The sequence below is a fragment of the Alosa sapidissima genome, chromosome 7 (genome assembly GCF_018492685.1).
Source record: "Alosa sapidissima isolate fAloSap1 chromosome 7, fAloSap1.pri, whole genome shotgun sequence".
Taxonomy (NCBI): Eukaryota; Metazoa; Chordata; class Actinopteri; order Clupeiformes; family Clupeidae; genus Alosa; species Alosa sapidissima.
In genome coordinates, this window is record NC_055963.1 from 4,563,288 (window position 1) to 4,635,376 (window position 72,089).

The 72,089-nt window shown below is 42.1% G+C and overlaps 1 protein-coding gene and 2 long non-coding RNA genes across 5 annotated transcripts; 2 read left to right on the plus strand and 1 right to left on the minus strand.

Annotated features, from left to right (window-relative positions):
• Positions 1-26,001: 26,001 nt before the first annotated feature.
• On the plus strand, positions 26,002-46,045 carry LOC121713893. Its single transcript, XR_006032970.1, has 5 exons — positions 26,002-26,012; positions 30,313-30,322; positions 34,623-34,629; positions 37,876-37,881; positions 45,877-46,045. It is a non-coding gene; the product is annotated as an uncharacterized LOC121713893 (long non-coding RNA).
• Positions 39,722-48,565, minus strand: LOC121713891. The gene is made up of 4 exons (XR_006032968.1): positions 48,301-48,565; positions 47,269-47,273; positions 45,328-45,336; positions 39,722-39,732 (listed from the first exon to the last, which is right to left on the minus strand). It is a non-coding gene; the product is annotated as an uncharacterized LOC121713891 (long non-coding RNA).
• An 8,969-nt stretch (positions 48,566-57,534) lies between these two features.
• On the plus strand, positions 57,535-62,325 carry zfp64 (zinc finger protein 64 homolog (mouse)). Of its 3 annotated transcripts, XM_042098871.1 has the most exons (6): positions 57,535-57,860; positions 58,270-58,437; positions 59,599-59,745; positions 59,847-59,909; positions 60,131-60,382; positions 60,503-62,325. In XM_042098871.1, the coding sequence occupies exons 1-6, from the start codon at positions 57,833-57,835 to the stop codon at positions 61,888-61,890; spliced, it is 2,046 nt and encodes a 681-aa protein (XP_041954805.1). In that variant the 5' UTR covers positions 57,535-57,832; the 3' UTR covers positions 61,891-62,325. The 3 variants fall into 3 exon arrangements, with proteins under 3 accessions (XP_041954805.1, XP_041954808.1, XP_041954807.1); XM_042098874.1 differs by lacking the exon at positions 57,535-57,860 and having other exon boundaries at positions 58,323-58,437; positions 59,543-59,745; XM_042098873.1 differs by lacking the exon at positions 57,535-57,860 and having other exon boundaries at positions 58,376-58,437; positions 59,523-59,745.
• Positions 62,326-72,089: the final 9,764 nt, after the last annotated feature.

A 72,089-nucleotide genomic window follows, 5' to 3' on the forward strand; every position in this document is an offset into this window, starting at 1 on the left:
TTTTTAAAATGGGCAACATTTACAAGGGTTTTTTAATACATTTTTAGACTGTATTTGCAATTTCACCACCCAAAAAATGTCAGGTGGCTCAATGGCACAAGGTGGAAGCCGGGAATTGAACCAACAACTTTCAGGCTACTACACGCTAGCCCAGCTCCTTAACCACTACACTACCACCACCCATATGTGTGTATATATAATATATATATATTTGGATGGATGGATGGATGGAGCCTAGTTGTAGGCCTACTGTAGCTCTAATGTTTAATGTGAAATAAAATAAGTAGCCTAAAAGGTAACATTAGAAATGAGGAGAATTAATGTTAGTTAGTTAGTTTGTTTATTTGTCCTTAAATAGGAAATTTGTTTTCACATACCATACAAGCAGTGTTAGGAGTAATGAATTAAAAAAGTAATGTAATTACAGTAATGCATTGCTTTGTGCTGTAATACAGTAATGTAAGGCATTACCAATACAATTTCAGTAATATTTTACTCGGTACAATTCTCAGTAACTGAAGTTACTTTGCTTTTTAATCCAAAATTGAGAATTCTCAATTGACACCAGAGAAGATTATCCAAGAACTAAAAAAGTAATCTATGCTGGTCCTGGAATTTGATTGCCTTGTTTAGATGACTGTAGAAAGCGAACAAAGACAAAGATCGTAGCCATTATTCTCAAACTATTTGCATTACGTCTACACCACTGTAAGTGGAAGGAAAGGCAACCAGCAATGATGAGAACCATTTAAAGTCAACATACAATTTCACTCTGGCTATATTTTACTATATTAAGTTGAGTGACCTTTGGCCTTTGGGGCCTACATTGTCCCATGAGCCATAACTGCAACCATTATATTGTTCTTTTGTTAGCCTTAAGCCTAGCTCAGTCATTATGCCATACCACATCACCTCCTGCCGTGTAATGAGCTGCATTGAACACATGAAGATCTATTAAGAACACCAAATCCATATTTTCTGTTATTTTGGTGAAAGTAATGTAAACGTAGTGTAATGCCTTACAAGTCAAAGACATTAATATTGTAACAAATTACTTTGAGATTACAGTAACAAGTAATAAATAATGCATTACGCTTTTGAAGTAACTTGCCCAAAACTGCATACAAGCCTCACAGACATGAAATACATAGATACACACAGTTACGGTTCTTCACCCACCACCCTGTTACCACATACCCCACCCACATAGATGTTAACAGCACATATACAGCACATATATCACAACAGCACATATACAGCACATATACATCACATTACACCGATACAAACAGGAAAACCATCACCAGTTGGCATTACAGAGGAATGAGGGCGGCACAGTGATCCATCACCGCTGTGTGTTGTTCAGTGCTGCTATTGCAGAGGGCACAAAGCTTTTCCCAAAGTGTACTCACTTCCACGCCATAGCCCCTGTGTCTGCGTCTTGATGGAAGCAGAATGAAGAAGGGATTGAGGAGAAAGGTCATGAGCGATGGTCTGTGCTCTGTTCTTGGTTAGTTTACTGTTGAGGTCTGATAGATTAGGGCTGGGGAGGCCTATTGCTTTGGCTGCGGTATGAGTGATGCGTGTGAGACTGTTTCTGTTGGCAGCAGTTAGCATGTTGAAAAAGCAGGGAAGGCAGTAGAGGAGGATGGGCTGGACTATGCTTTTGTACAGAAGAAGCAGGTGACAGGGGGCAACAGAAAGTGATCTGAGCTTACGGATGGCATAGAGTCTCTGTTGACTGCGTTTTTGTATGTCAGTGGTGTGTTGCTCAAAGCTGAGTTTATTGTCCAGGGTGAGTCCAAGGTATTTGAAACAGTCCACTATTTCTACGGTGTCGTTGTTGATGCAGGTGGGGTTGTGGATTGTGTCAGATGGTGTTCTGGTGTTGGTGATTAAAAGTTCCTTGGTTTTACTGATGTTAAGCTGAAGGTAGTTGTCAGTGCACCATTGTGTGAGGTGGGAAATGGAGTCTTGGTATGCAGATATGGAGTTATTGTCATTGAGAAGTGAATTAAGGCAAGATAAGAGTAATTGGGGAGAAAAACTGAGTAGCCTTGGCTATTTTTAAGATCTTAACATGAACTTAAAATAAAATTTGAGCTGAGAAAAGGATGGATATTCCACAGCTGGTTCCTTGAACCCATTAATCAGCAAGTTTAATTTTATTTTTGTTTGTTTTTTTATGTTGTCCCGAAATCCTGGAAACCCAGCAACATCATGTTGTTGGGCAGTGAATGGATGTACTGTAGGCCTAACTAGATTGTGGTGAATCAATCATATTGCCCTCTTAAATCGTAAAATATTCTGTGGTCTCATTTCACTGTTGAATGGGCAGGCCTAGCCTACCCTATGCTTGCTCAAAATATATGCTTTGTCTAGTAGAGGTGCTTCAAATTGGCACTTTTAAAAATCGCCTGTCTCAGAATATGTAGAGTCGGTCCAGGGCAATTCCGCACAAAACTGTCACATCCATAACGCCAACGCAATGCCATGGTAGCCTATTTAGTTGGCGTTTATGGACGTGACAGTTTTGCGTGGTATTGCCGTATCGTTATATAAAGCTCTGTTCTCGCTGTCTAGCTTTCTCCTCTTTGAGCAATCCTACTTATTTAAAAATAACTTACTTATCGCTAACTTATCCATCTGATTGTTTCTTGTCCCGTCTCCTCTCCTCGCTCGTTTCAGGCTATCAGTGAGTCTCTTCACCATAGTAACTTTACTCACTGACTCGACTTTATCAGAATGCACAGATTTCACTGGCTGAGTATAGCATCAAGCGAAATGATGGTTCCTGAAGCTCCTGAAGTAAATGCTGTTATCCTAACCTAGGAAACATTTAGTGCAGCTTTGAAATCTTACGTAAAAATCTAAATTAGGCTATTATGGTCCGGGTCCGGATAGGGTCACATCAGGGTCCGGACTCGGACCGCGGTCTGCCGTTTGACGACCCCTGCTCTAAGGAATCTCATCTGGCACTGACGACCCCACAACAATCCAGACTTTTTTCATCTGTGGTCCCCCAATGGTGGAACGATCTGCCAAGTTCCATCAGAGCAGGGGCGTCCCTCTGTATCTCTGTATCAAAAAACTCTTGAAGACACAACTCTTCCAAGATTACCTCCTCTCCTAACGCTTCTACCTCACACACCAACCCGATTATCGGCCGTCAGACGTCGTCGGACAGTCGGACGAGGCCGGTGACTCAAGTTGGTTCGGTGTGTCCCGTGTCGTCGTCGGGCAGTGGCCGTCGGCCTCAATGACCAATCTGATTGGCGGAGTGCTAGCCCTTGACTAAACATTCTCGGACCATTAGCCCTACATTCAGCCCTACATTCAGCGATGTACGTTATGAACCCATTTTGATACACTATCCTAACATATTTTTGCTAGAACTAGTAGACTACCACACAGTTGCTGAACATATGTTATTTCAGGTTAGTTTGCAACACCATACATGTTGGCCACCCCTACAGTGTCTTAGCTTTCCAAAGAGGTCAAGCATTTGATTATATTATAGTCATGCCTTCCCCGATCCACTAGGAGTAGCCACTTGGAAATCATGGGAGTGTACGAAGGGTGTTTGCTTGAGAGTTTTTCAGGCTATAGCCTGGGCACTCCACCCTTAGCTGCCCAGCCTGGAAACCAGCATCCATGGCATTTACTTCCCAGACGTCACATCTTCCATCCTCCAGGGGGCCTCGTCCATAGAACATCTCAGTGAGGGTTTCAGGCACTGGACTCATAGTTGCTTTTTGTGGGACCCATTTGTAACAAAAACCCAAATGAGGTGGGGGGCATTTGCAGGGTGGCCATTACTCCCTGGCTTGACCACATTGCACATTGGGGGGGTGCAACTCGGGGTAGCATCCTGTCGACTACGCCACTTGTGACTGCTAGGGGGTGCTGTATGTCCAATTATTTTCTACCCCAAAGAGTAACCACAACCGCCAATAAAACCCAAGGAGAGGCCAGTGTTGAATAAAAAAATATACAATTTTATTTTGTTTTAAAAATGGAAATAGTGGGCACGGGAGTCCTCGCAGATGTTAAAGGCCCAGTCCCAGTCCCGTGAGTCTCCTGTCGCGCTCCCCGACTCAACACCCACACCGCCCCGGACTCTCTCTGGATAGAGTTATGGATAGAGATTATGTTATGTCCTGGCGGACGCTTCACCGGAGGGGGCCTGGATCGCATCTGGAAAAGGGGGTCACTCACTGCAACCGTGGGGGGTTCACTCTGTGAATTGTTCAGCGTTGACTTCCCGTGCGGCCAGCATTGGGCTCCGAGTGTGGTCTCTCTCGTTACGGTCCTATTCGTGCGGCCTGCCATTTACTTTCCTCCATGCTTGCCGGCATCTTGTCCTGGTGCCTGCCCTTCTGAGACTCTCAAAAATGACTAAAAGCATTCGGTCCCTGCCCCATTATCCAATCACACGGCTAATCAAACTTGCTAATAGCTGCAAACTATTATTTACTGCTTTGTTCGCGGCTACAAGGAACTATGGAAGACCGCCCCTTAAGTTGTCCAGATAGAACCCGGTGGCATACATGCTGTTGGTTCTGCTTGTTTGTCACCCGGAGACATTCCTACACCTACACCTAGCCTGCAGCTAAAAGGGTGCTATGGCTAATTCGTCTAATCAACTTCCATAGCATAATGCTAAGCTAGGCTAACAGTGTCAGACTGGCTTTATTGCACGCACAGAGAAGGATCTGGATGTATCCTCTTATCTAACGTGGGGTAGACAGAAAATAAGCTAATTCCAAAAAACCCTGCATTATCTTGCAGGTTAAAGATGAGTTACTTTGCTTTTGTACAGTGCACTCATAAACCCAATTGATCGGATAGCTTTCTGGTGTTGTACTTTAATCATCCAAGCACAATGCTGCTCCTTGACATGGCAATAATGTTACGATAGTCCAATATGTTCCCCAGCTGCTGGGTTGACTAATTAAGATATGAAAGAATTGAAATAGCCTATTTTCTTAATTTGTTTTGTGTGTCTTGTTTGAAATTTGGTCATTGTTATATGCTTCTGCCTCTTCTTCAAAATGGTCCATCGAGCACTGATGTTAAATGGGGAAAATATCAAGAAAAGGCAGGAACATCTGGTTCTCACTGGTAAACTCTACAGTAGGTGCTGGACAAAGGGAAAAGTAAACACAGGACTAAACACAGGTGGTATTGTTAAATGACAATACGAACAACTGAGAAATATCACAGAAATGTGTCCAAATCACAACATAGCGACCAGGTTACATGCAGTTATAAAATACACAGCACAACACAGCACAACACAGTTTACATTTGGTTATGTTGCTGATTGGATCTTGGTATGTTGCTGATGTATGGTGGACCAGAAGGGTCAAACTAAATTACCATTTCAGAAAAACAACTACAAAATTGTAGCCTGGGTGCCATTCCGAACTTAGTCCCGACCACAACATTTGAGGTCGGGAAGTTCGGTCTGGCATTGCTCCATTGTGGAGGAAGTATGCTTGCCCTAGATCGGGCGGACCAATCAAATCGGGCTTTACGATGATGGACGCTTAGATTAGGCTTATGTTTGAAACAAAAACGCTGTGGCTAGAAGGATACATGGCTTTTAAGACCCCATATGGAAAATGCATATTATTTAATGAGGTTTTATCACTGAAAACGATTATTTCTGAAAACTTTGGCCAAAGTTGAGATAGGTGGGAAAACTCGTGGTTTCACTTTCATCAAGGGAAAACAGCGCTGTTGCATTGCGACATGTTCCCTCGTTTTTAAAAACGGAGGAGATATAGGCTTTCAGTTTTTTCCTAATAGCCTACCCTACTAGGCCTACGTATCTCTTAGATTTCGCTAATGAGTGTTGTAGGCTAGTTATTGTTGTAATGAGTGTTGTAGGCTAGGAGTTATTGACAGCACTAACTTTTACAAAAGACCAGAACGCAATGTAAAGGCATTTGTGGAGAAGAAGAATGGTTTGTGTGTTTTCTTCCACACCTCACAGTGAGCTATTTCATTGCTCTGATTGGTTAGGTCTATCCAATTGAGTGCAGAGGCATTCCCCCCCTGTATCGGTTGAAACACGCCCCTAATTACGTCCCAATGGAGCAGTATCAGACTAATATTCTGACTAGAATTGAGTATGACTACGTCAGGCTAACAAAATTGAGGACAAATTTACAAGATGAGAAACACTTTCACCATAGGTGGAACAAATTAACACTAGGAAAACACATGTAAAAATAAACAAATTAAAGCAGAATTCTGGCGATTTTTTACATAGATGCTAGACATAGATAGCTGCCTGACAGCTTTAACTGTTGGCTGTAGCAACTTGTAGAGCAGATGTATTTCGGGGTACTCAAAAAATCTATGTGAAAACTCGCTAGATTTCTCTTTTAACAAGATATGAAACACTTTTACCAACTGGGAAAAAATTACAAGCGCCAACTCTGATGGAAAGGGAAGGTTAACAGACACAGGAAGTGTTTGCTGTTAAGCTGTCAATCAAACTGCATGCCATTCGGAAGGAATCAAAACAGATCATTTGGGACGGCTACAGGGAAACAATGGGCTCCCCATTTGGAGTTGTAGGGCTTGACATTGGGACATCAGAGGGAGATAGCTGTGTGGTGCAGTGCATGGCAGACCAGTTAGAGGGCAGAGAGCAACAAAATATCTCTGTTTCCCCTTGCAGCGGCCTTTGTCTGTATGCTGCATTTACCACATGGAAGGCTACACGAACAAAAAACCTGTTTCAGTACAGGGCAATTCCACGGAAAATTGACTTTTTGTCACATCCATAACGCCAGTGAAATGCCTTGGCATTTGTATGATGTGAATGATAACATTCATTTGTTGTGCATTTTTTCTCATTTACATTCTTCAGCCAAAAATAGCAAATCCTCAAATTTCATGTAATCATTCACATCATACCATACAATCACATTTTATTGGCATTTTATTTGCTAGGTGTACTCTCTTTTGTTTAACATGTTTGTTGGATGATGCTGGCAAGTTAGCTTGAGTTGTAACATAGGCTACCATCTTGCCTAATGATTTGGGTCAGAACTTCATAAATACTGTTTTTTTTCCTGATTAAAACCACTGGGTATATGCTATTAGCAAGACTAGGATGTAGGGGTGTGTCTGGACCTGGGAGGGTACACAGTTAATTTGTGATAGCGTGTGAGCGGGCTTAAAGTTTAGAAGTAAGGGAATATTAATGTATGATATTCATATCTAATGTACTCTGGAAGGTGTGATCGCTAGTGTATTTATGGGGCACATAAAAAATTAAACCAAATCTAAAGGTGAGGACTTGAATGAGAGACGGGGCAGACAGAGGATTTAATGAGAGAAAGGGGGAAGCAATGTTTCCACTCAAACTTGGGTGTTTTTGAAATTAGCAGCAATGTCTACCCAGGGCTTGTGCATGAAGTGGTTCCTCATGAACAGACTTCATAAGTGCAGTAACTCAGCCATTCATTCAACACAGGGCCAAGTAGAGGACCGGACATGATGATTCTTTCTTACAACTCCTTTTGTTTTCTCAGACTGACACTCGTATAGGACGTGGTGTAGCAGAACTAATTATCTGCTTCATTAGCTCAATTATGGCACTATGTTTGCCCTCTCCATAGAAAAGAACCCTGTTCACATGGGCACAAGTGTGTGTGTGTGTGTGTGTGTGTGTGTGTGTGTGTGTGTGTGTGTGTGTGTGTGTGTGTGTGTGTGTGATCCTTGCTCAGAATATAAATGATTCCTTCTTAGACAACATGAAAATGTAAACGCCAACTTCAGCCATTTGCTGCACCCTCATGAAAAAAGCTTATTAGAAAAACAAAACCTTGCGTTTTTTTTGTTTCTGATTTAACACTTCGAGTTCTGTAGGTAGCTAATCAGAACAACGAGTGCAACAGGAACGGCACAGCACGGGCGCAGTGCAGGGAGTGTTCCGTCTCGTCCACCCGGCTGGCAGCGGAAGTGGCCGTGCCATGCGAGGGCGGGCGTGAGCGTGTGGCCAGCTTCGCTGGCGTGGTGGCGGGTGCAGGGAGTGCAGGGCGAAACAGCACCCTTAAGCGTGCGCTGCCATCTTAATTTGCAGGGGCCGCCTCTCAGAGCTGCTCTCGGCGGGCAGGTCGTTCATCACTTAGGCGGCCGTTAGTTTTAATGAGTCCGTTATCATTCATTTTAGGGCATCCCACCTTTCTCTGACGGATAGTATTTCTTTTTATGTAGGACAGAGGATTTATGTCTCCTCTCCTCCGCTCCTCTTCTCTCCTCTTCTCCACTCCTCTCCTCCTCTTCTCTCCTCTTCTCTCCTCTCCTCCTCTTCTCTCCTCCCTAGTGCTTCTCTTTGTAGAGCCTGTCAGCTGGGCGTTTCCTGATGCCAATTTCAGCTAGAATGTAGGGTAGAGGAAAAGAGAGCAAGAGAAAAGGAGAGAGGCCAGGGGCATCGAGAGGGGTCTGTAGAAGGAGACTTTCTGCCATGATGTGATGAATATGAAGCCGTAGTGTGTGGAGTGAGGTATCATTTGTGTGTGTGTGTGTGTGTGTGTGTGTTTGTGTGTGTGTGTGTGTGTGTGTGTGTGTGTGTGACAGTACTTTGCATCTGAAGGACTAGAACATTTAGTACATTACAGGTAGACATTTCATTCTTCCATTCAGACACAGCTTAGTTTCGCTTGGTCCCTCAAAGGTCAGTAGCTCGCATAAAATATCGCATAACACAGAAAATAGAAGACATGAAGCTACTGCATATAGAATAGACAAAATGGGGCACTTCTACCAGAAATAACCTTACAAAATAATATTATATGAAATAACCAAATTGTGTGATTGTATAGATCCATCTGTTACAAATCACTGCTGTCAAAAATGTGCAATGGAACTCTGCAGTGATCACTCTTGAAAGAGATGTTGACAGACCACTGAACAATCGCCCAATGATAAAGTTCTCAGCATTATACAATTCCGTTGGACCAAATTTGTCTCTGAAAGTCACAGTGGGAGTTCTAGTTTGGTGCCTGGATACGATGGATGTTCTTGCTCTGATTTCTCCTCAAACCTTTTCTCTCACGGCTGTCCTTGGTTGCTTGTGGTCATATCACTGAAACTATAGGTGAATGTGGAGAGGGCTATTAGCTAAAGGCCTGAGGCACATGAAAATGCAGTTTTCATTGTAAAAAACAAACCTATCCTTCATCTTGCTAAGGTGTATAAAATGGCTGGTGCTTCTGCAACTTAGTATATACACTTACTTTCCAAAAAGGATGCAAATAGTTTAGCAGTGTGAGGAGTCATGGATTTATTCTTGTTCATATCCTGAAGACTGGAGACTGTCTCTCTGTAATTACAGTCTCAGATTTGGGTTCTTAAATAAGGTTGCTATGCATGTAGACATGTCTCTTTGGAAATGCATTTGTGTGTGTGTGTGTGTGTGTGTGTGTGTGTGTGTGTGCGTGTGTGTTTTCTGGGCTTCTCGTCATACTTTTTAACTCAAGGCCATAAGGGACACTCATTTTAATAAGCAGGGTGACAACGCTCAGAGAAAATATGGTAGGGCTAGTGCAGTGGTCCCCAAACTTTTTCTTCTCAGGGCCAGCTCACTAAGCCTGGCACTAAGAGAGGGCTAGAGACTCGGAGTATATCAGTAACCATAAATAGCTTAGTGCTGTGAACAACAACAATCTACCTTAATTGAATATTCCATTACATTTAATCATAGGCTACTGCAATTTAATACCATTGTTAGCTGTGTTTATATTGCCATCATGCCATGTAAAATGTAGCTCAAATGAAATGAAATGAAATGAATACTAATAAAAAGAATTTAGCATTCCCAAAAGTATTAGCAGGGAGTCCCAAAAGTATATCTTATTTAAAATGAACTCTGAACTCTGTGTCTTTGCATACACAGCTCAAGTTGTGAACAAGCAATATCATACAAATAATTTAAAGTTCTCAAACTATGAGAGTTTTATAAAGTGCTGGCAAAAACATCTGGAATGACCACCATTCTAACTTTCACTCACCTGATGAGAACTTTGTGAATTGTGAATTTGGATGAACATTTGAACGAGTGAATAAAAAATAGAAATAGTTATCCCAGGAAGTCCCAGAAATATGACTTGAATAGAGGTTAGTTAGTTATTAACAATGAACTGATAAACTTTTAGAATACTTTGAGCACTGATGCAGTCAGCATAGGCCTCTTACATTGTTTGCAGGTAGGCCTAGGCCTACATTTCATTCCGTTTTCGATGGTAAACGCGAAACAGCGCCAAAACAACCACCAGTGGACAAAAAGAGTATTACACGTGTACTGTTAAGACTCGCCATAGAGAATGAATGGGGGAAATTACGGATGTTATAGTTTGACGATGTCGTACTCCCCTGCGGGCCAGATGCTATATACCACGGACATGTTTTGGGGGGCCACCCAAAATGAGGTGGCGGGCCGTATCCGGCTCGCGGGCCGTAGTTTGGGGACCACTGGGCTAGTGTATGTACACAGACACATGTCTTCATCGAGGCTCATGCCAAGACATGCGTGCACACTCCCTCACACATATCCACGTGCACACACAGGGCTTTGGCAGTGCTAGCACAGAGGAGTGGGTGGATGGGATTGTGAGGCCTAGTTATTGCGCTTCACTGCCTCTTTGGGTGGAGAGAAGGGGGTCAGGATGCGCCACACACATGCACCAAGCTTGGCAGGATCTTGCACCAGATACACAGTTGGATATCTTGGACACAAACACACTCAGCCAAATACTGAAGCACCATGTGTTTATACAATCTACAACACCCAAACATAATTAAATGTCCAATATCCAGCTTATTTCATAACACCTCCTCAAGGGTTAGCATGCATGATATATTATGCAGCATTAAGTAAGCTAATATGTGCATTGGTTTGGTTTTTCATAGCTATAATAGAGATTAGGCAGTCATGGACTACACTCTCCACCTGCCAAAATAACCGAAAATAGTTTGTTGCCTTTGCAAACACAGATAGATATCAGTAAGCTAGTGTTTACGTCATGTTTCTGCAGCTATCAGATTGCCTGATTACTCTGGGCACAGAAGAACACAGTGTAGTTTTCAGGGAGGAAATAAAGCATCGGCTCTGCCCCGATAGACACTCCGCCCTTCAGTGAAAGTTATTGCCCGTCGGTCGCGGGTGATACATCATCAGTCCTATAAGGACAATGCTAAGATGCTGAATCCAAGCGCAAATGCATCATAGTTGCACAGTGAGCATTTTGTTGCAAATAATGTTGTCATCAATTTTCATCTTTTTTGTTTAAACATATTAGTCTTTCGGACAAGATAGGTCATATTTCAGCAGTTTGATAAATCCCCTCTCGTTCGCTTTTCACAGAACGTGCACTTAATTAATTACGCAACCTTTAATTGGACAGATTATTCCTAATGGTCGTGCAGTGCTAAATGTACAAACTCCAAGAAGGCTCTGGGAGTAATTATTTTAATGCCACTTTCTCGGTCCGACGCAATCAGTACATTTCAACCCATTAATCAGTTTCACAAAGTAGGAAACATATTCCCAAGAACAGACAAACTGCTAATGCGTTTGTGGGCAGGAAACTAGGTTTGCCCATCTTTTTGAGAAAGGCTACTGGTAATGGTTTCAGTGTCTAGTTTAACATAACTGTAACATACATGTAAATGGAAAATGTCCATGTAATATACAAAAACTGAATAAATCCAGTTAGTTGCCAGTTACATTAATTAAAGGCATAATATCATTAATAATATACTGTTATATACTTTTACATTAAATATATAACTTTTTTCAGAATTAAATATGCAATACATGTATGGCAGAGGAAGGGGAAACTGCAAGCATAGTGTCATGTATGTGACGGTTAAATAGAGAAAGATGAGCCACTGGAACCAGTTCAGTAATTGCATGTTGTTATATCTTCTGCTCTGACTCCTGTGGGGGGGGTCGTTTAAAATGGCTCACCTTATCATAGAGAGGAGAAGAAAGATTGATGATTGGTAATAGCTGAGGCTGGGACAAAGAGGGGAGAACGTGGTGACCCCTGCTCCCCCAAACACACACATACACACACTTCCATCAGAGCTCCTCTCATTTGCATGAGTGATAATGTGATCTATCAGTAGTTTAATTGGCAGAAGGATCTACAGTCTGGCAAATTAACCCACACGCATATTCATCACACAACTGAAGAGGTAAAAGCTGATGCATAGTCTTTCAACCAAATGCAGTGTGGTTAGTTAAAAAGAAGAAGAAGCCCAAGACTACAGCAAACTTTTTACAGCAAAATACTAACGGAAGTGATCTGCCAGATAACATGACGATACACTTTGTGTTTGCTATAAGAGTCATATTTCTATACATAGAAATCTATTTCAATGAATGTGTGCTAGCCTAGTTTTTTGAATGTGCCATTTGGTCAGGTAATTGTAAAACAAATATAAGACAAACATAAATGTCAGTGTAATTCAGGAGATCACAGATCCAGGACAGTTTAGGCAAATTTAGGCAAATAAGAAAATCTCAATTCAATGTAGCTGAGCTAATAGACTTTACAACTCCCAAGAGAATACACCAATATACATATTGGTTCAATTATATCATTTACAATCATTTCTTATTTGTATTTGTTTCTATGCTGTGCAACCTTCCACTGATGGATCTCTTTCTCTCTCTCTCTCTCTCTCTCTCTCTCTCTCTCTCTCTCTTTCATCCTTCCTCTTCTTTTTATTGCTTTGTACAGCAAAGCACCATTACTGATCCCTTCCCAAGCACAAACTAAAAATCTATCCCGTTGTCATGGGCCGCTCAGTGCCATCTATCATCAGGGCTCCTGGCAGCGCCTCCATCGCAGGGAGGAGGTGCGGGAGCAGGAGGCAGAGTCAAGGACTTTCACGCGCAACAAAAAAACTTGTCACAATTATTTATGGCTTGAGCTGGGACACATAATAGGACACATCAAACTGCTGTTTTTTCTCCCCTCTCTCTCTCTCTCTCTCCCCCTCTCTTTTTTTGCAGTGATGAGCGCCCTCACATCGCTGGCTCCGTCACTGAAGTGGGTCACAGGCATCTCTTGCCTTACACATACAATTTCCAAGACAATGGCGGAGCACTTGGGCTAGTGACAGTGACAAATACTGGAGCCCCCACGGAAAGGCGCACAGGCTGTTACATGAGTGATTGGGCCAATAATCATGCAGGGCTGTCACATGGGCGAGGGGTGGAGGAACGAGAGGGAGAGAGAAAGGAGGGAGCAGAGAGAGGGGTCTGGAGAGGGGGGGAGGAACGAGAGGGAGAGAGAAAGGAGGGAGCAGAGAGAGGGGTCTGGAGAGGGGGGGAGGAACGAGAGGGAGAGAGAAAGGAGGGAGCAGAGAGAGGGGTCTGGAGAGGGGGGGAGGGGGGATAAAGGGAAGAGAGAAGAGACAAAGAAAATTAGAAAGAGACAACAAGGGCATGGCAGAGCTGTTAAAGACGGAGACGGAGAGATGGAGAAACTGACCATGTTGCAGAGAGGAGAGGAGACTGGAGAGAACAGCACCCTGTGTTGTGTGAGGCAGTGCCATACGGAATGGGCGTGCATGTGTGTGGGTGTGTGTTTGTGTGTGTGTGTGAGAGAGAGAGAGAAAGAGAGAGAGAGAGAGAGCAACTAAGAACTAAGAGTGAAGAGGAAATGGAGTGCAAAGGCTGAGCTAAAGGGCTATTAGGTGGCCTCTATGTTGGGTTTGTACATTTATGTACAGTATGTGTGTGCATGTGTATGTTTGTACGTGTGTATACACACCTTTGTGTCGTGTATGTGTATGAGTGTGCATGTGTGTGTGTGTGTGTGTTGTGTGTGTGCGTGTGTGTGTGTGTGTAACTAACAGGTCCTGGAAAATCATTTTTTATCCTCTTATCATCCATCTCTCCTGCTGGCCCCCCTCAGATGAGCGTTGCTAAATGACTGTCACCACGGAGGCTGCTGCGATGTGTTCCGCTGGAGACCCCATAATTGGGCAGGGGTCAGCCGAGCCCGTTTCCATCGGTGACCTTTCTTAAACTCACCCGCCCGGGGGATTGGGCAAAGCCTCCGATTCAATTACTGGAGCCGCAGCCCGGCCTATTCACCCCTGCGCTGCCTCATGCCTGCAGTTCATCAGAGAGAGAAAGAGAGCGACAGGAGGACGTTCAGCTCTGCTGCCTCTCACCCCGCACGGCCGGCCAGGCCAACAGAGCCTCTGAAGGCCATGTGCTTTCCAAAGCACATCTGGGCCTGAACCCACCCAGCCTGCATGGGCAGAGTAGACCATATCGTACCAGAGATAGGCCAGGCTGAATCTTATCCCCTAAAAAACAAAGGTACTACACACTTCATGCTTTATTTATCAGTCTATAAGGCACCAATGTATGTTATGTTGTAATAAGCAGAGCTTGTTGTTGGGGTTAGGGTTAGTGACATACAGTACATACATGAATGAGTGTGTCAGCCACCCACAAATATTAAAACAAACACATAACTTTATTTACACTGTACTTCAGTGAGTGAAAGCTACCAAAAACAAAGTCTAATACACAGTGATTTTATAGTTCTATCACAATATCATTTTCAAAAAGGAATAATATAAATAAATTGAATATAAATAAATGTTTGCATGTTTAAATAGAACAGAGCTCCATTGGGACTTTGTGCCTGGACTGCTGTGGTGGTATAGTGGGTAATATGGAAATTGTGCAAAAAAATAATTTGTAAGGACACCAAATGTATTTCATTGATATGGCAGTGCAGCACATTCTTGGCATATAGAAAATGAATTTCATATCATTTAATACAACGAGTATTGCTACTGCAGTACTGAGGGAGGCTGACAGCTGTAGAACAGTAAATGCACTGAACACATCTAGTGTATGCAGAATCACTGAAGAAATCATTAGAATAGCAAAAAAGTATGACTATTTTATATGTATAATACTTCTACTTCGTTCCAGGACATGTGCATATACTATTCACTTGCCTCTGTAAAGCAATCATGTTTGTATGTTTGTGCTTGAAATGCACACCGCACTGTTACATGTTACAGTACATTACCTTTGTGACTCTAAAGCCTCACACAATGCAACAGATCTGTAGATACTAACATAAAGGGAGTACTGACTATAAAATCATACCTTACGGATAATGCTGCTCTGTGATTCTGGTTGTTAGAAGCATTTATGTATTTCCTTTTTCATTTAATACATAGTTTTCTAAATTTAGTTGTGATATTATTAATTTATTCTACTCCAACATTACAAGAAAGAAGGGAAATTATATCTTCTTGCAGGGCAAGGAAATCAACGATCCTTCCAGGTTACAAGAAAAAAAAGGAATGGGTGTTGTTTTATCCGTTAGTGATGTACAAAAACACTATATTCAGCACAGTCACATACACACACTCATCAGTGCAATACTCTGACCCAGCTTGTGGCCGTCAATTTGGAAGCAGCAGTCATTGAGAGCTGTGTTGATATAATGAGCAGTCAGTCCTCTCAGACTGACAGCACTGAAAACATGCAACCACTGTTTCCTTAAACAACCAGGAGACATCCAAATCAAAATGTCAAGGTTTGACTCAACAGCATGCAAATTAATGGCATCTTGGACCATAAAATAGACGTAACGTGAAATCAAATCACCTCAAAAGACATAAAAATGCTCTGATCAAGTGTTCGCTCCCCCCCTTTGAGAGCGAGAAGCAGCCACACTGCCTCTTCAATTACTTTGTGTGTCAGCAGACAGCTCTTGCATGGAGGGCAGACACGGGAGGCAGCTGCTTTCTTACTTAATGACAGCTGATGGCTCGAGTCAGCCAGGTTAGGAGTTTCAATTGGAGTTTGGCAATAATAACAATTACAGCCTCTGTGTATCCATCATGGTCGCAAAACAATGCAACTCTCACATAACTCTGTAAATGTGTTCAAAAGAGAGACAGGCAGAGAGAGAGAGAGAGGGTCAAAATATTGCCTTCATAGTTGCTGCTTAGCTTGGTTATTTTCAAAATTACTTTTCATAGTGTGTATACGTACAGTGCATGCTGAAAGCACACATGCATAAGTTGTTCTCTGTGAAAAATTGTACCACGTGTGATGACATATATTAGATGAGGAATTTCTTTTAAAAATTTATTTTTGTATGTTGTCTAAACATGTAAAATCTACAGCATTAAAGAGCTATTTTCTGCTGAGGTTCTGAGCAAACCCTTTTCACCGAGCCAATGCAAGAGACTGGGCCATCAGGATGTCAGTCAAAAACAAAGTCACACTGGTCTGAGTTGGACAGGACAGATATAGGAAGGAGCAAAGAGTAAGATGATGTTATCCACTCTGCAGATCTGCCATGTCAGAACTGGAACGTTTTGGAATTTGAAGCCAACTGGTGATCTTTAAGTTCAGAAGACTTTTGGTTTGCACAGATTTTAACTCATTTACTATGTTTGCTGTAGCCTGACAAGCCGGACCCACATTAAAATGTAGGGTCTGGGGACTCACCGCTGGCAGTGCTCAGTCCGAGGGGCGGGATAATCGGTTGTCTTCAAATTCCCTCTGCACGCAATAGGACAGCGCTACAACTCATGAGTCCCATGCGTTTTCCCACCAGTGAAGCTAGTTGGCTAGTTCAAACTTTTGTCAACTTGAAAAAACTCGTGCCACGCTGTTTGCTTACAGCAACATCCATCTTCTTTGTAGAAGGGAATTCAAGCCAAACCGTTGCAACTCTGCCATCAATCATTATTTTAAGCCTGCCTAACGTCTCTATACATGTGATTGGCCCTATCAAAGTTTAATTTTTCCAGCTCGCAAGCCAACGGAAAGTTGCTAGACTAGTCCGGGCTGCCGCTAGGGTGCATCTAGATTTCTAGACTAGTGTTGCTGCAGAATATCGTTGACTTTTGAGTTTAGGGTTTCTGATGTTATCTTTAGCGTATGTGTGGAAAACTTTACACAAAGGACTCGGCCATATCCCATCAGTCGCGCTGCTGGTACTGAGTCTCATCAGACATATGCCGTTAGCAACCCTAAAGCCTACAGCATCTCATGATGTTGCATCTCATAATGTTGCTAAGTGATTTGTGTATTCTGTCTGCCTAGAGAAACTTTTCTGTTATGCAAAAGCCAGTTGGGCACATGAACTCTGCTGACACAGTTTATAGAGATGGCAGATGATTATTTGAGAGTGTGTCATGCAGTTCTTGCAATGTGTATAATTGGTGAATTCGCACGATACTGAGATGTGACATATGATCTGCAAAAGTTGTACTTACAGTAGCCACCAGATAGAAAGATGATACAGTTTCAGATGATTTGAGCCAAGGTAGGACCGAGTGGACAGACATTGCTCAAGAGAAACATTTATGGAATGATTTCATCATCTTGGATTCCAACAGATTACAACTTCCAGCAAGTACACTTACACTGCCCTAGTAAAGTAGCCCTGCTTTCATTCTCCCTTTAATGGGTCATTTTGGAGAGAGCTTTCAAGCAAAATGACCAGTCTGTCATCTTATGGGCGCTTTCCAGCCGAGGTCATTTCCTTCATATGCACTAGGGCTTAATCACCGCTTTACACTTCATTTGTCTCCTAACGACACTTATCCATCTTTAGATCCACATGGCTTAAAGCTCAGAGGAACAGAGTAAATAAAGAGCCAGCGTATTTTGAAGTTGCGGTGCCAGCTTATAGGAGACAGCGTTCAGTGTCATGTCCCTCATGTGCCTGCTGATTAAGGACTCTAGGACGCCGTCTCTAAACACAGAGGTCAGTTCACTGACGGATTTAGCCCCACTCAATACAAACCCTGACTAATGCACACAGACGTTCTCCTAAACCAGGAATTGTGCTCAGTGACATCTGCTTCAGTCTGTCCATCCGTCTATCTGTCTTCCGCTCTGTCTCTCCTTTTCTCTCGTTCTCTTGCCCTCTCTACTCTATCATTACTCCTTATGTCTCCGCTTGTCAGCTAAGACTCCGCAAACGGAATGATGCCCCTTCAGACACACTGTGACAGAGAGGAAGAGGAGAGGAGAGTAGAGGACAGGACAGGAAAGGGGAGAGGAGAGGAGAGGAGAGAGGAGGGGAGGACAGGCCAGCAGAGGATGTGCCATGAATCAGAGACTGTGGGGCAGAAGCGTTAAATAGGACTTGGACACTGCAGCATGATAATTTTCTATCACAGCAGCCTATAAGTATCTGACAAGCTTGATGCTGACTCGGCAGTGTGTTGCGAAATGGCAGGCATGGCCTTTTATCTCGGCACATGTTTCACGGCAATTGGACAATCAGCCACTGCAGTGAAAATCCATACTATTGATCGGCCTGTATCTTCTCTATAATTCTCCTGAAGGAAATCCCTGATGACAAATTATATCTGCACCAGTTTTTGATTGGTGCTTTGATGTAAGTGATCTCCAAGGGCAGACAGACAGGCACTGGCACTAGCGTTTATGAAGTCTGGACACACAGATAGATACACACACACACACACACACACACACACACCCTTATGGCCATACCTGTGTAATAATTTCAGGATACATTGCCTCATTCTACCACTTTGTTGTTCTGCCACCTTCTTCACCTACACATATAAACACACACACACACACACACTTATGTGTTATTTACAATGTACTTATAATGACACTCAGTATGAGAAAATTCCTGCTGAAGGTGACTGTCTAGCTTATGTCTGGAGAATTGCATGCACTCACGCACACACACAACCACACACACACACACACACACACAAAATGAGCTACACCTCTTCCAAACATTAGCCTAACACTCACTAACATTCTTTGATTTGGAAGAAAATGCTGTTGCCATTTCAGATCAATGGAAAGTCATTGTTGTATTTCATTATGTTTTACTGCATATATGGCACTCTCTTACAAGGCTCTCTCTCAGCCTGTCAGGGTCCTTTTATTATGTCTTTGTAAATTGCACAGCAGTGTTAAGGTTCAATTTATCGTCAACATAAGCACTGCAGTGTAAAGTTTCAGTTTACTGTCACTATAAGTGGTCATTCCTCCCGTCAGAGTACACCAATCCTGATGTTTCCTGGGCTGGTGTCATTAATGTCTCTCAGAAAACATGGTCCAATTCTGAAAAATGAAATGAAATGCACCATAGAATTTCAAGCATCTCTCTCTCTCTCTCTCTCTCTCTCTCTCTCTCTCACACACACACACACACACACACACATTCATTGTCTCCTGGCATCTCATGTCTGTTTTATTAATCTCCTCTACCAATAATGTTCCCACAATGCATTGCCCTTTGCTATAAGAGAACCATTCCTAAGGAGGCCTGTAGAGCAGGCATCAGAAATGAATACAGGAAGCCAAGCACTAGTCAGTATCACAAATCCAGTGATGTTTTGAAAGAGGGAGCAAATAAGAAAAGGCTTTATTGAAGTGCGGGGGATGATTTCTTGCATAATCCGCTGGTTTGACAGGGATAGGAGGGGAGAGAGGAGGTGGCAGTGTCCCCCCACACCTCCCTCTCCCTCTCTCTCTCTCTCTAAGACATGAGTTACAGCAGTGCTGAACCTTCTACAGGCCCGCCAGAAGAGGATAAGCTTTCCCCAGCAGCACAATGCAGGGAGATTATGCTGGGAACATGTCAGACGCCGCTGGATTTGCGAGACACCAGATCTCTTGTCCCCATCGATTTGCAGGCTGCTCACTCATGTTTTCACACGGGGCTCACACACACACGCACACACACACATACACACGCACATACACACACACATACACACACACACACATGCACACGCACACGCACACACACACGCACACACACACACACACACACTCTCTCTCTCTCATGCATGCACACACACACAGACACACAGACACAGCTAAATGCATACGGGCGCAGTGCTATTTGTGCTATTCACTATAGTTTCTTCTCTCTCATATGCATATCATCACTATAGTTTCTTCTCTCTCATATGCATATCATCACTATAGTTTCTTCTCTCTCATATGCATATCATCACTATAGTTTCTTCTCTCTCATATGCATATCATCACTATAGTCTCTTCTCTCTCATATGCATATCATTGAACAGCTGCCATGTACTAATGTACTAATTGCCTTCCCCTAGACAAGATCCCCCCCTTCTTTTTTACTTTTGATGATGCCTCATTAACTGTTTTATAAGTTTTGTATTTTATATTGAGTTTTAATTTACCTTTTTGCAACTAATGTTGGTCTATTGCAAATGGTCTGCACCCCATAGATGAGTGTTACTTGCTTTGTAGAAATTTCCACTTGATAAACTTGTGTCCACTAACATTACTGATTTTTGTTGATAGGTTTCCTTTATTCCTCGTGATCTGTACCTTATGTAATACTCTGGTGTGCCATTAAAGGTAAGGACAGGAAAGATTTTAGTGGGGAAAAAAGGAAGAATGCTTATGTTTTTGACCAAGTGATTACTAATGTAAATAAATGCTCCATGCAGTACATCATCCACAGACTCCATTCTCATGTGCATGTAAGTGTTGGATTGTACAGCACACTTTACAGTGCTGCTGACCACCCATGGCGTTCCCTGTGGTCTGTTGGTGAATGGAAATGAGCGAGGGTGACCAGGTGAGGGTGTTTTGGCTGTGAGTGACACAGGCCACACAGACGCGGCCAGTGAAGCCCAGCGCAGCGCAGCGGAAAGTGACAGGTGCGCCGAGAGGAGGGGTCCGGTCCCTCTGCCTGGGCCGAGGTGCACAGGACACACTCCAGCGACTCCCCCACTGATCAATATGCTAACTCAAGGAATGCAAAATTCGAGAGCGGGACATTTGACAAAGACGGATAGATTTGCACCGTCCGTGAAATGTCACTGATTCAGTGGAGGATGTCACCTCCACACGCTTGGCAGTGTGATAAGTCTGACACATTAGATGCGACATACACACACACACACACACACAGGTACTCCTACCTCCTGTCACCACAGACAGATGACACTGGTCAGCATTGCTGGCCACCCCAAGGGATATACGTAATTAAAAAATGGATGAGTTGCAATCAGAGGGAGGAAAACTCAACTGAGATTGTAGGTGATTACCTGCAACACTGTCCTCCTCCTGTCACAACATGTGAACTATATTCAGTATGTGTGCTTTAAAGCAACACCGAAGACTTTTTTGTACCTTAAAATAATGTTTCCAAAATCGTTTCAGTGGTTCATCAACTCGTAACAGGGTGACCGGCACTTCTGCATTCGCTTTGCGGCCCTCTATCGGCTATAACCGCACTGTGTAAGTTTGCCAGATCGGGTAGCGGATCTGTAGTTCGATGGACATAAGAAACTACAAATTTGACTTGCATCTGATGTCGCAATACATCTTACTTTCATAAAATCATGCAACATATTCCAATTTTTTCTGTGGACATTGTTATTTGCAAAGCCGGTGCTGGATAAACAAATAGTGTGTGGCAGAGGAAAAGTTCTTTGGTGTTGCTTTAAGTGAAGAACGTTGTATATGTCTATTTTGACTTTATTTTTTGTATGGCTACAGTCTCAGAAAGTTTTGGTGATGCAGATTATGCGTAAAAGATGTTCAGGAATTCTACCTAAGCAGCACAACCTAAGCAGACTTTTACACTTCAACACCTTCTGCATGACTTTTCATGTGACAGATAAACATTCATTGTTTATATGCACTTGATGCCAGCACTATCACAAGCAGAATTCTATCCTGTCAATCATTCTGCCATACAGTCTTTTACAGCAGCGAACAGCCGTCTCCCTGGAGAGACAGGGGTTTGACCTCTCCCTCACTGGCTTATCAATGTGTTGAAAGCCAGATGAGAAGACTTCTGCCAATCAACTTCTTTAATTAGTTCATTAAGTACTGAAGTAAAAGCACAGGTGTTCTATGCATTCAGAGCTGTGTCAGTTTGGAATGGTGATGACAAAGGCCTGTTCACATCCTCTTGCAGGAGAATCACACTTCCCTGACACAAAGAAAAGCGCTTCCAAAAATCAACCTTGTGGCAATATAGGCTGACTGTTAGTTTAAAAAAATTGTCTCTATTATAATAGATTTGGATTAATACGTAAAAATAAAATAAGAAATGAAACAAACATTCTGAATTGGTGATAAAGTGAAAACTATCATCGATGGGTTAACCTCAATAGACAGACATTGATAAATGATGTTATGTCACTATTACCTATAATGAATTTACACTACTTTATCTACACTGCTCAAAAAAATTAAGGGAACACTTACAGTTTTCCACAATTGTTAAAACACATTTTTTTAAAACCTTCCACCCTTTTCTCCATTCTCACAGTTCTTGCAAAATAAAACATTCGCCTCAATTCGTGCTCAGAACCAAACAGTGTCAGAGTATCGATCCAGTGTATGATTGAAGTGTTCCCTTAATTTTTTTTGAGCAGTATAGTTTGTATGGGCAACCAACTACTTTCTACATCAATACTCTATTCAATACAATTTAGTTTTACTTACACAAAACCATAACATAATATGCTTTTAAAGTCCATCTCGAACCATTCCCCTCAGATTAGAATTGTGTCATTTCAGATATCTTACGAAAAGTGCTCATTCTTCTCACTGTAAAGGGCAGTGGATCTGAAAAGTGTTCTTAAGATGGGCCATCATAGCCCAGTTCAGATGCTGGCACTGAATGGAGAATGGGAATTTGCAGTGACAGCACAAACAATGTGTGTGTACCAACCAGCATACATCATGGTCGTCTTCAGCAGCCACAGTTCAAGCATTGCATGTTAAGGGAGTTGCATTCTCTTGGGAAAGAGTGCATTATAACTTTTGCTTTTTTCAGGACTGCTGTTTCCCCCATGTGACATGTAAGAGAGTTATCTAAAGAGGTTGGGCCATTTGTATCTCTGTGTACAAGCCAGGATACTTCTACACCACTTTGATAGACCCAGCAAACTGACAGTGTGCTACCAGCAGTCTCAGCCAGAGACAAAGCTCCCTGTACCGGCTGGTGGCGGGGTAACTAATAGGCCAGGTCACCGTCTCTGCTCTTATTTATGGCCATAGCCCAGGTGAAATATGATGGTCTGGATTGAGACGCACGACTTCCCCCCTCTCTTAAAGTAGGGAGGCCATCAGAGTCTGGCGTGATAGAATGCCAGGCTTGAGAGGGGGACTATTAATAGACTCCTCCACCTGAAACTGTCAGAGGCATCCTCCCATCCGCGGCTCCAGCACCTGCACCAGGCCTGCACAGGGAGCAGCTCAGCAGCTCAGCCACAGCCTCCAGTGTGTGCCAACACACACTACTACACAAACACATCCTCAAACAGAGTTGGCTGGAGAAGCAACGTACACAACAGCAGCACAGCAGCTGTAGTGCGTGTGATCACATAGATTCAGACACATCCATAATATCCAGTGTTTCCCAGACATTGACTTATTTGTGGCGGCCCACCACAATATCAACATTGACCACCACACAATGATTTTCCAGGTTGTACTAAATTGTGCTTAAATCTGGTTAGCATCATAACAACGCTGTGCTAATTTGTTAAAAACTGTTGTTTTCAAGTTAAATCTGCAACCCAACCACCACAAATGCAATTCAATTCTGTGGGAAACACTGATATCCATAGTCTCATGTAGATAATATGATCTGCACCTAGAGAAGCCATTGGATACGGAAATGTAAAAGAGCATAAATGGACACTCCTAGTGGGCATGATCTGGTTTAAGATGTTGCATGAAATGATCAAGCATGCTGAAGAAGGTGAAATCCATTTAGAATAAATTAATAATAAAAAAAAAAGTTTTGGCACCATGACTTAACTTTTGCTGATCATGCTAGAAAATGTTCATCTCCAACACTTCCGGGACAATTTTTCAGCGTCGTAATCCCCCAGTGGTGGAGACATGATTGGTGGAACAGTTTCTGCCGGTTGCTAACACATTCACAAATGATCATTTATTACCCAACACTATTTTTAAAGGGAGAAATGACAGCCTCTCTATCAAGTCTAACAAGGGAATAGCTCTCAGGTGCTTACTCCCCTATAACTCATCCAGCTGACCTTTTGAACAGGAATTAGGGCACTCTCCCTTTCAGTCAGGAGCTGCTTTTAGGCCATTTGCATTTTTATAACCAAAAGTAGTCCAACAGAACCTCGGCAAGCCACCTGGAGAGAACAGGGAATGGCTCTGGCAACTGGTCGACACTAGTTCTGGACCGAGGACACAAAACATCCAACAAAGACATGTGCCTGGTAGGAAAGGCAGCGCGAGTCTGCCTAAACTATATCAAAAATAGAAAGACAGTTCGTCAAGCTGATAGGAGGTTGTTTTAAAGTGTGTTATTACGTAGTGTTGTTTTAAAGTGTGTTATTACGTAGTGTTGTTTTAAAGTGTTATTACGTAGTGTTGTTTTAAAGTGTGTTATTACGTTGTGTTGTTTTAAAGTGTGTTATTACGTAGTGTTGTTTTAAAGTGTGTTATTACGTAGTGTTGTTTCAAATCATACAGTTCTCTTGTGTTTCTGTAATGTAACCTCCATTGAGCTGTTGCTGATATGAAGATGACCAAGAAAGACGCTCATGGCTCCTCTGCTGCTTTTCATCTCAAATCTATTTTCAGATGTTTCCACCCCTAATGCTTTTGATATTTTTTCATCATTATGTACACATTCAGTGCACACTTCCCTCTGGGAAATCATCTTACCAAGGCACAGTCTTTTGCCATCATAGCCCTCAGAAAGCACTCAGTCGATGAATTCCTCTGTGCAGACTCTGCTCCCGAGAACCAAATGAATTGAGAGTCTGGGAGAGCAGAACAAAAAGAGCAGCAGGCCTCAACCCACCACCCACCTCAGTACTTCTTCTCTCGTTTTGCTGTTGAGCTTTGTCTAAATCACTCACTAATAAAACGATCCGCTGCAAATACCTCAGGACGCATATGAGCCAGCAAGTTTAATCCCATAAAATAAAATAAAAGTTCCATCTGGAGGCCAAAAATGAAACAATAACATAATATTAAAGTGTGCAAGAGAGCAGCGACACAACAAATAACAAAGCGCCCTGGGTATACGGCATTATGGTGTGGAGGAGATTGCTTTTCATATATCGTCAGAAATATTTTTGTGCTTCTTTGCCGTCTGTGCATTTGACACCGACTGACAGATAGATAAATGCGTCTGTTTCCCTGCTCTTAGGCTTAGCTTGGTTCATTTCAGAGGAAAAGCCTGTCACCTTTGCTCACATTATTAATGACATTCAGGCCTTGGTTACAAACATGCAGTGTTGGGCAAGTTACTTCAAAATCGTAATATATTATGTATTACTTATTACTGTCATTTCAAAGTAATTCATTACATTATAATATTACTGTCTCTGAATTGTAAGGCATTACACTACTATTGCATTACTTTTACCAAAATATCTAGAAATATGGATTTGGAATTCTAAATGCAGTTTATTATGCTCAATGCAGCTCATTGCACTTCTAATGAAGGGTGATGTGGTACAACATAATGACTGAGCTAGGCTTAAGGCTAACAACAGTAGAATGCAATAGGTGCAGTGATGGCTCATGATGCAATACAAGGAACAATCATAGCCAGATTTGTTAAAAGAAGACAAAAGGTCAAAGTCTGGTCAATTGTGATAGAAATGCTGTAACTTTAGGCTTAGGCCTACTCAAAATCAACAGAGAGCCCACACTACCTGTATATTGTAACCCAAAACTTAAAGACATGTCAAGATAGGCTACACAGTGCAGCTACTGGCCATTTTGGTGCCCTAACTGGTGAAATACAGTATTAACCTAAGTATGTCATCATATGGCCAACCATAAAGATGTAATCTGCCTGTTCCCAGGGATGGGTAGTATTTCTGAAACATGTAATATGTGTTTCAAATGCAAAATAGTATTTTGTCATTTGTATTTTATTGGGTTGAAGGAAAGGGCTCTGTATTTTGTATCCAAATACTTTATTGGTGTGTATTTTTGTATTTTAAAAATACTGTAAAATACTATATGTAAAAACACAAAAAAGTAGATACTACACACAGGTGTAATGAATAATTGGTAATTAGGCAACAATGGTTTATGTTTATCACAATCAGCTAATGTGCGAACAGCTGTGTTCAACAACACTTACAGCTTTTCAGTATTGCTGAAGCATCAGCTCTGGTCTGAAGCACTGGTGTGAAGTGGTACGCAAGTAAAGATGAGCAAGTTTACCTGTGCAAGTTGTCCCATTGTCTCCATGCCAATCTTTAACAGAAAAATGTCAGATATCTCAACCACAATGACATCAATAGATGGTAAGGTGTTGAGTGTGTTTAAATTCCCTTCCTTGTAGCATCCTTTTCTGCATTCCACAGAGGGGAGAAGTTCACCTTGTTTAATTAAATAACAATTCTATTTCCTTATTAGCTGCATACTCAAGGTTGGAGATATTACTGTAAGGCACGTCAAGTCTCTCACATACTGGAACTTCAAGATACATAGCCGTATGATTTTCTTATTCAGTTCTGCACTGGACTTGAATTACGAATTTCGGCACAGATACACAATTATGATTTTGGCCTATTGATTATAATGTGTTTAATTGAAAGCTCTGTCAGTCATTTGGATAAGCATCAGCTAGATGACTACATGTAAATGTAAATTCTTGAATTATTCTTAATTCTGATCACACTACATGAACTTGCATACGGTATACGACAGGGGCCAAATTGTATTGTTTTATGCTATATAGTTTTAATAAGCTAAATGTTTGGGATAAAAAAAAAAAGCTTTTTTTGCAGTGCTTCCATACTTCCTTGAAAAAAGTATTTTGAGTATTTTCTAAATACAAAAATACAGTATTTCATATTGACACATAACATGGTTAGGCCTACTGTATTTTGTAGTTTATTTTGATACATTAAAAATGAGGGTATTAGGTATTTTATTTAGAAATACATTCTGATGTATTTTTGCCCATCCCTGCCTGTCACCTGTGACGATATATGCTAGGCCTAAGTGACTGACCTATCTGGGTGCGTTTGGAGATGCGTGACGAAATCAGACATTGTTGAATAGGCATAATTTATCCTGGTGTCACGCACCTTGCATGTAGCTGTTCGCTTATTTCCTCTGTGTACGAAGTTATTGTAACTGAAAGTAACGATAAAAGGCACAACTCCGGGAGGACTTCTTGTCGCCATGGTCAATGCATTTTTTTTTATATATCTGTGAGTGTGCGCACATAGCGCATGCGTTACGTTGCACATTATGGCAAATTGGCAATGCCGCTCGTTATACGTTTCCCAAAGTATATGTAGCAATAAAATAAAATAGAAATACATGAATACATTTTAAAAAAGATTAAAAAAAGCAATAATTGCATGAAATACAGCTTGTTCAGGATTCTCAAAGCTCGAGTCCGAGTCAAGTCTGAAGTCTTTTGAGTGGAGTCGCAAGCAGGGGCGGACTGGGACCATAAATCGGCCCTGGCATATTTGGCCCAAGCGGCCCTCAAATCAGTCGGGCACACCTAAATAAATACAAAATCTTTGCATTACCCTTAAATATGCATATATTTCAACTGTCATGGAGCACAGAAAGTGATAGACCTAGGTAGCCATGGAGTACATGATCTCTATATTCAAGTAGCCTAGGATATACAAGCAATTATTAAATAAGAGTTTCTGCTTGAATTCAAAGTATCATTTCAAATTATTCAATAGGCTACATTTAAACTATACAATGCTCAACTGACTGCAGCACCAAACAGTTACTGAAGCCTATGTGTAAAGAGCTAAATTACCTAGATTGTCGTAGACGTTAATCACTGTAGGACAACTGAAACAACACAAAATAAACAGGGTTGTTACTGGAAATATTTTATTCCTGTAGGCTATACTACATTGCTGGTACATTTTGGAACATTATAGCTACATTAACTAATTATCTTTAATGTCTTTCAGTAGCCTATCGTATAGGTTACTGTATACTGTACTGTAGTTGGCTTGTGCATGAATATGACTTGATGTTTTGTAGTCTACATTTCCGTCAGTCTACAGTCTTTTAGTAACCTGACCCTAGCCAGATGAATTTCGCTCCGCCTAGCTCCACTCATCCATCTGGAACCGATCCATTGAAGTGTTGCTTCAGAAGGCTGGGCCTAATCAAAAAATGCTTGCATATGATTGAATAAGCCACTTGTCCGTCATCTATTGACGTGCTACTTCAACCACTCACATCGAAGCCAACCCGTGACGCTAATAACAGTCTCACAGTCGCTTCTATGCTATGTCCATGGAGGTATTATATATAACTGGAGAGAGTGACTAAGTCCCACCCTCCATACAAATGAATGGTGGAGGCTAGGCTAGTAAATCCGGCCAATTCATAGTCAACGCCATCTTGAACACTGGGGTTCGGATCCAGCGCCAGTCGGCTCTGACCATGCGCCAAGTTACAAAGCTGGAAATGACGTATGGACCAACGTCGATTTTTATTGGATATTCTGTAAAAAGAGAGTCGTCCTCCAGTAAGAGGGTGGCGATAATGCACATAAAGTCCTTGCCTCATAACAAGAAGAAGAAAAAGTTGCTCGGGAACGCGCATGGAGTCCGAGTGAAGTCGCCCTGAAGCGCAACTTAATTTCATTGGATAACAGCGGCTCTAACTAAGAGCGGTCTGCCTGCTGTCCTGCTGCAAATATGCATTCGAACATGACATGAAATATCCGTAGTCGAACTATAAATAAACTATTCGGTTTTTAGTGCCAAGTGTAGCGCATTTTTACAGTCTATGATTGGTTTGTTTTTTATTTTATTGTTTGCCATCTCATAGCGGGTGCTCTAAACGTATTCTAGCGTTGGCCCATGACCAAATCAAGCCAATAATAGCCAGTAGCCACAATAATGACTGGAGCCAGAGCCCTCAATAGCCACCCTGTTTTGAAAATAATATTGAAGATATTCAATATTATTGAAGATAGTATTGAAGATAACGCACAGAACGGTCAGCCTGAGCGGACAATTACGTCCCCAACTCTTTTAAAATGTGGTGTCTTTACTTTGAGTTGTACACCGCAGATGGTAAAGTAACCGTTAAAGAGAATGTTGTCTGCGGACTCAGCAAAAAACAATTTACTTGCACATCCACGACATCCAATCTTCGCGCTCACCTGTGGAGTTACCATCCAAATGAGGCAGCGGTGTCAGAGGCACAGTAGACGGCCAGAGCATCGCCAGGCGTCCAACATCGTATGATTGCATACTTTCCGTAAATCCTAAATTATGTCCGCCGTCTGCTATTTACTTAGGCTGCGCAAAGCACAGGTATTTATTTGAGGTAGGCTTATTCGAGGCAGACCTTTTCTACGTTATTGTGAGACATGCGTTTTGTTTGGAGCGGCATACCAGGCTATCAAACGCAGACGATTTTCGGTTTTGGTATTAGATTTAATTTACTTTTTGACTTTTATTATATAGTTAAATGTTGAGACTGATGGGCATTTAAATCTAGAGGGTATTTGATGATCACTGTAAAGTTTCGTGTAGTTGAAAAAGTGTTGGAATTTCCAGCTGTTTATTGCGAGACAAGGCCTTTCCTTCATTCACTGAATGTGCGCTGTGCTCTAATGGAAACCTTATTACATAGCGAAGTAGCCTAAATTGAGTTTTTCTTTTAATTATGCATGGTTTACTTTTTATTAAATTCGTAGGCTGGAATGCCTCGCGGCAATAATTGTGTTTAAATGTAGTAGCCTAGTGCTTCAGCCTCTGGCAAGCTCCAAAAGGGGCGGCTATAGGTTGAGAGCAGCGTGTTGGAGACCCATGGTGTAACAAGACAAGGTCTTTATGCCGCTGTTGTGTAATTTATTGTTTTAAATGTTTAGGCTATGTTTGTTCGGGACAAACACCAACGAAACAAGATCAATACAATTTTCTTTATTTGTTATATGATGGATAAACAACCACAACATGCACGTCTTCTCATAGGCTCCTCAAGAAATACGCACTGAATAACGTTTGGCTGTAGCCGCCGGATAGGTACCCGCCCACCAACATGTACGCGCATGAGAGCTCGTGCCCAACACGGATTTTCGTGCATGGAGCTGGTTCCAAATTCTCCATGCAGCGGCATATTTGAAAATGGCGTATGCTAACATGCCGAAGCTAATCTGCACGCTCTTGACCCCCTGGCTATGTCACATCTATGAAACTCCCGCCCTGCGTCCTGATTGGCTGAACCATAGAGTCGGTTGCAGAAATCACACTCAATGGAAGAGGTCCCAGATGGATGTGAGTGAAGCTAGGCGGAGCTAAGCGGAACGAAATTCATCTGGCTAGGGTCAGGTTAGTCTTTTAGCCCATCTTTACCATGATAATTAACCCTTCCAAGATATAACCCCTTCGACGCTCTACTTTGAGAGACCAACCACCACTCATGCCATCGATGTTGAATTTTGGGCGTCTGACGGAAACTGATCAATCTGACCAACAACATCGATTTGACACTCTTTTGCTGTCCGGGGTTGCAAATCATTCATTTAGAACATTTAAGTTGCACTTTGTTATTATAATCACAGCACGGCCTTACGTTATCATAACCACATCATTACATTATCGCAATTAATAAGTCATCATAATCATCATCGTCAGCATGGCATCACACATAGCCTACCTGCTCCACCATTGAGTTCTTATCATGTAGCCTCAACTAGGCTCCACCCAGGTGCGCCTGCAGGTGTACGTCCGTACGCACTGTGCGTACCATCAGGCTACTCAACAGCGGTGCGTACCATAGCATTAATTCTTGCAGGCGCCCCTGGCTCCACCACCTGCTCAACAAACTTCAACATGTTGCTGACATATGCTAGCCTACTTGCAATATTGTATTTGAAGCTTCTGCATTGGTGTTACTTTTGCACTATTGTCACTACCGGTGTTACATGGCAACTGGCTCCCGTGTTAACTGGCTGCGTTGATGACGTTTCATGATTGATGACGAGTCTTTGACAGATGTGGCCGCTTGCAGATTTGTCCCTTTCTGATATACTAGAGACGCACACAAATATGCATGACATGTTTAAAAGTCAAAATTGTATGTAGTACTACATGCACTGGACCATTAATATGCCACCCAAAAAACAAACACCTAAATAGCATAAATTAACTTCACATAGGTATCGAACCACGAATAAATTGACCTGTTTGCTTGGTAATCAGATGTCTATCAACTTGCGCCACGAGCCAGCTGACGGCACTCACAGAAATTGACTTCAGTTGAATGATTAAAAGAAGTCAGCTAACGTTATGATAATTGTAACAAGTTAACATAGCTGTTCATGTTATCTGGCTACCATGTTATCATGCTACCGTTGCCCAAGCCATTTAGTAGGCCTTTAAAGTATCATGGTATCATGGTTAAGTTTTACAAACGTTTCACTGAGGTTAGGCTGTGGCCGCCCCTACCTGAAGTGTCTGTAGAGCAAATAAATCAGCAAATAAATCAAATAAAAATGTGTATCCTTGTGTTGTGTAGCCTATCCTTTTGTCCAGCCTATTCTTTTAAGAATTCAGTTCATGAAACACAGGCATTGAAACCCACACTGCAATGGGCAGGAGAAGTCTATAACGTGTCCATATTTTACACAAAATTTGCGCACAGGGAGAGTCAAAACTCTAAGGGTTATAGGCTATTAACGTTAATGTTGCTGACATGTAAACATGGGTTTGATATTTTATTGATATTTTATTTCCCAATTCACACATTCATGCTTCTCCTGTGGCACAACAGGTTAATGCTTATATAGCCTATTGCTTTTTCACGCAGTCGACATGGGTTCAATCCTCCCCATTACACGTTTTTTTTATTATTATTTATTTATTTTTAGACCAGCAACGCTTCCTCAATTTAGGCTACAGATACTAGGTGGCCACAGAGAGCCTGACCAGCAGTCAGTGAAATGTTTGAAAACTTAACCATGATACTTTCAAGACCTATTGGCTTGGGCAACTGCTGTAGCAAGACAACACCATCAGCCATGCATGTTAACTTGCTACAATCATCAGCTGACTTCTTCAAATTGTATATACTAAGTCAAATAAATTTCACTATGACTTATCAGCTGGTTCGTGGCGCAAGTATGTAGATGAATGGTTATCATGTATCTTAAGTGGTTTCATTTAGGAAACAGGTTCGATACCCACGAGTTATTATTAGGCTATTTGTATTTATGTTTTTGGTGGCATATTCATGGTCCAGTGCATGTAGCGTAGGCCTACTACAGACAATTTTGACATTTAAATATGTCATGCATATTTGTATTTGTTCGTCTCCAGTTTCCATCAGAAAGTGACAAATCTGCAAGCGGCCACATCTGTCAAAGAAACGTCATCACTCGTGAAACGTCACCAACGCAGCCAGTTAACATGGGTGCCAGTTGCCATGTAACACCGGCACCCGCCGCAATTTCGTGTAGGCAACTTCGATTAACTTCTGATGGCTCACAAAATCCTGGCTGTGGGCCAAAATGCAAGGGGTGGGGCCTGACGTGAGCTGTTATTGGATCAGTCGAGTGTCAATATGGAAATGTAACCAGTGGGCCGCTGATTGTCCTTCCTTTGGGCCGATCGTTGGCCAAAATGATTAAATTATATATATATATATATATATATATATATATATATATATATATATATGTATAAATTATATATATATATGCGTCGGCCCACCGGGAAAATGACCGGTATGCCAGATGGCCAGTCCGCCCATGGTCGCAAGTCATGATGAAGTCACTGTTTTTGCGACCTAAGTCCAAGTCCCTATCTTTTTTACATTTCTATCCCTTCATTCTCTTTAATTCAAGTTCACAGCACAAAGCTGACCAGCACTAGAAGAGCATTTATGCTTTATCAAGAATCAAAAAGATTAGCGTGGCACCGCTCTAGATGTGTCATTAAAGGGACACCAGACAAGCCTGATGCTTTTTCTCTACGAAACTCCCCCTCGCTCGGTCTGAAGCTCTTTTCCTTTTCTTTGCATCTTCCGTCAAGGGTTTTCGCTGCTTCTTCGCCGGCTCTGCCATTATACACACGTTTGCAACAATCACTAGCGTTTCGTTAGCCTGCCTTTGTGCTGTGGATGCAGGATGTAAACTGATCCTGCTTCGGTCGCCGGGTACAATACACTGAACTTGCAAGCGGGATATTCTTCATACTACAGGCAGTAGGGGCGGGCGAGAGAGTCTTCATTCGCCCTGTAATAAGTCATTTAACCATATACCGACTTACGAAGATGAGTAATTAACACGAAAACGTTGCCTGGTGTCCCTTTAAATTAATTGTGCTATTTCGCGAGGTATAGAGATCTTTCGGTTTCACACACAAAGTGCACTTAACTGTTCTTCATATCCTAGTTGTCTCTGACAAATTGAAAATAATGAGCGTATAGGCTTATGTTCATCGAGTCAGTTGCAGCCAGCCACAGTCATCTTCAACCAGTAACAGGAGCTACGTTCTGCTATTTGCGCAGATTTTTTCTCCTCTGTTGTTCTCGCAGTGTTGTTTGCGAATATGTATCAATACATAATACCACTTAATTTCAGGTTAAAATGCATTGTAATGCGCGTTACTGAAGTTTGTACCGAGTAAAATATTTTTTTTTGTAATGCCTTACATTGCCGCCTTACAGCAAAAAGCAATATATTACAGTAATTACATTACTTTTGTAACTCGTTACTCCCAACACTGCAAACATGTTCCCATTTTACTTGTACTGACAAGCAGATAACTATCGCTTAGATAACAAGGAGATTACTGTGGCTGAGATTGTTTGAAATGTGTATGGGAAATGAGTCTGTTTTTGCATCATTAACATTGGAACCAAAATGCAATATACTCTATAAACCTGGAGAGACTGTGCTTGTTCAATGAGATGGAGAAAAAGCCATCATCCCTTTGGCAGTTATCATTAACACAAACGATTATGTTTACAATGGCCCCTCATTTCCAATGAAAGATGTGCAGTGCAGATTAGGAGCAAATATTCATATTGCGGATCATTTGAAGGACAGCTCTGATCTCTGGCTCTCAGATCTAACCCCTCATTGTCCTGCCAACGCTCTGATCAACTGCCGTTCTGATCTATAGAAGACATGGATCTGATATTCTCTCTTTGTCTGATCAACTTCACTGATGTCGAACAGTCACCACAGCACCACACTACGCCCACTGACTTTTTGTCCTTGGCATCTCATATATGGGACCCATTCCAGTTGTCCTCACACTGATTCCATTATGGACAGCAATCAAGATGCAGCATAAGCTGGGAAATTGCTGATTTAAGTTGAAGAATGCCATGAAGAATGTTAAAAATGCGTCAGCCAAATGTAATGTAATGTAATGTAATGTAAAGAAAGAGGCCTTAACTTGTACCTGAGTTGTTGTATTTCAAAAAAGCTGATAAAGTGAGAGTGTATAAGTCATAAATGCAGAATTTTAGTTACATACAGTAAGGATGATGATATGAGACCAAATGCATTTACAGTAGTTGTAGTTGTTGACTGAGGATGTCAAGTTTGACCCCATCAGTCACTGGTCAGCTCTGGTGTGAGGTTGTGGATGTTTGAGAGTGGACTCAGAGCCCAGCGAGGACGTGGATGTTTGAGAGTGGACTCAGCACTGGTGTGAGGTCGTGGATGTTTGAGAGTGGACTCAGCTCTGGTGTGAGGTCGTGGATGTTTGAGAGTGGACTCAGAACCCAGCTCTGGTGTGGGGTCGTGGATGTTTGAGACTTAGCATATAACTCAGCAGTGATCAGGGGCCTGGCTGCACACTTGTGTCTGTGTGTTGTGACTGATCAGGCCACTAATCCAGCAGTAAGGGTTCAGAGCACTCCAGGCCTGGGTTAGCATTACCGCCTCCATCAAACACCAGGCCTGGGTTAGCATTACCGCCTCCATCAGACACCAGGCCTGGGTTAGCATTACCGCCTCCATCAAACACCAGGCCTGGGTTAGCATTACCGCCTCCATCAGACACCAGGCCTGGGTTAGCATTACCGCCTCCATCAGACACCAGGCCTGGGTTAGCATAACCGCCTCCATCAGACACCAGGCCTGGGTTAGCATTACCGCCTCCATCAGACACCAGGCCTGGGTTAGCATAACCGCCTCCATCTCTAACAGAAACCTCATATCATACACTCACCACAGGGGGAAAAAGGCAGCGGCTAAATATTATCTGAATATCTGCATTATTTATTAAAACACCAAGTTTATTCTGGGTATCCGCAAATAATATATAACATGTCACCTGCGATGTCCTCTGAAAGCAAATTGCCCTGGAAGTGTATTGAATTACATGTTCCCTTCTGTTTACCGGAAAAAACGGGTCTTGGAGATAACAAGAAAGGTGATATTTAAAGTTGCCTGCAGCGATGGCAGCGTTTCCTGCCAAACCTCTCCACTTAATGCAGGAGGAACAACAGGCTAAGAGCACAAGAGAAGATGAGGATTGTGTATTGAGGTGTGCAAATGTGTGTGTGTGCATTTATGTATGTGTGTGTGTGTGTGTACATGTGTTTGTGTGTGTGTGCATGCGTGTGCATGTGTGTGTGTGTGCGTGTGTGTGTGTGTGTGTGTGCGTGTGTGTGTGTGTGTGTGTGTACATGTGTTTGTGTGTGTGTGCTTGTGTGTGTGTGTGCATGTGTGTGTGCGTGTGTGCGTGCGCGCGTGCGTGTGCTTGTGTGTGTGTGCATGCGGGTGCGTATACGTGTGTGCGTGTGTGTATGTGTGTGTGTGCTTGTGCGTGTGTGCATGCGTGTGCGTATACGTGTGTGCGTGTGTGTGTGTGTGTGTGTGTGTGTACATGGCCTCTTTTTCAACGAAACAGAGCAGCAGCAGGTGGATTTGAGTTCACCGCATTAAGGGAAATTATAGCACAAGTCAAAATATGAAATATGACTGTATAACTCTATTAGTAACTGAAAATGTGCTACTTTCTCTCTGTTTTCTTTTTTTGTGGAATAATAGATTGGACCAACTTTTGAAAAGTACTTTATACACAGCAGGGAAAGCATGTGAAACATTAGTGTTGTACATTGTTATTCTCTGTGTTCTGTTGAATTCAGTCAAAAAATTAATCACATGAAGCTTTACTAACTATGACCTAATTTCTGATGTTGCACACAATCCCGTCCTGGCAAATGTCAGAGCTTTGCTCTTCAGTAATCCATTCTACTAATTCTTCATGACCAAAAGTATGCTTATGTGATAATTTTTTTTCTTTCTGATTATTTAGATATATTTTAACATCTCTGCTTTCCCAAAGAAAATACTTCCCTTTTAACCCTACATGCATGTTATGGTAAAGGTTAACAGAGGTTAACAGAACACACTCCTAAAGGAATTATTTCTGCAAGATAAATGTGCTGTGTTCACTGACATTAGATGCCTTTAAGGCCTATATGCATTTTGTGTACATATGTATAAAGAGACAGAGAGAGAGAGAGAGAGAGAGAGAGATGATGATGATGATGATGATGATGATGATGATGAAGAAAAGTAAAGATAAAGAGGAAATGGCAAGCAGTGGCAGTAATGCAGAGTTGGGGCTGGAGCATAACTCTGACCTGACAAGCCACTAGCATCTCTCATCTGTCACCTTAATAAGGCAGGAATGCACAACACATGTTTTCCTGCACTGTGTGCGTCCCTACAAGGGTCGAGCTGATTCATGAAGGAAGGGAGATCAGGCCGCTAGTGAGGCCTTTGGTTTGGAGGGACAGGGGCTGAAGGTGCTCTGGAGTACGAGACAGAAGGGGAGTCATCTTTGTGCTCTGTGCACGCGGGTGGGTTAGTTCAGACAGAATGGTTAAGGTATCATATTGTTTGTTTTAATGTTTGTTGTTTTTGCCTTTCAGGTAATGAAAGCTACAAATATGAACTATAAATGCACAGCCAACACACACACACACACACTTGCTATACTGCATTAAATACATATTATGGCACCAAAAGCAGTCATCATGAATGGTTCGCCTGTATGCAGGTCTTAATCTCAGACAGAAATGAGAAATGAAAAATACTGTTTAAATGATTTGTATGACAAATGTCTATTATGATATATGATGGCATGCGGTAATGTTCATTTTGCATCCTGGGAAGGCGTATTATCTGTCAGATTGATAGAACCCACAAGCTACTATTTTTCTTAAATATCCTGCTTCACTATATTTCCTGAGCTGAGGTCATTAAATTCTTGCCCCCCAGAAAAAAAGACTTCCACTAATATGTCTGGGTATCTATCAAATATGAAGAAGACAAATTATCTGCCATGCTAAGGAGAGTATACATTAAAGTATGAAAAATATTCAGGATTATTTGCATACATGTCTTAGGGTTGTGAATCTGTGGTGAGCAGCACACATCAACACCATCATTACCATCAGGCGAGTGAGATTTCCTTCCGATAAATAACAAGCAACATCACTTCTTTGGCTTACATCTGTGCACCAAACAATATGCACTGGCTCACCGATCCACCATGTTGTTACTCAGTCTTTAAGTCTTCTTATCTTGGTGTCTATGTCTTTCCCTCTGATAGTGGAACGACTCTAAACGACATGGCGTCTCTGTTTCTAAACACCTGTGCATGAATGCACACACAGACATGCGCACACAAGCACACACACTCGCACAAATGACCCCATGTCTCTGTAAAAGAGTCACTCATTCTCTCCTCCCCCTCCCCAGCACTAAATGTAGTGATAACCACACACACACACAAGCACACACACACACACACACACACACACACACACACACACACACACACACACACACACACACACAGATGGCTGTGGCTGTGCTGGGGTAATGTGCTTTGTTGTGTGAAGGTATCAATCAGGGCCGGGCAGATTATTAGAGTGTCTGAAAGAGATCAAACAACGATGCCGTCCGCTCCCACACACCACTGATTTACTGCCTGCCTGATAAAGTGCTGCACACACTCTCTCTCTCTCCAACACATATACACACACACAAACGCATGCATGCACGCACACGTACACACACACACACACACACACACACACACACAGAGCTACATGATGGTCCACTGCGCTCTCAGGATAAATTATTGCGGGGGCTGACAGTAATGTCTCTCCACCCAGCAACAGAGAGAAGAGAGCAGGAGGGGGAGGTTGAGGGCTGCTGATAGACCACCCTGCACCTAAGATCAGAGGAAACTGCAATGGCTCTCTAGTTTAACTCGTCCTCCCTCCTCTCTCTCTCCCTCCCTCCCTCCCTCCTCTCTCTCTCTCTCTCTCTCCCTCCCTCCCTCCCTCCCTCCTCTCTCTCTCCCTCTTTACCTCTCTGTTGGATCCATCACATGAAGTGATGTTAAGATGTTAAAAAGAAATTCAAGGAAAGAACTAGTGGGCACCTAACAAGATGCTGACACACACACACACACACACACACACAGACATACACACACATACAGTACACACACAGTGCTCAGATGTGCTTGATAGCCACTGGTTTCTAACACCTAGTTTAGCAGAAACAATGAAACCAGAAAGCTTCAGGCCGAAGTTCCACCCTCTTCTCTGATTGAATGTATTAGCCATGAGGAGCACTGAAGTCTAGGAGTAGCCAAATGGCATTAACATGTCAGCTTTACCTAAAGTAAAACTTTAAAATCAACCTTTGAGCTGAAGGAAAAAGCTTATATTTACATTTTATCAATGTAAAATCATATAAATAGAATTTGATAAGGTTTGTCACATTGTGCCAGCAGCAAATTGGCAGCTATCTCTGGTCAGTTCCATAAGAGTAATTCAAGTAAAAGGTAAATCTGCATGTCAGATATTGAACAAATCTGTTCATGGTGGATTTAGATGTATTTCTGCTCTCTAGCTTCAAGCAGAAGTTTAATTGACATAAACAATTACACATTCAGTCATGTCAGTATTGATCTGGGATTCATATCCAATTTATATCCAAGAAAAAACTTATCATGATACCAATTAGAAGCTGTTCTAGACCCTTACGTTGTTCTAGACCCTTGCCATTGACATCGTCTTTGCCATGGTTTTTGTCTCACTGAAATGTAAAACATTTTACATAAGAATGATTCTATGAGCACAACAGAGACAATTTGTTGTACACTGTGCGGACAGCAACTGTTGCTTTGGGAAAAGTGTCCAGTCTCAGATGGACGAACTCTTTGATGATGCCGTCACACATTGCTTTTCTGCCCTTAATTCTCTCCCTCAAAAGAACCAATTCTACCAAACTGTCAGATCATTGTTTGAAAATATGTGAGGCTGTCCCTCAATATCTGACTCCTCATTTGAAAAGCACCGTAGTGTTGTTAAGGCCCCTGTTTCAATTTGGTATAATTATGAGCTTCAGATTCATAGTTAGAAACCTACCAAAATGAAAATGCCAGAGGAATATGAAATCTGAACAGTGTTGCAGTCCTGTGTATTACCTCTTAATCATTAAATTAAAAACAGACTATTCAGAGATTATTCAGAGTTCTTCTTGTTTCTACTTATTCTGCAAAACCCCATACATATTTGCCCTCTACAAACTATGGGATGTGACTATGTGCTCTTCCCTGCAGACTTTGGGGGCTGTTTGAGAGGCCAAAATCCAAAACTTTGGTAAATGTCACAAATCAAGAAAATCATTACTGAAGCTGCTGTGCTGTGTCTGAAGTAGTTTTCACAAGTCTTTTCTTAACATAAATAAATCAGAAAATAAACAAATAAAATAAAGTGTGGATACAAGACATGCACTGCCTCTCAACGGATAATGGAATAAAAAAGTAGAAGTGGCCTGAGATGTGATGGTCTTGGCAGAGGATGGAAATGAAGGCTATATCACGCAGGCGGTCTACAGGGACCCAGGCAGACAAGATGGACAGCTAGCAAACTAAATAAGTCACCGGCTCAAAGTGAATTTCACTGGGAAACGGCCCATGACTATTTGATGCTGTGCGTGGTTCATGCCCATTTCTCTTTCTCTTAAGATGGCTTTAAGTCCAAACTCCTCGCAGGGTCAGCAGAAGCCACTTTCAGCCCAAATACCACTGAAGGAACACACATGCAACCTGCAAAGAGAGAGATGGCACAACTCTTCTAAAATGCTAAAAGATAGATGCTGTCAATCGAGAGCATGATGAAATATTTAACCAAGCTTTATCCATTAGAGCTTTTTGCGAAAGGGAAAATAAAACAGAAGAAAGGGGAGAGAGAGAGAGGGAGAAAGAGAGGGGGAGAGAGAGAGAGGGGGGGAGAGAGAGAACAAATGCGTTTGTGGAGAGAGAGCAGGGTAGAGGAGAGGTGAGGCTTTAGTGGCTGTCTCCACCACCTCAGACGCCATTTTAACTTCACCCTCCCACTCACTCCACCCACCTCCACCCCTCCTCCACCCCCATCGTCTGCCTCCCCCTCTCGCTGTCTCTCTGGACACACAGCCACCTTTCCTCTATTGTAATAATGCAGCCCTTGGAATGACCTTTCTTTAATTAACTGCATCTTGATGAGCAGATCTACATAGAATGTGAAGGTTAATTAATGAAGTATCACTGGCTTCCCTTAAAGCCGTCACCTCTCATGCTGACAGACGGCCCCCCCACTCTGGGCCCGAGCACAGATCTCATTAGCCACGCCGGCCCGCCTGACGGATCCGCTTTGGTCTGTAAGGTAAGAGCAAATTGCATTAAAAGAAAAATTCCTGATTCCTTCCTCTCTTCCCCCCAACCCCCACTTTTTCTCTCTCCGTTACCCTCTCTCTCTCTCCCTCTCTCTCTCTCTCTCTCTCTCCCTCTCTCTCTCCCTCTCTCTCTCTTGATAGAGCCATGAATATTGGGCACAAGATGACCATGCGCCCACACGCTTGATGAAATGTAAGCCATGCTATCAGTGCGTGAACGTACGATGTCCTCTCTATGCACAACTCTGATCAAATCCCATAAAAAATGCAGATGAAAGCAATATAATATCCTCACAAAGAAGCAGGAGTGTGTAATCACATTTCTTGTGGGCCCCATCTGAGGCGGATGGTGAGGGATAGCTTGGGGTTGTCATGGTGCACAGTTTGATCTTGATAAGTGGCCACTCTCCGGGCCTCTCTGCTTTCAGCGGGCACCTCGCTGAGGCTTATCGCTGCTGGGGAGAAATCAGAGCCACACGAGCTGCTTTTAGAAGTGCTCTGGCACACGAGCAGAGGAAGGCTGTCCCAATGAGCAAAGACATGTCCAAATCACAGCCATTTAACAGCTATATTGGATGCTCAAAAGCTCTCTCTAAAGAAGCCAGAATGAAAGTTCTTGACAATGTCATTGTTTGACTGCAAACAACATGTTCGCCAGCTTAAAAAGAGCGGTGCCCTTGTCAAACCTCCAGTCATTACCACTATTACTTTGTCAAACACCTTTGCCAGTTCGCCGGTGATATGGTGTGCCAGCTTTCACTGGATTACACTACAGTGGCAGCTAGCAACAGAGACAAGAATTTGCTTCCTTTAGGCCACGCAGAGACTTCCAAGTTCACATCTGAATTACATCTGTTTCAAGTTGAGTCTTTGCATTCATGGTCAGTGTGGTCAGTCACTTCTATATGTCATCTGCAGCTATCCCATCAAATAATGCACTCTGGTTAACCTACCTGTGTGTGCTTTTTTGTGTGTATGTGTGTGTGTTGTGTGCAATGTACCACTCCATCATCTAACAGATGTAATAGCTCACATAAGCCCAGTGCAAGTCACGAGAGCACTGCAGGGCAGTAAGCACTCATGATGATCTGTGTGCTGACCCCCCGATGATCAAATGTGATAATCAGATTGTCTCTCTCCACACATAGCACACTCTTTTGTCTCACACCTACTGCTCAACAATGCTTGTCATATCAGATTCCCCCCTCCCTTGGAGTAATAGGCCATTTATTCCACATAATTATGATTCAATGAGAGAAGCTGAAAAGAGCCAATGTAGAGCATAATAGTTTTTTAGGGAAATATAAGCAGTCACAACTGTAATGTTGACAAAAAAATATATTCCTGAGCCTCCCCTCTCCCATTTAGTCATCTCCTATTTCCTCTCCAATCTGTTGCAGCCCCTGCGGTCCGTCGCTCTCTCAGCTGCAGCAGGTAGAGTCGCGAGGCAGTCGGGTGAAAGGAAGGCTGTGAGGCAGCACACTTCTACCTCACAAAGCGCTGTCAGCGCAGACAGCTCCCGTTAGCCACACAGAGCTCACCGAGTTTGAAACAAAATTGCTGGCGCAGCGTTTCCCGTTCCATCTGAGAGTCTTTGACACCAGACACTTTTCCCGAGAATCACAGAGCAGAGAGGTGGAGGGAAAAGATGGAGGTGGATAGGTGGAGGGAAAAGATGGAGGTGGATAGGGGCTGGCTGCTCTAATCTGATAATGGCCCTCTCCTCTGTGGCATGTGTTTTTTCCCTCACATTGTGGTGAATAGAGCAGATCAGGTCAGAACTACATCACAGGTCAGGATTCAGTATCAACCAGCAAGGCCCAATTATGAAGACCCCCTATCTGGAACACCTATGGTTGTTTATGTGCATTAATGCTGGTGGGATGCTTTGCTTGCACATGTGCTTGCTTTATGTATGTATACATATTTGTTGCTGATCCTTCAAAGTGCATTACTCCCAATTGAGTCATCACCACAGCTGTGTCTGTTTTTGAAGATGCTTTTTCAACTTAAGTTCAAGTAACCAGCACCTTCCTGATGACATCATTGCCTTGTATGTCTGTGATAACTGTTTTAACTTATTTCATAATGTTACATCATCTTTAATTAGTCAATGTGAGTTTCTAGTCTTCAATGTTTGCATCAGGTGTGCATAAGATGGAGCTTTCTGTACATCCCTTTGTTGCTGATTTAGTTTATTTAGTATAATTTGTATTTTATTCTTTATATTCTACTGTACTTATTGCTTAGTTGTGTTTTTTATATTATATACTTTTAATTACTTTTTTCTGCTGTTAGTGAATGTTGAGTGTGATGTCTGTATGCTACTGAGACCTTGAATTTCCCCTTGGGGATCAATAAAGTATCTATCTATCTATCTGATACATTTCCATAGTATATAAGTATAAGTATAAGTATATATACTTTTTTGATCCCGTGAGGGAAATTTGGTCTCTGCATTTTAACCCAATCGGTGAATTAGTGAAACACAAACAGCACACAGTGAACACACAGTGAGGTGAAGCACACACTAATCCCGGCGCAGTGAGCTGCCTGCATCAACAGCGGCGCTCGGGGAGCAGTGAGGGGTTAGGTGCCTTGCTCAAGGGTACTTTAGCCGCGGCCCACTGGTCGGGGCTCGAACCGGCAACCCTCCAGTTACAAGTCCAGAGTGCTAACCAGTGGGCCACGGCTGCCCCAATATATATATATGCATATAAAGGTCCATAGGTTCCATAGTATATATATGCATATAAAGGTCTATAGGTTCCATAGTATATATATGCATATAAAGGTCTATAGGTTCCATAGTATATATATGCATATAAAGGTCTATAGGTTCCATAGTATATATATATGCATATAAAGGTCCATAGGTGGAGTTTAGAGCGGGGCCACAGGGCCACAGGCTCATGCCATTAACATGGTTCTCTTTTTTCTCCCTCTCTTTGTTTCCCTATTGTTCTCACACTCTTTTGCAAACTATCAAATCATCTGCATCAGTGGGTACTGACAATATCAAGCATTCATGAGTGTGTGCGCGTGTGTGTGTGTGTGTGTCTGTGTGTGCGTGTGCGTATGTGTGAGTGTGTGTCTGTGTGTGCGTGTGCGTATGTGTGAGTGCGTGTGTGTGTGTGTGTGTGTGTGTGTGTATGAGCAGAAACATGGTGCATATGTGCATGACTATGTCAGTGCGTTTCTATTCTGTCTTTGTGAAATCAAGTCAACAGGGTCAGGCTCATCTGATGTTTCCCAGGCTGCTGCGCTGTTTTATCTGATGTACTGATGGCAGCTGTTGACCAGAGGAATCCATGCCGCCCATGTGTATATAATTTGTCATGCGCCTCAAACTAAACACGGGTCTTCAGGACATCTTTTCCCCTCGGCGTGTCATCTGAGGAATAAGCCAGGGTTCTTGTGAGCATGGTCTCACTTAAAGGCATCTGACAAGATGTTGGTTCAGACTTCCCTTGACAATCTCTTGCCAGTCTTGATGATATTGTAAAAATTGTACACGTCATCTGTTTTAACATCTCACAGAGAAATTAATAACTCCTGAAGTCCTAAAATGTGGCTCTCCTTTGAAAAACATTTTACTGAATGCACTGTAAGGCTTACATGCCATTTTGCCCTATCATAAATCTCTTTTTTTCCATAAACAAACTCAAACGGCTCAGCTTGACTAATGCTGTTAACATTGAATAACATCTGTTTATGGGATATTGAGAAATTATGGAAACTTAAAATGGCATGCTCTTTTACAGATTAATAAAGATGTTCCAGAGGGGAGAATTTTGTCTCTCGTTGGTGCTTGTTTGACAAGTTGTTGATGACATCCATGGTAACATCTGTTGCTTTGGCTGTGATGTAAACATAACGTATATCACAGATATGTGTCGGATCCCGAAATGAATCACCACAAGGATTTCAGTTCATGTCTAAAGTTCTTTGAGGCTTCACTGAACCGAAAAGGGAAAACAGCACCAATATGTCAATATGTAAATACACACACACACACAACATAGTCACACACAACATTTATGTATAGTTGTGTGATCTAATCATGTCATCAGAACTGAAATCTTAGAGAATACTCCAAGAGCACAGTGCTTTGTCTCCCAGTGTTTGGCCGCTGCAGGAGCAACCAAAAGGTGAGTAGCACAGCGATGATCTCCTGGGTTTGTTGTGGCTTTGGAAGAGGTGTGAGGTGGAATGAGGCATGAATTACTGATGAGTGATATTACTCAAACCCGCTCACATGCCATGCCATGCCCCAGCCATGTATGCCGCAAACCCTGAGGTGACAGAATAGTGCATGTCAATTGTTCATCATAAAGGTTGCTAAAAGAAAGAAAGAAAGAAAGAAAGAAAGAAAGAAAAAGACAGAGTTCCACATCTTTGGGTTTTCATCTCAGTCTGTATGACAGTAAGTCTCTTCCTTATTTTAATTGGCAGCAGTTCATTGTCTCTTTTATGTGAGGCCTCTGACTCGTAAAGGATGTCTAAGTACATGCCTATGAAATTGTGCTGGCACCAGTTAGCCTCTGATGAGCCTTTCTCTGTGGTTGGATTCTGGGACTCTGCTGCTCTCCTGTGGTCATTTATGATATTAGCTGGTTTCTCTATGGACAGAGGCAATGTTTTGTTGTGAGGTCTGTGCCTGCAGCAAGCATGATACACATACTGGCAGCACATGGCCATTAAGCTCAGGCTTACAGCTGGCACGCCCATGAACAGAGAAGTGATGTGATAAGATCTTCATGTCTGGACACGCTCCCCCACTTTCCCCTCACGTTTTAGACAGATTTGCCATAGCCTAGTAAATGCATATTATATATCCGGTCCACTGAAATGTATTACATTACTGATCTTTACACTGGCATTGAGAGACTCTATGGGCCCTATGTTGGCGATCTGAAACGTCGGGTCAGAGGCGCAAAGTTTAAGACATTTAAGGTGTGTCCAGTCCATATTCGCTAATTTGATGCCGTGATGTTGTGATCAAATGCTGGGCGCTTGGTGCAAAAGAGTTGTTTTTATGTTTCTTAATCAGTCATGGGTTTGTTTTAGGTGTAGGCCTAACATCCTTTAAACCAATGAGAATGACATCTGTCATTCCCTTTAAGAGTAGGGTTGGGTATCGTTTGAATTTGAACGATTCCGATTCCAATTCCGATTTCTTATTTCGATTCCGGTTCCTCACGATTCTCGATTCCGATTTTTTTAAGAGGCAGGGTCAAAAAAAGTTTAGGATATTTTAAATGAGCTAGCTAACCAACGGTCTTTCTCATGGTATCTGCACAGACTTTTAAGACCTTTTCAAGACATCTAAATGAAACTTAAGACTATACCACGGCAAAAAGACATATATGACTGTTTATGCAATAGTTTTTTTTCCTACTAATTTTAACCCCCACCCCATTTTGGATGTCTACAGAAGTTACCAAATATATTTTGGCGAATGAAAAATAATTGTGTGTGAATTACCTTCAAAGCTATAAATGCCCAATTTTAGGGTCTGGGCTGCTTGCTTTTGAAGCTGGCTGTACATATTTGATTTTGCTTACTGCTGAGGCTGACTGTTCTTCACCTGTGTCTGTAGTAGCCTAGGCTACTTGCCAAAGACATGTGCACTGGACTGGATTCCCTTCAATATTTTTTTCAAAGTTAGACTAAGCTATTTACATATTTTAATAAACCTACTTTATATAATTTACTATGTGCATCTATTGTCCAATATGCAGCACAGCAAATTAAAGTTAATCCACTACTTTACATTTTGCATACTAGTTGTATCTAAACTAACCAAAGCTTGACTGAAACATTGTAAAACCATTGACTTGTTTTAAATTAATTAAGAGACAGGTCCTCCTCGCATGATCCTGCTGAAAACTGCTGGTTTCATCTCAAGCACGCACGTATTATGAACGCACGTTTTTTTTATGTAGCTAGTCGCCGACATTCAAAAATATGCGGTTATAGTTCACAACTTTTGCGAAGTAGGCCTATAGCCTACTGGGAAACGCTGGCAAGCAAGCTGCTGACAGATATTACAGGTAGGCTATTATAACTTAGACAGATATTTTCTTCCCTAGGCTAGGCCAGCAACACACGCTGGAAAGATGCAAACAGATCAACTTAACATCCTCCTGATTGCGAAGCACTGCACATAATTTGACCAGCAGTCTTTGCGTCCATAGTTTGTGAAACGATGCTGCGTCCGAGCAACGATTTTAGATGCCAAGCGCAACTCCAAAAAGGAGAACAAATGAGCGTCCGGCTTGAGGCTGCGCCGGACGCCGGACAGGGCTTTTAAAATCCATATGTCCGGCCTAAATTCGAACGTATGGCCAACCTGCTCTTTCTCCCGCTCATTCTACCGTAGGCATCCTCATTCCACGTAGGCTACCTGTATATCTCTCTGGCCTCAGCTACACCACGAAAACGTCAGGCATATTATTTTGTAATAAACCACCTTTAACCACACCCGTGAAAAATATCTTCACTCGGCAACCACTACACTTTCTCTTACACTCTCTTCCCTCAGGGTGTGTCCCTGACCTTTTCAAGACAGCCAGTGTCCAGCCCCTCCTAAAAAAAACCTGGCCTTGATCCTTCCATTCTAAAAAACTTTCGTCCAATCTCTAAATTGCCCTTTATCTCCAAAATTCTGGAAAAGGTGATCTTGATGCAACTCTCTGAAGTGCTATAGCATCCTGGAGAAATTTCAGTCAGGTTTTCGTCCTATGCATAGCACTGAAACTGCTCTTATCAGGGTAGCCAATGATCTACTAATGGCAGCTGATTCTGGTGAGCACTCTGTTTTGGTGTTGCTGGATCTCACCGCTGCTTTTGATACCATTGATCATGCTATTTTAATTAGAAGACTAAGAGAATGGGTTGGCATAACGGGTCCTGCTTTGGACTGGTTCATATCCTATTTATCCAACAGGACATTTTTTGTTTCAATAGGTAATTTTACTTCCTCTACCTCAGCTATTACTTACGGTGTTCCCCAAGGTTCAATTTTAGGACCAATATTGTTTTCCCTGTATATGTTACCTCTAGGCCACATAATTCGCCGCCATAACATATCATTTCACTGCTATGCTGATGACACACAGCTGTACCTCTCAGTCAAACCAAACATGCTTAACAAGCTAACTGTACTGCAGGATTGCATAGCTGATGTGAAAGACTAGATGTCTCAGAATTTCCTACAGCTTAACTCTGACAAAACAGAAGTCCTTTTCATTGGCCCTGACAAAGTCTATAATCAAGCTAAGACTTTTCTTGGAAATTTAGCCTCAAATAACAAGAATAAATACTTCTAGAAACGTAGGGGTTTTATTTGATACAGATTTAAAATTTGACCAACATGTAAAACTCCTTGTGCAGTCCTGTTATTATCAACTGAGAAATATTTCCAAAATCAGATTAATGCTTTCTTTAGAGGTCACAGAGAGAATTATACATGCATTTGTCTCATCTAGACTTGATTACTGCAACTCCTTATTCACCTGTTTAAATCGTCATTCCATCTCTCGTTTACAAACTGTTCAGAATTCAGCAGCCAGACTTTTGACAAAGTCTAAATTTAGGGAACACATCACCCCAGTTCTGGCCAATCTTCACTGGTTGCCAGTGAGTTTTAGGATTGATTTTAAAATCCTCCTTATTACCTATAAAGCATTACATGGTTTGGCACCTGACTATTTAACAGATTTATTAACCCCCTACTGTCCAGCTCGGCCCCTCAGATCCTCCAGCCTGGGACTTTTAGTTGTTCCAGAAAGTAAACTGTCAACTAGGGGTGACCGATCATTTGACCGATCATTTGCAGTTAGAGCACCCAAGCTTTGGAACAGCCTCCCTTATAACATCAAATCTGCACCATCTGTGGCTGTTTTCAAATCTAGTCTAAAGACCCACTTATATAAAATTGCTTTCCTTAAATAGTGAATGATTCCACTCATGTCTCTGCTAATTTATTATCATTTCTGTTTGTTTATTTTGTCTTGGGTACTATACTGTATACCTTTTCTATTTTCTTTTTTATATATATTTAGTTAAGTTTGTGTTTGTAGTTTGGTAGTTTACTATTTTATCATTTTTATTATTATTATTATTGTTGTTATCATTACTATTGTTTTGTTTTTTGCTTTGTTTTGTTTGTTTGTTTGTCTGTAGAGCACTTTGTGCTTTGTGCTTGAAAAGTGCTATATAAATAAATTGTATTATTTATTATTATTATTACACTTCCTCCCGTAGCCTAGTAACTAATAGCCTAGTCACTTATACAATTGTGTTTTAAATACACAAAACTGGATTGAGACATCACTCGCTCTCTTGCACTCGCTGGCGGTCCCATACGCACATTTAATACCTCTCTTTGAAAATTCAGTTGTATTTAAGACTTTTTAAGGATCCGCGGGAACCCTGCTTTCTGAATGAAATAGTCTGACCTTCTCCATGAATTTTAATTCTATGAACTATGCGCTTCTTCGTTGGTGTTCAGCTGTTTCTTCTTCCGGTCGGCGGACTGGAAATCGAAACTAGGAATCGAAATTTAAACTTTTGAACGATTCCGGGAAAATCGCAAAGATAGTCCCGGTTCCAACCAATACTCGGTAGGCTATTCGATACCCAAGCTTATTTAAGAGCCAGCAACATCAAACAGTCCGTCTGTTTTTTTACAGTTAACATATCTGAAGGAATCTGCTTACACAATTCCACTAGTAGGCTGCTTGCTTTACTAAAACCTGTGTGTGACTAGCAGAGTAATAGCCTACATGCATTCTGTGTAACCTACGTTGTGTTGAACCTGCACGGTTCAGCCCTGGACACGCTTGGACTCGAACCCACGAAACACCTCAGATCGGGAGTAGAGCGGGCTGGCAATCGAGCTAAAAACCCAGGCTACTAGCTTTCATGCCAGCAGCACTTTTGAGGCGTCGGGGAGTGAGGTTTTCCAACGTTTTACAGTTTTGACAATTGAAGTACAGTGATGTACAATGTACATAATCAATTTCCACCTCGCATTATTTTAACACTCACTATTTTGAAATATTTGTGTTTTGGAGGTGAAAAAAGATGTGTGACTAACGTCGCCTTACAGCTTGTCCTAACTGCGAATGTCTGACTGTTATGTATAGAATGCTCTCTGTCCAGTGTCCGGTCAAAATCTGTGAAATATAACATTCTATTGTGTCATTTTCCCCATTCAAAATAGCAGAACAACACAAGCTACAGAAATACAGTAGAAACACATGGTGCTGCTTCCAGTTAGGACATTCCCATTGAGGGCGCTGTAATAACTGATTTGGTCTCAAACTTGCTCGCATTGCATGCAGTTAGCATACAGTGTTCAGCAGCGATCACACATTTTGTTTCATCTCCAGGTGCTTCTATTGCATTGTTTCCCTATGGCACAATGCGACTTGACCATTACAACGTGCCTCACATTTATTTACGAGGTGCAAGCAGACAAAAAATGTTTTAGATAAAAGTTAAAGATAACGATTTTTTTCAACAATGGGTCTTTGCTTGGCTACCTATTTATCTATAATGTAGCATATAGCAAAGGGATGCACACAGTAAATATCTAGCCTACCTCACGGTTTTTCAAATGCAAATCAAATTGGCAGATAGGGCCTATTTTGTGAATATTAAGAAAAAAAAAAAACATAAAATGTTATCACACCGCAAGCCACTGGTTTTCTGTCTGCAAACGTGATTTTGCTATTGGTGGCTGATTGAAAGCAGAGGACTGTAATGAATAAAAAACAAGTTGTAAGACAATAAACAAGACTTCTGGGGTGGTGCTTTTACCAAAACTCCAGTTTGATTGTGTTACAGAACATTGAGTTGGGGGAATGCTAATTATTTTGTTATTACAGTGCATGAAAATTCACTGTACTGATAGATAGATAGATAGATAGATAGATACTTTATTGATCCCCAGGGGAAATTCAAGGTCTCAGCAGCAGCATACATACAACACAAAACACATTCTTTAACAGCAGAAAGAGTAATTAAAGTATATAATATAAAAACACAACTAAGCAGTAAGGACAGTAGAAGATAAAGAATATGCTAAATATACTAAAATACAAATTATACTTAATTAACAAATTAAAATACAAATTATACTTAATTAACACTTAATACAATATATAAAAATATACTAAAATACAAATTACAAAAATACAAATTATACTAACACTTAATCTAAATCAATTCTAAAAACAGTATCCACATAGTGGTGATTAATAAATCAGAGGTGCTTGCAATGACTGAGGCAGGGACTGAGCCTGTGATTCTATGTGCATAGTAAGGTATGGCAAGGTGCTCTAAGGTGCTCTGTGTGAATGAGTGTCATGGTGGTAGTGCAATGGTGATAGTGGTCATGGTGATAGTGCAAATGAGTAAGTCAACAGTGCAACAATGCAGAAATAAAGTAAAGTAAAGTCTATATATCTATATATTTAACTATTTAAGAAAATGTATAAGTGTGGCCACAGTTCGGCTGTGGCATGGAGGGGGGGGGGGGTTATGCATATGTGCTGATGTGCTAATATAGCACGCAAACAGTGAGGCATAAAGACAGTGGTACAAGTGGCTAGTGGACAGACAGTACCAAACATGGAGGGGGTGAAGAGGCAGACAGACTATGCAGAGAAGTCTATCTCTCCTCTTCCCTTAAGTGAGGCATTGAACAGTTCAATGGCCCTGGGGACAAATGACTTTCTCAGTCTGTCAGTTGTACAAGGCAGTGAGCAAAGTCTCCAGCTGATCAGGCTCTTCTGCTTAACAATAGTGCTGTGGAGTGGGTGACACTCATTGTCCAAGATGTTGATCAGTTTGTTCAGGGTCTTTTTGTCAGATAGTGAAGTGATGCACTCCAGTTCAGCTCCAACTACAGAGCCAGCTTTCCTTACCAGCCTGTCAATTCGCCCCACATCCTTCTTCCTTGTGCTTCCTCCCCAGCATACTATTGCATAGAAGAGGACGCTGGCAACAACAGACTGGTAGAACATCCTGAGGAGCTTACTGCACACATTGAAGGACCGCAGCCTCCTCAGGAAGTACAGCCTGCTCTGCCCTTTCTTGTAGAGTGCGTCAGTGTTGGCTGACCAGTCCAGTTTATTGTCCAGGTGGAGACCCAGATACTTGTAGGTGCTAACCACCTCCACATTGACCCCATCAATGTGGACTGGTAGCAGAGTGGGCTTAGACCTGCGGAAATCCACCACCATCTCCTTGGTCTTTGAAGTGTTAAGTTGAAGATGATTGAGTTCGCACCATTGCACAAAGTCCTCCACCAGGCTCCTGTACTCCTCCTGCCCGTTCCTGATACACCCCACAATTGCAGTATCATCAGAAAACTTCTGCATGTGGCATGACTCGGTGTTGTAGCAGAAGTCAGATGTGTACAGGGTGAACAGGACTGGAGAGAGCACAGTTCCCTGTGGCGCTCCGGTGCTGCAGATCACAGTGTCAGAGAGACAGTTCTTCAGTCTGACGAACTGTGGTCGCTCGGTCAGGTAATCTGTAATCCAGGTTACCAGGTGAGCGTCCACACCCATCTGCAAGAGCTTGTCTCTGTTCTTACTAGGCAACAACAACAACTTCTTCTTCTTATAATTATTCCGCTTACCACTTATTCCGTACGCAATTTCTCTTGAACAGTTTAACTTAGAAACTTCATTCAAACTTTGTAACGTAGGTATTCAAACGGACCAAGCTGCTATGTCTTTTCAACTTTGAAACTTTTATACTTTTTAAACTATTAACCCTTAGAACCCTAAGCTGTTTTTAGGGCATTTTCACTACCTTTATTCATAAGGATTTATTCTGGTCATTGTAAGTGCCACACACACATATTATATATTGTTTTTTTCAGCAGAGTCTAGGCTATCCAGATCATTTCATGTATTAGTACTAGCATTGATTTTATTTTGATTTTTAAAGAATTAAAATATAAAAATCATATTATAAAAATTCTTATATTTTGACCTGTATCTCACCACAGCAAGCTCATAGCTCTACATGCATTTTATGTGTGTGTAGGGCAGACTGTCCTGAAACGGGCAATATAATTGCCATGTTGGAGGGATACTCTGGGGCTGAGCAATTTACCGAAATATGTGGTGTGTGATTTACGGAAATGACCGATCTGACCTGACTTGACCCAAGTTTGCCTGTTAGCATGTGTGACTATGGTGTATGCACTCATGATGATTCTCAACTTTTTACTGCATTGCCATGAACAAAGTAAAGGCAAAAAAGGTGTTTCTCTGTTGAACAAATTGGGATGCAATGTGAGCCTTGAATTGGATGCCATGCAGGAATTTGCTAGGATCTCAAAACCGGATTATGAACATGTTTTGCCATAGAGAAACACATGATAGCGTTGGATTATAAACATGCTTTGCCACAAAAAACAAAAACAGACAAAAACGTGGGGTAAGTTGAGCTATATGAAGTTATTATTTTGCTGTCACTTCGTCTGTTTTATAACCCAGAAGGATGTATTTGGTATCAAATGATAGCTCTGTGTCTCCTCTTTCATCTAACATACGTGGCATATATATCCGATCACGGGTCCGCGAGTAATTACTCCGAGAGTAATGGGTGTGCAGCGTTGGTTTGTGTACATGACGTTAATATTTTGCAATCACTTCGTCTGTTTTTATAAGCCAGAAAGATCGATATCCATGGTACCAATGGATAGCCCTGTTTCACCTCTTTCATCTGATATGCTTGCCATATCTATGCGATCACGGGTTCGCGAGTAATTCAAACGAGAGTAATGGGTGCGCAGGTGAACGCCGAGAGGTATAGACTTTAAATATGATGCAATTTTATTTAATTTCATGATTTTTTTTAATTTTCATACTTGATCGTACAGACAAGTGCGTAGTCTCTTTGGAAAGCCCCACTTCTTCTCTGTCATAAAATAAAGGTTTTATCTCGTTGTGATGAACAGTCGCGGAGCAATGTAACAGAGAAGAAAGGGTGTGTTTTTTGACGCACTTTGCGTCAATCGGGTTCTAAGGGTTAAAGAAAAACTTTTTAAAAATCCCCATAGACTTAACATTGCCGATTATGACATCATAATACAGCCATTAAGCAATTAGAATCCTATGGCAGGTGTTCAGGCCACCTGCAGCCTCAGGCTTTAAGCATACAATCTGGGTAAATTAAGACTACACATCCTATTCAACTGTTTCCTCTGCCCAAAACTGTTTCAAAATAAAAGTCCTCACTACAATAATCCACTGATAAACAATGTAACCCATTAAACTACTGAACTTTTTACATTCAACTTTTAAACGGTCTACTTTTAAACTATCATTAAACTATCTATCTATTAAACTAGCTGTCTATCAACAACTTTTAACTTGTCATCAACTATGTCAACACTTGTCATCAACTATGACTCCTACCCACTGTAGCTAGTTAGCATGGTTAGCATGTTAGCATTTTTAGCAAAACTGCTAAAAATGATTAGCTAGGTTAGCCAAGTCACAGGGTTAGCATAGCTAGCATGTTAGCATGCTAGTTAGCATAGTTAACATAACTACTAAAAATGATAAGCTAGGTTAGCTAAGTCACATGGTTAACATAGTTAGCATGTTAGCATTGCTAACATAGTTTGCATGTTTATCAAAACTGCTAAAAACGTTAGCTAAGTAGCATGGTTAACATAGTTAAAAATCTTAGCATAACTGCTAGCAAACATTAGAACCATTCCAACTTTCAGTTATCGTCAAATATCTACCTATACACAGCCATTAAACTATTTGAATAACAACATTCATTAAACTTCCAGTCTGTCAACAACTTTTAAACTATTTACCTTCAACTTTGAAACGGTCTACTTTTAAACTATCATTAAACTATCTATTAAACTAGCTGTCTATCAACAACTTTTAAACTATCTACTGTCTATCAACAACTTTTAAACTATCTACATTCAGCTTTTAAACAGTCTACTTTTAAACTATCAACTTTTATTAAGCTATGCAACCACCATGTCTATCCTAGCATCACCGTAGTAACCATCTCTGTATTATCTGTTTTAACTATACATGATATTTTACATAACAACTTTAGCATTTTCATGCACTGGTAATTCCTTGGAATTGCCTTTCTAGTTGTTTGTTTGCTGTTGCACTGTTCTCTCAACTAATGATAAACTATGATTTGCTGTTATGTAAAGCACTATGGGACTGCAACTATACTTCAGATTCACTTGTCACAGATTGCCACAGAACCATCCCATTCTCCACTTAGTAGAGGAGTTACTTTCCTTTGCTGAATGTAAAGGCACAGTCAGCGAGCATATGCAATTTCAAGCCCAACATGTCACATTCAGCAATCATCTCCTCACAACCGCTAGCTCATTCTGTGAGTACACTGTACCTCTCTGGTGTGTTTGTTTGGTCCTTGGTTGAAATGTAATGTATAGGCTATGTTGTTTTGAACAAAAGCGTCTGCTATTTAAATATAAGCAAACGTGACTTCTTGCGCAATCGCTGACTGCACCTTTAATTGACTATCTTAATCGACAATGTCTAAATGGCAGACTTGTTGGTTGTGCTCAAAGGCAAGCAAAGGATAGGCTACCATTACAATGCAGGCCACAGGGCACGGGCACACACACACACACAAACACAGAAAGAGAGAGAGACTCTTTCACACACACACGTGTGCACACACACACACACACACACTTTCTGCTGTGTGTGTGTGTGTGTGTATGCTACTGTGACCTTGAATTTCCCCTGGGGATCAATAAAGTATCTATCTATCTATCTATCTATCTATCTATCTATCTATCTATACACACACACACACACACACACACACACACTCACCCAAACTTAGTCAATCCCAGTTTGCTCATCCAGTGCCATTCACACTGAAATTAGGCTAGTTTTTGGAATATTGTTTTGCAAGGGCGTAGGTTTGGTCTCAGCTTTGGTGGGGACACATCCCCAACTCCTGTTGTCACAATACCAACATTAGTGTTTCAATACCAATACTAAGCGAAGAATCTCAATTTCGATACTTTTGCGATTTTTTTAAACTTGATTTGGTTTGTGTGATTTGTGAGATCATTCACATCAGTGGCAATCATAGAATTTGATTGACCCTCCACACACACACACACACACACAAACACAGACATACATAGAAAGTGATGGTTGTCATCAGTGTTGGGCAAGTTACTTCAAAATCGTATTATGTATTACTCATTACTGTACTTTCAAAGTAATTTGTTACATTATAATATGTATCTGAATTGTAAGGCATTACACTACTATTACTTTTGAGTTACTTTCACCAAAATATCTAGAAATATTAATTTGGAATTCTAAATGCAGTTTATTATGCTCAATGCAGCTCATTGCACTGATCGGGGTTTGAACCGGCAACCCTCCGGTCACAAGTCCGAAGCACTAACCAGTAGGCCACGGCTGCCCTGAAGCACAGGTGTGAAGTCGTACGCAAGTAAAGATGAGCAAGGTTACCTGTGCAAGTTCACATAAGGACACCGACAAAGGCAACAATGTCCTTTTGTATCCAAGCCAATTAACAGAAAAAATGTCAGATATCTCAATGAACCACAATGACATCAATAGATGGTAAGGTGTTGGGTGTGTTTGAATTCCCTTCCTTGTAGCATCCTTTTCTGCATTGCACAGTGGGGAGAAGTTCACCTTGTTTAATTAAATAACAATTATATTTCCTTATTAGCTGCATACTTGAGGTTGGAGATATTAAGGCAAGTCAAGTTTCTCACATACTGGAAGTTCAAGATATACAGCCTTATGATTTTCTTATTCAGTTCTACACTGGACTTGAATTACGAAATTCGGCACAGATACACAATTATGATTTTGGCCTATTGATTGTAAGGTTAATTGTAAGTATAAGTATATTTTAATCTCTGCATTTAATAAAATATAATCTCTGCATTTGTCCCAATCCGTGAATTAGTGAAACACTCAGCACACATTGAGGTGAAGCACGTAATCCCGGCGCAGTGAGCTGCCTGCAACAACAGCAGCGCTCGGGTAGCAATGAGGGGTCGGGGTTCGAATCGGCAACCCTCCGGTTACAAGTCCGAAGCGCTAACCAGTAGGCCACGGCTGCCGAATTGAAAGCTCTGTCAGTCAAATTCAATATCAAAATGTTTTACTTTGGCCTTTTATGGGGTATGTATTGGCAGACAGCCCTGGTAACTTACCGTTGTCGTTGACGCACCTGCTCGCTTGACTGCCACTGCAAAGTAGCCTGTGCATTGGCATTCTCCATGCGTGTAGCCTGCGTGTCAGATAACCCTGACGTTTCTTGTATTGTGCTGGCTGTCGGAATGATCAGCAGTACAAATAAGTTCGCTAAAATATTGGTGGGGACCAATATTTTTTTTTTTTTTTTTGGGGGGGGGGGGGGGTTCGGTAGTTTTGCATTCTATCGCAAAGTCGTGAGAGAATGCAAAACTATTGCGAGGGAACGCGCTATAGGCCTGCAGTCTTGCGAGGAATCACACACATATTACAAGGGAACACAAAATGAGCTCTAAAAATTAAAAATAGATTTCCGCGTCTAATAATGAATTCTCACCATGCCCCTTCTGGGATCATTAGGCCTACATCATCCCTCCCTGACCCTGACTGTGCCTGCTGAGATATTTTTGCTTTTGCCTGGCACATTGTACGTCAATGTCCAATCCGCCCTTTTGTCTTCATCACGTGATGTGGGTAATGTGGGTAAACTTTTCCGGTAGCAGCCATGTTTGTTTGACTGCCTTGTGGGTCAGTTGTAGTTGCTAGCTGTTATGTTTGGTGGCCACTACTCCTTTGAGGTGGGAATCACAATGGGTAGGGGAGCAAATGATAAATGGTGAAAGATGCGGCATCGAGAAAGTAATGATGATGTGGTTGTTGCTGCTAACATCTCACGTCCGAATCTTGAGTTATATATAACACAAGTCAGGGCTCACCGGGTAACATTACGCTAACGTTTTTTAGCTAGCTACCTGACAGCTGGAAAATTAGGCAGCTTATTAAATGGCATCATTTAACGTTAACGCAGAAGGTAAGTTAAGCATGCAAGTTATTTTTTATTTAATAGGCTGTGTGCGTTTGAGCTAGAATACACAATTCCCCCCTTATTATAGTAATCATGCTCATCATAACGTTACACGAGCTAACTGACTTGTGTTGGAAAGTGTTTGTGAACTTCCACCATACACCCACCATCCTAGCTGACCACTTAACCTATAATATTAATGAAATGTGCAACAGTTTGGCAGCTATCTTAATGTAACATAACATTTATTCTGTAGGCCTACACAGTTTAATGTTCACGTCGTTACATTTTGAACAAGCAATATTTATTTGAGAACAAATGTTAAGTTTCGCAAGCTCGTTTGGTCAAGTTTGTTTGCTAAACATTTGTGTGTTTAGTGTACTGGTGGTTACCTGGTGTGTTTTCTGTACATCAGGGGGACATGTCCTTAACGTCCTGGCTGACGTTAGTCCAGATATCCATATTTGTGGCTTCTGTAAGCAGCAGTACAACAACTTTGAAGTATTTCTTGCCCACAAGCAAAATGGCTGCCAGATTACCTCCTCAAACATATCTGCCACAAATGCTGGTACTTCTCTCACTGGTAAGATTATTGTAGCGAATGTCACAATTTTGTTGGCTTGGCCCAAGATCCACTCTTAATGTTAAGTTGGATATTCTTACAGTAGCATTTGTTGCAGATGTTCTCTTTTTGCTCCTAATTAGAAGGGTTGTTGGGCTGAAGTACTTTTGATAGAGGGTATTGTTCTCAGACAATTAATGGTCAGAGGAGAGGGCCTATCCAAGTATCCAACCTATACAATTTGTTTTAGTGCTTAGTTTGAAACCCAACATCTATGACGGTGTGGAGGTGCATTAGTTCCTACACCATGGACATCTTGCACGTCTGGCGAGGCACAATCAAATCTGAATGATGTATACAGGTTTTGAGCAACATACTGCCATCCAGGCAATGTATTTCTCAGGGAAGACCTTAAACAATGCCAAAATGAAATCTGCACATATTTAAACAGTATTTGTCCATAGAGGAAAAGTCCATGTGCTAAAATGGCCTGTCTGCAGTCCAGACATGTCTAATTAGGTGCATCATGGAATGAAAAACATAATTAAGGATACCCCATACTGTTGAGCAACTGCAATCCTGTATTGGGCAGGGATGGGACAACATTTAATTCTCAAATCTCTGGCAGCTGGTCTCCTCAGTTCCTAAACATTTATACAATTTTAAATTAAGGGGTGAAGCAGCACATTGGTAAACATTCCCTGTCCCAACTTTTTTTGAAGCATGTTGCTGGCATCAAATACACAATTAACATGTATTTGCCATGACCCAGTCCAAAGTTTCACTTTCAACATTTGATAGGTTGTCTATGTCCTTTTTGCTGCTAAATATTCTGTTTTTATTTTCATTTTATTTGCGTTTTACACAATGTCCCAACTTTTTCTGATTTGGGGTTGCAGACCTATCATAGTTAAGATTGTATGCTTAAAAGACTAGCACTGACATAGTGAGTGGTTGGACTGATGCCCCATAATATACTTAGGGATGCATCATATGGTCAATGAATGACCTTTATTATCAAGGTGCAAGCCTGATTGACTGGAATGAATGTTTCATATGCAACATTTGGGAGTTCATTGAGTCAAATATATTTGACCCATATCCAGTGCAATTTATGTGTGAAAAGGAGTGCCAATGAAACCTCATCATGTGAAGCCTATTTTATGCCCTCTGTGCTGTCAGAGGCTGGCACAGAGTTGGTATTTGAAGAGGCCTTCCAGGCGTGTGTGGCTAAAGTGGTGAAGAAGCCCCTTACTAAAGCCCAGAAGAGCCCCTCCAAACGGATCAAGCCTACTGGGCCCACAGTCAGGCGGAGCTGCTGTTTCTCAGGTAAGGACGTCCACTTCCGCAACATCAGTTTGATAGTTTTAGAGGCTGTACAGTATAAACATTCAACAAGCTGTTAACGAATGATCTCCATCATATTCTAGGATGTACGTTCAAAACTCAGTATGGTCAAAAGGATATGGAGAGGCATCTCAAAACACACACAGGTGAGTAGCCTGTGTAGTGTCCAGGAAACAACATGCACTCTGATTAGAATATACTTCATAAGCGTCTTATTGTTATAATGTTTTCTTTTAAAGCAACACCAAAGCACTTTTCCTCTGTCGCACGCCCACTTTGCTTTAATTGTTCAGCTGGAGGCTTTTCTCCCATGCACATATCTTGACCAACTCAGCCCTGTGTTGGTGTGCTCTTGTGTGTTTGACAGGTGAGAAGCCCTTTGAGTGTGAGCTGTGTCACAAGCGCTTCAGTCGCCGGGACAAGCTGAACATGCACAGCCGCTCGCACACTGGGGAGAGGCCTCACAAGTGCAAGTACTGCGCGTACGCGGCCGCAGACAGCAGCAGCCTCAAAAAGCACCTGCGCATCCATTACGACGAGCGGCCTTTCAAGTGCCAGATCTGCCCTTACGCCAGCCGCAATTCCAGCCAGCTGACCGTACATCTGCGCTCACACACAGGTCACTGTTCCACACAAGCCTTCGCCATTCACGCCATTTTTCTCAAATGCCTGATGCAATTAATGCTCTGCTTGTTTAGCCAGATGTTATTTGTTTAAAAGGGATCGTGTGTTTTTGTAGGTGATTGCCCGTTCCAATGCAACCAATGCAATGCCAAATTCAAGATCAACTCGGACCTGAAGCGCCATATCCGCGTGCATTCTGGCGAAAAGCCCTACAAGTGTGACTTCTGTGACTACCGCTGTGCCATGAAGGGAAACCTGAAGTCCCACGTTCAGATCAAGCATGCCTCCCGCAATTCCTTCCGCTGCCCCGACTGTGACTTCCAGTGTGCCAACAAGAGTGCCCTTCGCCAGCACTCCCGGGGTCACCAGCCTGCCCTGCCCATGCAGTGCCCCAAGTGCAGCTATTCCTGCGCCAGCAAGGGGGCGCTGAAGATCCACGAGCGCGTGCACTCTGACGAGCGGCCCTTCAAGTGCCAGGACTGCAGCTTCGCCTCCAAGCAGCGCAGCAACCTGCTCATCCACCGCAAGAAGTGCCACGCAGACAAGCCGGACAAGACGGCGGCCGAGAAGCGGCCAGGCACCGGGCGAGGGGCGAACGGCGAGACGGGCGGTGACCTGGTGCCCTCGAAGCCCGTCAGCTCGCGCTACCGCGCCCGTCTGGAGGCGACGCGGGCCTTCCGCTGCAACGTGTGCGATGCCTCGTTTGTGCGGGAGGACTCTCTGCGCAGCCACCGGCGTCAGCATCAGAACCTCCCGCACAGCGGCTTCCTACAGCTGCCCACTCCCGTGACGTCCGCCGCCATCTCCGGCCCAGCGGGCCAGCGGCGAGGCGCGTCCAGCTCCTCCACCTCTCCTCCGGCGCCGGCCCCGGACGGCCCGCTGCTCTCCTCCTCCTACGCGGGCGCGCAGCTGAAGATCATCGTCACTCCGCAGCTGGGCCCGGAGGGCGCGCAGGCCTTGCTGAGCCCCGTGCAGGTGAGCCTGCTGCCCATGCAGAGCATGCAGCCGCCTGCGGAGGGCGCCCTCGGCCAGCAGACGGTCCTGCTCACCCACATCTCCCCTGCCGACGACGCGGGCGCTTCGGGCCTGCCACAGACGCTGAGCGCGGACAGTTCACAGACTTTTATCACCACCTGCTCCGACCTGGACGGACTGACCGCTCTCATTCAGGAGGGAGGCACTGAGGTCACCGTGGTGACGGACACCGAGCCTCCTGGCCTGCCTTCCTCCGCAGAGTGCCTGGGCCCGCCGCTGGAGGTGGTCAGCGAAGTGTCCTCTCAGGGAGACGCCAAGGCTCCGGGGGCGGTCATCCTGGGGAGCGAGGCCCCCTGTGAGGACGGCAGCGGGTTGATAATGTCCAACATCAGCGTGGGGCCTCATGGCACCTTGCTCCTCCATAACATGCCCTTGAGCCTCGGCCCTCCTGAGAGAGCCGCCCCGCTAGAGCCCCTGTCCCCACACAACATCTTCTCAGACACACCTCCGGTGGACCCAGAAGACTGACGCACACTCACACCGCCATTGCCTATCTCTGGGATCTCAGTGTTACTGTTCAGAAATGCTCAAAGAATCATAAGCTGTGGTCCAGGCTTCACCTAGCTGACTTTTATTTTATTTTATTTTATTTTTATTTTATTTTATTTTATTTATGTTAATAGGACATTTGGAATGAAGCATGTCTGGTAGAGATGAATTTCTCTGGTTCACTCCTTGATAACAGTAGAATCATATCTTTAGTTCAGTAGGCTGGTACCATGATAGATTAGGAATGCATCATGAAATCAATGTGATGTGAACATTTGTTGCTTAAAATGATAAATGTTTCCTGAGCGTCAGTTCAGTCAAACTCTCTTGTGGCTGGCTCTTGAGTGTTGTTGGAGTGGACCATGAATTTCTCTGGAAATATGAGATAATAAATATTCTCTTATGTGAACAGAAGCAAAGCCTACCTCTACATTTCCTGTATTGTAGGTGTGTTATTGGTTTGCCAAAGATCTGGCTCACATCAATCTTCTAGTCTTGAAGGCCACCAATGCACCAATAAGGAAGTTCCAAACCGAGAGGCCTAACAGGCAGGCTACACCATTCCAATGCAATGTAAGGCATGGAACCAAAGAGTTCCATTCGAGGAGGGTAAACATAGCTTTAGTATAATTTTTTTTTAATCTATGCGCAGCCGTGGCCTACCGGTCCGGTTAGCGCTTCGGACTTGTAACCGGAGGGTTGCCGGTTCGAACCCCGACCAGTAGGCACGCCTGAAGTGCCCTTGAGCAAGACACCTAACCCCTCACTGCTCCCCGAGCGCCGCTGTTGTTGCAGGCAGCTCACTGCACCGGGATTAGTGTGTGCTTCACCTCACTGTGTGTTCAATGTGTGCTGAGTGTGTTTCACTAATTCATGGATTGGGATAAATGCAGAGACCAAATTTCCCTCACGGGATCAAAAGAGTATATATACTTATGCTTATACTATACAGCATGTAGCCAGTTCCATTGATTAAAGTGGAATCTAATTGTTGCAGCATACGCTCCGCAAACAGAATGCTTCAGGTACGTGCGTGGTGTAGCCTGCCTGTAAAACCTGGGCTAAAATGTTGCATGAATGAAGGCTTGTAAGTAAAAACGGAATTTCACACTTCAGATCAGAATCTTTTTTTTAGAACAGCCTATGGACTGGAACAGGGAAGACCTGTAGTTTGAAGTTCTTATCCCTGATGTGACAGCACTGACTATAATGCAACTTCTTACTGACTATAATGCAACTTCTTACTGACTATAATGCAACTTCTAAAACAACATGGTTTGAACACCAGCCTTGGCACATTCACACGCCGTTGTGACCTCCATTTGCAGAAAATGGCTGTTCTGAAAGATCACACTGAGGCACATTATAGAATACTGTGTTGCCATAACTTTGCTTGCCATCCAGGATACCACCCTGTGCTCATGTCAGACAGAGCTGTGTGCTCAAAGATGTCATCTACTCAAGGCACTAAAGCGTCTTGGATCTAGGCATGGTTTCCTGGTGGGGGATTGGTCAGTTCAGGGGTTGGCCTGGCCTCCTTCAGACGGTTGGCTGATAGCATCTCGGGTGGTTGTAGTCAGTCAGGAGCTGCTCAATGCCCCTGCCCCCCTATCACTGGTCCCAGCACTAACCTCACCACCCACATCCTCAACTTAGCCACAAATGGGAGGATGTGATCAACTTTCAGTCTGCCGTGCTGCTATTTTTTATTCCCAGTGTTAGTTCAATGAGTCCTTTCCAGTGAGTCTTTATTCACGTTAGATTCAGCCTGTCTGAGTGAACTCGCTAGAAGGTTATGTTTGCGCATCATTAGTGTGTGATCCTCCAGTCGTTGATGCTCTGACCCAAAGCTCTGAGACTTGTTGGTTGATCGATATATTTTTTTCTACCTTCATGGTCACTCTTTCTGCCCAAGTCCTTAATGTGATGGTCTGATGGAGTTTGCTCCCGAGTGAAGGCTTAGCTTGAACTGCAGTCCCAGAGGAACAATTGAGCATTGATTTTACTGTCAGTGCTTATAGCTTCTGCAGCACACCACTGATCTCTCCTTTCCTCTCCTCTCTTTTCTTGGTCTAAAGCCCTTTCCTCCTTTCCTTTATGTCCTGTTTCTACCTTTCTATTATTGTCTATCCTTGACAGGTCATTCCTTGCTTTCTGTTTGTGTGAGATATCAGGTGAAGTCAATTGGAAATCAAGTGTAAATCAGAGTGGAGGAGTATTAGTGTGAGCGTGTGGGGAAATGATGGGCCAATATTCCTCCTGTACTTTTGGGCTTGGTGCTGATGTTGGGTGGCAGAAAAAAAGGCGTTTAATCATCAGACTGGCCCAGGCAGCAGTCCGATAACATCGCTGGGGGAATGTATCCAACGTATTTCCTGGCAAGTACGTAAGTGGTGCCTTTCACCATTTTTTATCAAAAATTCTGCTGTGTTGCACCAAACGTATTTGTTGATGGTTGTAACACATTGTAATTGCATGTGTTAGCCAGCGGGTGGCAGTAAGTATTCAGTTTTGAAAATGAAATGGCAAAAGGGGCATTGAACCGTACCTCAAAGCCAGATTTTATATATATATATATATATATATATATATATATATATATCTTCTTTGAAAGCATTTCATTCTTTTTACAAATTATACAGATTTTGAGAAATTGAGCCAGATATTTTCATGTAAAATGAACTTGGATGAGTATTTTAGTTAACTGAAACTCTTATAAAAGTACTTTGAAGATTACTCAGATTAGCATATATAAATATATTAATTTTATCAAATACTGTTAGGTGACCTTTTTTCTGAAGGTCTTTATAAAAATAATTTAAAAAAAACGTCATCATCTGATAGCTAGTGTAAAGGTCTCTCCTATCAGCTTTGGTTTATGACCGCTGCACCCCCTCCAGAGCTAGGGAACCAGGGCCCTTGTAAAATTCCTTTCTGCTTAAAGATGATTGCACTGTGGGAAAGGCTAGCACAGCTCTCCACTAAAACTCTTTGATCCATTATCTCCCAAACTTCCACTGCCTAATCCTACTCACCAATGAGGAAAGAGGCACCCCTCCCCCAATGTGTGATATCAGGGGTGGTATATCAGTTTAGGAGAGCCATAATTCACTACATTTAACTTGGTTGTGGCTATCTATTTTTGTTTCTGATCTGTTGAACATGCCTTGTTTGTGGGGTATCATACTCTCTGAATCCTTCAGAGGCGGTTCGAATTTGTATCAGTTGACCCTAGCATGGCATAAACAGTGGAGTGCACACATGGTTCATTTTAGTGTATGTGCGCGTGCATATGTACACATAGCACAAAGGTGTTCTAGATTAGGCTGCTTGTGTTGAGGAAGAGGATGAAATGAGTATGTTGATGCTGTATGGGCCGGCACTGCTCTGCTCTGCTCGCGCCTTCCTTCCTTCCTGTGTTTCAGATGGAAGCCCTTTGAATAGGGTCATAAATGCTCACCCTCCTCCCAAAAAAAGCAATTTCCACTCCCAGCTGCTTAAAGAAATCGTATTTTTGTGCTGCTTTCCTGTCCCGACACAAACAAAGATCTAGCCAGGACAGTTACCGGATTCGTGGAAAGAGGTCAAAAATGATTGGGCTGTTTTATCCTTATTTGGATGCTTGCTCCTTAGTTATTTATACATTTGTCTTATTTTGTGTAATTCAAGACCAGTTGTTCATGCATAAGCATACACACACACACACACACACCAAGGTGAGAACTTACAGCAAGCTCAGATGTTATGCACTCTGCATGTCATGTTTAGACATCTACAGTGATCAATGCCTTATATAGACTTCTGTGTGTATTTGTAATCACATGAGAGGGTTGTTGATAGATGTTGGAACCATCTTCTCTGTTTGATAACCATAAGTTTATGACCTTTGTTTTTGTGTGTTTGCAGTTTGATGGTCACTTTTGAATGTCCTATAATGTCATTAACTGCTTTGGTCAATGTTGTTATAGATTTTCTTCCCCCACATATGAGCAACTGTTTTGTCAAGGCAATCAAGAGTATTGATATTTTAAAGAGTGGGTTGAGTACTCTGCAAAATTGAATCTTTTATCTGGCCCTACATTCATTTTCCCAGTTAGACAATTGCTGATGAGATGACCTTAGTGCACAAAAGCTAGTGATTGAACATTATCTTGCAGCAAATCCTTGGCGACAATCATTTTCAGAGTTGGAATGCAACCACTTGTTTCCCATGGTCAGAAATTTGACAACGTTTTCAAGTCAATTTGTATGTTATTAAGACTAAGGCAAGTAGTGACAGTTGACTTATAGAAAATACATTTCATTTGATAAGCAAGAAAGGGGGGGGGGGTTATTGAGTCCTCAGATTTGTAGTGAGATACACTCCCATGCTTTTGGTGTCAAACTTTTAAATGACCGGTTTTAAACTCCAAGACAGATGTCACGACAACGGATCATGTCACTTGTCTATTTTCAAGAGGAAAACAAAGAGAGAAATTGTCACTTTTTTTCTGCTCAGTGACAAATTCACCTCCTGAGATGAGAGCCCTGTGTTTTTGCTCTCCAGCCACAATAGAGCAACACAAAGAGCAAATAATGCCTTATTCACTTCTCCAAGCGGCATGTCATTTGCATACAAATTTGACACATTTGAATTGGGCTGCATTGACTGTGTATGGCTGGTGAGAGACATGGAGGCATTTGAATAAGCACTCAGTGCAAGCCACAGAATCGGTATTTTGGATTGGAGGTCTGAACACATTTCACATAGATTAGTCAGAAATCTACTGATTCCATCTGGCTATCATGTTGAAGTAAGGTTTACAACGCAGTGATTTTCGCAGTAAGCTTTGTCCTTTCCAATGGGAAAGGAATTGACAGTGAGTTTTTTTCACAATGTTTTAGATTTTTTTTTTTTGTTGTTTCAGGGGGTTTTTTTTCTGGAAGTGTTACAATGTGACAGCAACTTTTTTTTTTTTTTTTGTAAGTTTGAGGGAAGTGTTTTAAAACCTTTCCTCGGGGTAGAAAGATGCGTATGATTTTTAGCCAATGGAGAGCATCTGAAAATGGCCAAAGCTCATAAATGTCCTTTAATGGACAAAGGAATGCTCTTGACTGCTTTCAAACACCAGTGTGGTATTTCTAATGACCTGGCCTCCTCACTGTTTGGAAAGGCCTATTCAGCTTCATACAGTGCTTCATGGGAATAATGCCCTATTGTGATGCGCTGACTTTATGTAAAGCATTTAGGCTATTGTTTTTCCCAGGTTATCTTTACAACTGTTGCGCCTATCATAAAATCTTTTGAAATTAAGTGTGACATCATCTTATCATATAATCACATTTACCAAACAGTATATCAGTGTCGGTTTTTACAATTGTATATTTCACATTTGTGTTTTTGAGAAAAAGCTGTGATTGTGTAATAGGAGCAATTCAAATCAGCATTTTATTTTGAAGTTGCTTTAAACATTTGAATTGTTTATAGTAAGATCATTCTTTTTTGACATCTGAGACACTGGAGACTGGAAGGTGACAAAACCAAAATGTCGTTCACGCTAGTCAACATTTCAACACATCCTCCGGGGTGCACTCATTTGAACTCCTGTGGTTTGCGTTGGGGGTTAGGTAAAGTACTCTGTGTGTGTGTTTTTCAATGTGAGTGTCTGTGTGTGAGTGTGTGTCTGTGTGTGTGTGTGCTGATGTAGCCTTCTCAAGCTCAAATGCACATCTAAACAAATTAGCATTTAGCCATGTCCCAGATTCCAGAGAGATTGGCAGATTCTGGTGACAGAGGCTCCTGCTTTCTTTGCACACGCACATGCCTCATCCAACAAAAACAAACACTCACGAAATATGATCTTTTCAGATCTCAGCCAGTGGACAAATGTGACCACATGCCTCTCCTATGTGTGTGTGTCTGTCTTGTATACCTGTGCATTCATGCCTCATACATCCTCTGTTGAGCTGACACTGCAACGCCACAGCTAATTTGTCGCTGCGGACGTCAAAAAGCCCAGGAGAGCCCAGGAGTGGGGTGAAGTGGAGCACGTCTCATGAGAGCAGTGGTGGCCTGCAGTGTCAGGCTCATTTATTACCCATGTGACTCATCTGAGAAGAATCTTAATTACCAAGCAGGAAGAAGAACCCTCTTTGGTTTTTGCTTTTCATTTCCAAACACTTTTGAACGGAGTCCTGGGTGTTGTGCTGCCATTAGACCCGAGCACCACAAATACTTTCTGCTCATGGATGAAAAGGGGGAAGGTGTGGGTGTGTGTGTGTGTGTGTGTGTGTGTGTGTGTGTGTGTGTGTGGGTGGGTGGGGGGGGGGGGGGGGGGGGGACTCATCCTCAAACAAAAAAATATGAAAGAAATGAAAGGAGATCATTTTCATATCTATAGAGCTCTTTTCATTCCCAGTGTTTTGTATTTAATACAAATTTATTATGAATCATTATACAATGAAAAGATGAGTTATTCCTTTATGAAAGATCCATGCGTTTGTTTAATCTTTGCATTGAAATGTGGCCCCTTTTATGTTTGGTTTGAAGCAAATGTGAAATTAGGCCCTTCTTCATCATATGTTGCTTCCTGCTTAATTATGCCTGACCAATAGGGCAGTCTGTGTCCAGGCTGAGATCTTAAAGCCCCCCTCCGAGCCTGCTGTTTCTCGTTAATTACTAAAACAGGCACAAGATAAGGGTGGGAAGAGCAGGGCCTTTTGAAGTGGATTCTGTTTTGTCTGTTTTGAAGTGGAAATGTTTTGTTTTAGAATATTCAGATCTTGAAAGATGGCATTGGATTTGGATTAATAAGCAGATTCCAAAATGTCTTTGTTTAAGTATCCTGTGGTTCTCCATGACTGCAGGCGTGTGCCTTGCATAGAGAATGCCCCAATATATGACGCACTCTCTGATGTGCTTATGGTCAGTGGAGTGACAATAACTGATCATGGTCTTCTCCACAGAGGCAGACACTCATTGATCTTATACCCTGTCAGAGCAGGATTAGGCCTCCTGAATGGTAGCCCACACAACAAACAAATCATTTTGAGACCGCTTGACTGGACCAGGGGCATAAAAAATGGCCGAAACTTTAGCAATGGAAACTTCCAGCAGGGAAGAAAAAGGGCAGTGATCAACCCCCACCTTGACCAAACAGCTTTGGGGGAGGGGGAGGGCCCTTGCCCTGGCCAGAGGCATCAGGTTACTGTATAGGGTCGGGGAAATGACCAGTCACAGAGGAGCCTCAACATGAATTAGGAGTAAAATCATCTACCACTAAACTATATTTGTATATAATTATATCTGAATATATTCATGATAAATCCATGTTTGAAAATTAACATGTCCTGTCATATTGCTTACATTATACATACTTAAGAAAAACAACTAAAGAGTTTGGCTTTGGTTTTGAATCTAAATCTGGGCAAAATGTCGAGCTAAAAAAAAAAAGGGCAGGGCAATTTGTGTTCTAGTGGGCATGTGTAGTGTGGGGAATTGGGATGCTCTGCTCTGATTGGCCAGAAAGAAAGAGAGTGAAAAGCTGGTATATCTGTGCCGACCCCCACAGCAGCACATTCTAACCTCTGCTGGTGGTCCAGTGAACTCTGAACTCTGATAATAATGATAACATAATAACATAATAACAATTAAAAAAAAAAAATAATAATAATAATAATTGAATAGATTTCATTTTTTGTCCCTACTGGGACTTCTATACATTTACAGACATACTGCGGTAGAAACAATGCTGGTTTGATAGGTGGTGGTAATTCCCCACTGTGAACCCTAGTGTTCAGCTGGACTCAAGCTGGAGTAGAGAGATGTGATCCTCTAATAGGGTTCCTTTGGAAATGCCACCAGTCATCACTGAAGTCACATTAGGATAGTTTTACACTTAGGGTGAGATAGATGATTTTCATGAGCCTCATTGGGCTTTGTGTGTCTGTGTGTTCTCCTGGCTGGGTGTCTTCAGTTGTGAATGTTGTTTCCTGTTAGCACCGTTTATAACCATCTAGCTAATTAGCTTATGAAGGAAGTCCCATTCCTCCAGCGACCCCTGTCCTCCCTGCCTGATAAGCATCTAAAACAGACGCTCAAGAGAAGCAGCCACCCTTGCCCAGATATCAGCTATTTAAAAAAAAAAAAGTGAGTGAGGCTTGGTGTAACCGAACACCCATGCTGGAATGCTTTCAATCAAAGCTATTGTCTCTGCTTACATACAGTTCTCATTTGTGTGGCGGCTCTGTCAGCCCGCACAGATAACAGCAGAGCACTGAAAGCCTCAGATGAGACGCCAGTGTCAACACTCTGACTGACAGAATTCCACACCAGATTAATGTGCCTGCCCAAGTCTCCAGCCAGACACATAGGGATGGAGGAATGCCTGGAGGATCAAACAATATGCCAATTAATATGCTGGGGGGAATTTAGCATGTGTTACATTGTCTGTGAGTGCATGTGGCTTTTAGGATGTGCTTTGAGCGTATATATAATTCACAACTAAGCTAGTGAAATGATCAATATCAACAGATCACAGTGAAAGAGTGGCTTGCAAAAGCAGGCAAGAGACAGAGGTTAAGTGCTAGAGTGATTGTTTACTTTTTTCTGTACATACAACTCAACACCTTATCAAGGTTTTTTGCTGTGATTTTATTCTACAAAAGTTAATTCATAATATAATAGTGAATATTGCAAACCTGGGAAATGACATGTAGGCTACTATACATCTGTGCTTCCTCTGTTTAATGTGATGTCATTATGTAAATTATGTTATGCCACAACTTTAAAATCGGTGTGTATTCACCATAAAGTGAAGTCTGTAACCAGTGCATGTGAGGGATGTGTAACTGCAGATTTGAGAGGGAGTGTGTAATTCCTCCCATATGTGAGGTCTTAAGCACATTTAACAAGGTGTTAATTGCATAGTTTGGTCTGTGGACATGCAGGGCCGATTCTGGCCGATAGCTTTGTAGTGTGACACATATTTTGTGTTTCATTTCTCACATTATTACTGTAGGTAGTAATCACAGCAACATGCATCAGGGTGTCAGGGTGCTCAAACCTGCTTTAGAGTATTTTATAGAAAAAGTCTTTTTGCTGAATCATTCAGACACTGACTCACAATATTGACCATTCTCTACATCTGTAATATTCAGGTTAGCCAGAGGATTCTGATGACCAATCCACAAGAACCAGATCCACAAGACTTGAGTTGTTAACAGATATACTAGACCTTCTACCAAATCTCCCCAGTTTGACACCATCCATGACCACATCAATTGCTCCTGTTTCAATTGGCATCTATCCTCAGCATTACATCACACTGCGCACTGATAAATCAGACCAGAAAGGCTCCACAGCCGCCTCCTTCCTCCACAGGGACCTGCTTGTGTGATGATAGGGAATGCAGGGAATATTTGAGGCTGACTTCCTGTTCCCTCTAATAGTTTTCATTAGCTTCACGCAGTAGGAGCCTGGGCTCAGTGACGGACACGTCCAGAGGGAAGCTGAGGTCATAAGCATCTGACCCCACCAGGCAAACTTTTGTGTTGTCACTTATTGCCAAATGGAGAATGTTATCATCAACAGGTGTGAGAAAGTTGTTGAAGAACCTCAATTAGACTCTTTGGTTTAGCCTAACATTTTGGTGTAAATGTAAGTATATACTCTTTTGATCCAGTGAAGGAAATGTTGATAACTGTTGGCTGTGTAATAAACCTGTTTCCTGTTACAGAAAGAAGATCTTCAGCAAGATATTATTAGTTATAGTGTTTAACATGGGATATACAGTTGATACATTATATAGGCCTATAGTGCACAGAGTAACATCAACTTCCTAACTTGCAGTTTGCACCGAAGTCCAGTAGTGGCGCTGTTGCAAAGCGCTTCACCCTAAATGTCACTACACTAAAACACGCACCTCACTCTGGTCATTGAAATAAGCATGTGACTTATTTGACAGAACTCCATATGATGCAATAAATGAAGAGTTTGGTTTCAAAACGCTATATCCACCATTTTAATGAATTTTCATAAATATTGTTTTTTTTTTACATTTTGTTTTTCAAGTAATTTCAGTACAATTGTGATTGAGCATTTGATTTTTTTGTTACTCAATCAAAACAACACAACTGCAATTTGATTGATATTACCTGAAATAAAATATAATGATATGTAAATAAATGGCCTGACTTTT

Bases quoted from the DNA above. Each gene is read 5' to 3' on its own strand.
- zfp64 (XM_042098871.1), top strand. From the start codon at position 57,833: ATGGCATCATTTAACGTTAACGCAGAAG. The intron at 58,438-59,598 runs GTAAGATTATTG...CTGTGCTGTCAG, and splicing joins TGCTGGTACTTCTCTCACTG to AGGCTGGCACAGAGTTGGTA. The intron at 59,746-59,846 runs GTAAGGACGTCC...ATCATATTCTAG, and splicing joins GCGGAGCTGCTGTTTCTCAG to GATGTACGTTCAAAACTCAG.